The 72,089-nt window shown below is 48.0% G+C and overlaps 3 protein-coding genes across 3 annotated transcripts; 1 reads left to right on the top strand and 2 right to left on the bottom strand.

Moving 5' to 3' along the window:
• Positions 1–34,176: 34,176 nt before the first annotated feature.
• Positions 34,177–42,482, bottom strand: LOC123137224 (translation initiation factor IF-2). The gene is made up of 3 exons (XM_044556868.1): positions 41,799–42,482; positions 38,393–39,171; positions 34,177–34,430 (listed from the first exon to the last, which is right to left on the bottom strand). The coding sequence occupies exons 1-2, from the start codon at positions 42,465–42,467 to the stop codon at positions 39,079–39,081; spliced, it is 762 nt and encodes a 253-aa protein (XP_044412803.1). The 5' UTR covers positions 42,468–42,482; the 3' UTR covers positions 34,177–34,430; positions 38,393–39,078.
• On the top strand, positions 36,810–38,221 carry LOC123137223 (protein FAR1-RELATED SEQUENCE 5). Its single transcript, XM_044556867.1, has 2 exons — positions 36,810–37,907; positions 38,027–38,221. The coding sequence occupies exons 1-2, from the start codon at positions 36,822–36,824 to the stop codon at positions 38,033–38,035; spliced, it is 1,095 nt and encodes a 364-aa protein (XP_044412802.1). The 5' UTR covers positions 36,810–36,821; the 3' UTR covers positions 38,036–38,221.
• Positions 42,483–44,341: 1,859 nt separating the features above from the next.
• On the bottom strand, positions 44,342–56,045 carry LOC123137222 (CLP protease regulatory subunit CLPX1, mitochondrial). The gene is made up of 15 exons (XM_044556866.1): positions 55,205–56,045; positions 50,757–50,818; positions 50,515–50,615; positions 50,300–50,379; positions 47,440–47,490; positions 47,256–47,330; positions 47,099–47,176; positions 46,430–46,486; positions 45,838–45,908; positions 45,643–45,742; positions 45,425–45,529; positions 45,257–45,319; positions 45,069–45,191; positions 44,820–44,963; positions 44,342–44,712 (listed from the first exon to the last, which is right to left on the bottom strand). The coding sequence occupies exons 1-15, from the start codon at positions 55,934–55,936 to the stop codon at positions 44,638–44,640; spliced, it is 1,917 nt and encodes a 638-aa protein (XP_044412801.1). The 5' UTR covers positions 55,937–56,045; the 3' UTR covers positions 44,342–44,637.
• Positions 56,046–72,089: the final 16,044 nt, after the last annotated feature.

The raw sequence follows: 72,089 nt of genomic DNA, 5'->3' as shown, positions 1-72,089 counted from the left end.
CGGCGGAGGGCTGAAAGGTGGCCTGTTTTGTTGCCTCCTATTATGTCATTCGACGTCCGGCAGTGCATAATGAACTCAAGAAGGATCTCATTGAGGAGTGGTGGGCTTGGAATGGCCAACAAAGAGCATCATGATTTGTGCGTTTGATATTGTATTGTTGAACTATTTGTTGTATTGTTGAACTATTTGTTTGATGGGTTGTAATAAATTGAACTATTCATTTTAAACTTGGTTGAGTGATGTTTCTGATTTAAACGTTATATGCCATGTCTTTGTTTTGTGGATGTGTTGTGAGATAAAATGCAACAAATGTGTGATGCGCCTGCTGCTCGCGCGCGCTGCATTTTAGCGCACTGCTGAAGCTGCACGCCGCGCCAAATCTGATGATGGACGCGCTGCATGTTGAACGCCTATTGAAGATGCTCTAAGAATAAAGCAATGCCAGCTGAAGTGAACCGTAAAGCGATGGAAGAGTAACGTGCCTAGCCAAGCTAACCGCCATGTTTGGAGCCTAACTGATGGTATCTAGCAGTGGCGGATCTAGGATTGTGAAGCAGGGTGGTCCAGCCTAACAATTTTTTACAACAGATATGACATGCCAATGTACTAATTAATTTACCAATAGCACAGTATAAATTGATCAATTTTTTTTCTCAAATAAGTCTTAGTTTTGCATGTAAAAGCCTACATACCTTCAAAAGCTCAAACAAGACTATCTGCATGTGTTCATTCTTCCACATTTGATACATGTACATAATCCCGTGATCGTGATTCACATTTTGTTCTTCAATGTGTCAATGGCATGTACTGACTTAAAAAATGAGAACCATTTATGAATGGTTTGACCCAAACTGAAACAATTCGGTAGTAATTAGTAACATTCCCGCAAATTGCAGCTCAAGATGCCACATGATCGGGAACGTAGCAGAAATTCAAAATTTTCCTATGTGTCACCAAGATCTATCTATGGAGAAACCAGCAAGGAGGGGAAGGAGAGTGCATCTACATACCCTTGTAGATTGCTAAGCGAAAGCGTTCAAGAGAACGGGGTTCAAGGAGTCGTACTCGTCGTGATCCAAATCACCGGAGATCCTAGTGCCGAACGGACGGCACCTCCGCGTTCAACACACGTATAGCCCGGTGACGTCTCCCATGCCTTGATCCAGCAAGGAGAGAGGGAGAGGTTGAGGAAGACTCCATCCAGCAGCAGCACAATGGTGTGGTGGTGGTGGAGGAGCGTGGCAATCCTGCAGAGCTTCGCCAAGCACCGCGAGAGAGGAGTACTTGGGAGAGGGGGAGGGCTGCGCCAGAACTTGGGGTGCGGCTGCCCTCCCACCCCTCCACTATTTATAGGTGGGGGGAAGAGGGGGCCAGCCCCCCTAGATCCCATCTAGGGTTGGGGGCGGCGGCCAAGGGGGGAGGAGTGCCTCCCAAGTCAAGTGGAGGCCCTCCCCCTTAGGGTTTCCCCCTTCCCATGTGCATCGGCCTTGGGGGGGCTGGTGCCCCTGGCCCATTAAGGCTAGGGCGCCCCCTACAGGCCATGCTACTGTATTGGACGTGGTGGAATAATTTCCGGACCTCCAGACCCCTCTGGAATCCTCCGGAACCTTCTGGAAGCTTCCCGGTACAATACCGGAAAAACTCGAACTTTTCCCGGAACCCGAACAACAACTTTCCATATATAAATCTTTACCTCCGGACCATTCCGGAACTCCTCATGACGTCCAGGATCTCATCCGGGACTCCGAACAACATTCGGTAACCACATACAAACTTCCTTTATAACCCTAGCGTCATCGAACCTTAAGTGTGTAGACCCTACGGGTTCGAGAGACATGAAGACATGACCGAGACGTTCTCCAGTCAATAACGAACAGCGGGATCTGGATACCCATGTTGGCTCCCACATGTTCCACGATGATCTCATCGGATGAACCACGATGTCAAGGACTCAATCAATCCCGTATACAATTCCCTTTGTCTAGCGGTATAGTACTTGCCCGAGATTCGATCGTCGTTATACCGATACCTTGTTCAATCTCGTTACCGGCAAGTCTCTTTACTCGTTCCGTAACACATCATCCCGTGATCAACCCCTTGGTCACATTGTGCACATTATGATGATGTCCTACCGAGTGGGCCCAGAGATACCTCTCCGTTTACCGGAGTGACAAATCCCAGTCTCGATTCGTGCCAACCCAACAGACACTTTCGGAGATACCCATAGTGCACCTTTATATCCACCCAGTTACGTTGTGACGTTTGGTACACCCAAAGCATTCCTACGGTATCCGGGAGTTGCACAATCTCATGGTCTAAGGAAATGATACTTGACATTAGAAAAGCTTTAGCATACGAACTACGATCTTTGTGCTAGGCTTAGGATTGGGTCTTGTCCATCACATCATTCTTCTAATGATGTGATCCTGTTATCAACGACATCCAATGTCCATGGTCAGGAAACCATAACCATCTATTGATCAACGAGCTAGTCAACTAGAGGCTTACTAGGGACATGGTGTTGTCTATGTACCCACACATGTATCTGAGTTTCCTATCAATACAATTATAGCACGGATAATAAAAAATTATCATGAACAAGGAAATATAATATTAACTTATTTATTATTGCCTCTAGGGCATATTTCCAACAGTCTCCCACTTGCACTAGAGTCAATAATCTAGTTCACATCGCCATGTGATGAACACTCACAGGTCACATCGCCATGTGACCAACATCCAAAGAGTTTACTAGTGTCATTAAACTAGTTCACATCATCATGTGATTACGACTCAATGAGTTCTGTAGTTTGATCATGTTTTGCTTATGAGAGAGGTTTTAGTCTATGGGTCTGCAACATTCAGATCCGTATGTACTTCGCAAATCTCTAGGTCATATTGTAAATACTGCTTCCACGCTCCACTTGGAGCTATTCCAAATGGTCGCTCCACTATACGTATCCGGTTTGCTACTCAGAGTCATTCGGATAGGTGTTAAAGCTTGCATCGTCATAACCCTTTACACGTCGAACTCTTTATCACCTCCATAATCGAGAAACATATCCTTATTCCTCTAAGGATAATTTTGACCGCTATTTGGTGATCCACTCCTTGATCACCTTTGTACCCTCTTGCCAGACATGTGGCAAGGCACACATCAGGTGCGGTACACAGCATAGCATACTGTAGAGCCTACGTCTAAAGCATAGGGGACGACCTTCGTCCTTTCTCTCTTTTCTGCCGTGGTCGAGCTTTAAGTCTTAACTTCATACCTTACATCTCAGGCAAGAACTCCTTCTTTGACTGATTCATCTTGAACACCTTCAAGATCATGTCAAGGTATGTGCTCATTTGAAAGTACTATTAAGCATTTTGATCTATCTTATCGATCTTGATGCTTATTGTTCAAGTAGCCTAATCTAGGTTTTCCATTGAAAAACACTTTTCAAATAACCCTATATGCTTTCTAGAAATTCTACATCATTTCTGATCAACAATATGTTAACAACATATACTCATCAGAAATTCTATAGTGCTCCCACTCACTTCTTTGGAAATACAAGTTTCTCATAAACTTTGTATAAACCCAAAATCTTTGATTATCTCATCAAAGTGTACATTCCAACTCCGAGATGCTTACTCTAGTCCTTAGAAGGATCGCTGGAGCTAGCATACCTTTTAGCATCCTTAGGATCGACAAAACCTTTCTGATTGTATCACATACAACCTTTCCTTACGAAAACTGGTAAGGAAACTCATTTTGACATCCATCTGCCTGATTTCATAAATGCTGCTAATGCTAACATGATTCCGACGGACTTAAGCATCGCTACGGATGAGAAAATCTCATCGTAGTCAACTCCTTGAACTTGTGAAAAACTCTTCGCCACAAGTCGAGCTTCATAGACAGTGACATTACCGTCCACGTCCGTCTTCTTCTTAAAGATCCATTTATCTCAATGGCTTGCCGATCAATGGGCAAGTCCACCAAAGTCCATGCTTTGTTCTGATACATGGATCCTACCTCGGATTTCATGGCTTCTAACCATTTGTCGGAATTTGGGCCCACCATCGCTTCTCCATAGCTCGTAGGTTCATTGTTGTCTAGCAACATGACCTCTAAGACAGGAGTGCATACCACTCTAAAGTAGTACGCGTCCATGTCGACCTATGAGGTCCGGTAGCGACTTGATCTGAAGCATCATGATCACTATCATCAGCTTCCACTTCAATTGGTGTAGGTGCCACATGAACAACTTCCTGTGCCCTGCTACACACTGGTTGAAGTGATGGTTCAATAACCTCATTAAGTCTCCACCATCCTCCCACTCAATTCTTTCGAGACAAACTTTTCCTCGAGAAAGGACCCGGTTTAAGAAACAATCCCTATTGCTTTCGGATCTGAATTAGGAGGTTTACCCAACTGTTTTGGGTGTCCTATGAAGATGCATTTTATCCGCTTTGGGTTCGAGCTTATCAACCTGAAAATTTTCCACATAAGCGTCGCAGCCCCAAACTTTTAAGAAACGACAACTTAGGTTTCTCCAAACCACAGTTCAAACGGTGTCGTCTCAACGGAATTACGTGATGCCCTATTAAAGTGAGTGCGGTTGTCTCTAATGCCTAACCCATGAACGATAGTGGTAATTCGATAAGAGACATCATGGTACGCACCATATCCAATAGGGTGCAACTATGATGTTCGGACACACCATCACACTATGGTGTTCCAGGCGGTATTAATTGTGAAACAATTTCCACAATGTCTTAATTGCGTGCCAAAGCTTGTAACTCAGATAATCATCTCTATGATCATATCATAGACATTTTATCCTCTTGTCACAATGATCTTCAACTTCACTCTGAAATTACTTGAACCATTCAATAATTCAGACTTGTGTTTCATCAAGTAAATATACTCAACATCTACTCGAATCATCTGTGAAGTAAGAACATAACGATATTCAATGCATGCCTCAGCACTCATTGGACTGCACACATCAAAATGTGTTACTTCCAACAAGTTGCTATCTTGTTCCATCTTACTGAAAACGAGGCTTCTCAGTCATCTTGCCCATGTGGTATGATTTGCATATCTCAAGTGATTCAAAATCAAGTGAGTCCACACGATCCATCTACATGGAGTTTCTTCATGCGTATACACCAATAGACGTGGTTCGCATGTCTCAAACTTTTCAAAAATGAGTGAGTCCAATGATCCATCAACATGGAGCTTCTTCATGCGTTTTATACCAATATGACTTACATGGCAGTGCCACAAGTAAGTGGTACTATCATTACTATCTTATATCTTTTGGCATGAAAATGTGTATCACTACAATCGAGATTCAATAAACCATTCTTTTCAGGTGCAAGACCATTGAAGGTATTATTCAAGTAACCATTATTCTCCTTAAATGAATAACCGTATTGCGATAGACATAATCCAATCATGTCTATGCTCAACGCAAACACCAAAGTACAATTATTCAGGTTTAATACTAATCTTGATGGTAGAGGGAGCGTGTGATGTTTGATCACATCAAACTTGGAAATACTTCCAACACATATTGTCAGCTCACCTTTAGCTAGTCTCTGTTTATTCCGTAGCTCTTTTATTTCGAGTTACTAACACTTAGCAACCGAACCGGTATCTAATACCCTGGTGCTACTAGGAGTACTAGTAAAGTACACATTAACATAATGTATATCCAATATACTTCTATCGACCTTGCCAGCCTTCTCATCTACCAAGTATCTAGGGTAATTCCGCTCTAGTGACTATTCCCCTTATCACAGAAGCACTTAGTCTCGGGTTTGGGTTCAACCTTGGGTTTCTTCACTGGAGCAGCAGCTGATTTGCCGTTTCATGAAGTATCCCTTCTTGCCCTTGCCCTTCTTGAAACTAGTGGTTTCACCAACCATCAACAATTGATGCTCCTTCTTGATTTCTACTTTCGCGGTGTCAAACATCGTGAATACCTCAAGGATCATCATATCTATCCCTGATATGTTATAGTTCATCACGAAGCTCTAGCAGCTTGGTGGCAATGACTTTGAAGAAACATCACTATCTCATCTGGAAGATCAACTCCCACTCGATTCAAGTGATTGTTGCACTCAGACAATCTGAGCACAAGCTCAACAATTGAGCTTTTCTCCCTTAGTTTGCAGGCTAAGAAAATTGTCGGAGGTCTTATACCTCTTGACGTGGGCACGAGCCTGAAATCCCAATTTTAGCCCTCGAAAACATCTCATATGTTTCGCGATGTTTCAAAAACTTCTTTGGTGCCTCAACTCTAAACTGTTTAACTGAACTATCACGTAGTTATCAAAACGTGTATGTCCGATGTTCGCAACATCCACAAACAACGTTTGGGGTTCTGCACACTAAGCGGTGCATTAAGGACATAAGCTTTCTACTGTCCGCATAATCGCTACTGTCAACTTTCAACTATATTTTCTCTAGGAACATATCTAAACAGTGGAACTAAAGCGCGAGCTTACGACATAATTTGCAAAGATCTTTTGACTATGTTCAGGATAATTAAGTTCATCTTATGAACTCCCACTCAGATAGACATCCCTCTAGTCATCTAAGTGATTACATGATCCGAGTCAACTAGGCCGTGTCCGATCATCACGTGAGACGGACTAGTCATCATCGGTGAACATCTTCATGTTGATCGTATCTACTATACGACTCATACTCGACCTTTCAGTCTCTTGTGTTCCGAGGCCATGTCTGTACATGCTAGGCTCGTCAAGTCAACCTAAGTGTTTCGCGTGTGTAAATCTGGCTTACACCCGTTGTATGTGAACGTAAGAATCTATCACACACGATCATCACGTGGTGCTTCGAAACGACGAACTATCACAATGGTGCACAGTTAGGGGGAACACTTTCTTGAAATTTTAATGAGGGATCATCTTATTTACTACCGTCGTTCTAAGCAAATAAGATGCATAAACATGATAAACATCACATGCAATCAAAAAGTGACATGATATGGCCGATATCATATTGCTCCTTTTGATCTCCATCTTCGGGGCTCCATGATCATCATCATCACTGGCATGACACCATGATCTCCATCATCGTGTCTCCATGAAGTTGTCTCGCCAACTTATTACTTCTACTACTATGGCTACCGGTTAGCAATAAAGTAAAGTAATTACATGGCGTTGTTCAATGACACGCAGGTCATACAATAAATAAAGACAACTCCTATGGCTCCTGCCGGTTGTCATACTCATCGACATGCAAGTCGTGATTCCTATTACAAGAACATGATCAATCTCATACATCACATATCATTCATCACATTCTTCTTGGCCATATCACATCACATAGCATACCCTGCAAAAACAAGTTAGACGTCCTCTAATTGTAGTTTGCATGTTTTACGTGGCTGCTATGGGTTTCTAGCAAGAACGTTTCTTACCTACGCAAAAACCACAATGTGATATGTCAATTACTATTTACCCTTCATAAGGACCCTTTTCATCGAATCCGATCCGACTAAAGTGGGAGAGACTGGCACCCGCTAGCCACCTTATGCAACAAGTGCATGTCAATCGGTGGAACCTGTCTCACGTAAGAGTATGTGTAAGGTCGGTCAGGGCCACTTCATCCCACGATGCCGCCGAATCAAGATTGGACTAGTAACGGTAAGCATATTGAACAACATCAACACCCACAACTACTTTGTGTTCTACTCGTGCAAAGAATCTACGCAATAGACCTAGCTCATGATGCCACTGATGGGGAATGTAGCAGAAATTCAAAATTTTCCTACGTGATACCAAGATCTATCTATGGAGAAACCAGCAACAAGGGGAAGGAGAGTGCATCTACATACCCTTGTAGATCGCTAAGCGGAAGCATTCAAGAGAACGGGGTTGAAGGAGTCGTACTCGTCGTGATCCAAATCACCGGAGATCCTAGTGCCGAACGGACGGCACCTCCGCGTTCAACACACGTACAGCCCGGTGACGTCTCCCATGCCTTGATCCAGCAAGGATAGAGGGAGAGCTTGAGGAAGACTCCATCCAGCAGCAGCACAACGGCGTGGTGGTGGTGGAGGAGCGTGGCAATCCTGCAGAGCTTCGCCAAGCACTGCGAGAGAGGAGGAGTACTTGGGAGAGGGGGAGGGTTGCGCCAGAACTTGGGGTGCGGCTGCCCTCCCACCCCTCCACTATTTATAGGTGGGGGGAGAGGGGGTCGGCCCCCCTATATCCCATCTAGAGTTGGGGCGGCGGCCAGGGGGGAAGGAGTGCCTCCCAAGTCAAGTGGAGGCCCTCCCCCTTAGGGTTTCCCCCTTCCCATGCTCAGGGGCCTTGGGGGGCTGGTGCCCCTGGCCCATTAAGGCTAGGGCGCCCCCCTACAGCCCATGCTACTTTATTGGACGTGGTGGAATAATTTCCGAACCTCTAGACCCCTCCGGAATCCTCCGAAACCTTCTGGAAGCTTCCCAGTACAATACCGGAATGAAGGAAATATGCCCTAGAGGCAATAATAAAGTTATTATTTATTTCCTTATATCATGATAAATGTTTATTATTCATGCTAGAATTGTATTAACCGGAAACATAATACATGTGTGAATGCATAGACAAACAGAGTGTCACTAGTATGCCTCTACTTGACTAGCTTGTTGATCAAAGATGGTTATGTTTCCTAACCATAGACATGTGTTGTCATTTCATTAACGGGATCACATCATTAGGAGAATGATGTGATTGACATGACCCATTCCGTTAGCCTAGCACTTGATCGTTTAGTATATTGCTATTGATTTCTTCATGACTTATACATGTTCCTGTAACTATGAGATTATGCAACTCCCGTTTACCGAGGAACACTTTGGGTGCTACCAAACGTCACAACGTAACTGGGTGATTATAAAGGAGTACTACAGGTGTCTCCAAAGGTACATGTTGGGTTGGCGTATTTCGAGATTAGGTTTTGTCACTCCGATTGTCGGAGAGGTATCTCTGGGCCCTCTCGGTAATGCACATCACTTAAGCCTTGCAAGCATTGTAACTAATGAGTTAGTTGCGGGATGATGTATTACGGAACAAGTAAAGAGACTTGCCGGTAACGAGATTGAACTAGGTATTGGATACCGACGATCGAATCTCGGGCAAGTAACATACCGATGACAAAGGGAACAAAGTATGTTGGTATGCGGTTTGACCGATAAAGATCTTCGTAGAATATGTAGGAGCCAATATGGGCATCCAGGTTCCGCTATTGGTTATTGACCAAGAATAGTTCTAGGTCATGTCTACATAGTTCTCGAACCCGTAGGGTCCGCACGCTTAAGGTTTCGATGACAGTTTTATTATGAGTTTATGAGTTTTGATGTACCGAAGGAGTTCGGAGTCCCGGATGAGATTGGGGACATGACGAGGAGTCTCGAAATGGTCAAGACATAAAGATCGATATATTGGACGACTATATTCGGAGTTCGGAAAGGTTCCGAGTGATTCGGGTATTTTTCGGAGTACCGGAGAGTTATGGAAATTCGTATTGGGCCTCATCGGGCCATACGGGAAAGGAGAGAAAGGGCCAAAAGGGTGGCCGCACCCCCCCCCTTGGACTAGTCCGAATTGGACTAGGGAGGGGGGGCGCCCCCTTCCTTCCTTCTCCTTCTCTCTTCCCTTCCCTTCTCTCCTACTCCTACTACATGGAAGGGTTCCTAGTTCTACTAGGAAAGGGGGAATCCTACTCCCGGTGGGAGTAGGACTCCCCTAGGGCGTGCCATAGAGAGGGCCGGCCCTTCCCCTCCTCCACTCCTTTATATACGGGGGCAGGGGGCACCCCATAGACACACAAGTTGATCTATGGATCGTTTCTTAGCCGTGTGCGGTGCCCCCCTCCACCATATTTCACCTCGATCATATCGTCGCGGAGTTTAGGCGAAGCCCTGCGCCGGTAGAGCATCATCATCGTCACCACGCCGTCGTGCTGACGGAACTCATCCCCGAAGCTTTGCTGGATCGGAGCCCGGGGATCGTCATCGAGCTGAACGTGTGCTGAACTCGGAGGTGCCGTACGTTCGGTGCTTGGATCGGTCAGATCATGAAGACGTACGACTACATCAACCGCGTTGTGCTAACGCTTCCGCTTACGGACTACGAGGGTACGTGGACAACACTCTCCCCTCTCGTTGCTATGCCATCACCATGATCTTGCGTGTACGTAGGATTTTTTTTGAAATTACTACGTTCCCCAACAGTGGCATCCGAGCCTAGGTTTTATGCGTTGATGTTATATGCACGAGTAGAACACAAGTGAGTTGTGGGCGATACAAGTCATACTGCTTACCAGCATGTCATACTTTGGTTCGGCGGTATTGTGAGATGAAGCGGCCCGGACCGACATTACGTGTACGCTTACGCGAGACTGGATTCACCGTTACCAGCATGTCATACTTTGGTTCGGCGGTATTGTGAGATGAAGCGGCCCAGACCGACATTACGTGTACGCTTACGCGAGACTGGATTCACCGTTACGAGCACTCGTGCTTAAAGGTGGCTGGCGGGTGTCTGTCTCTCTCACTTTAGCTGAATCAAGTGTGGCTACGCCCGGTCCTTGCGAAGGTTAAAACAACACTAACTTGACGAACTATCGTTGTGGTTTTGATGCGTAGGTAAGAACGGTTCTTGCTAAGCCCGTAGCAGCCACGTAAAATTTGCAACAACAAAGTAGAGGACGTCTAACTTGTTTTTGCAGGGCATGTTGTGATGTGATATGGTCAAGACGTGATGCTATAATTTATTGTATGAGATGATCGTGTTTTGTAACCGAAGTTATCGGCAACTGGCAGGAGCCATATGGTTGTCGCTTTATTGTATGAAATGCAAACGCCCTGTAATTGCTTTACTTTATCACTAAGCGGTAGCGATAGTCGTAGAAGCAATAGATGGTGTAACGACAACGATGCTACGATGGAGATCAAGGTGTCGCGCCGGTGACGATGGTGATCACGACGGTGCTTCGAAGATGGAGATCACAAGCACAAGATGATGATGGTCATATCATATCACTTATATTGATTGCATGTGATGTTTATCCTTTATGCATCTTATCTTGCTTTGATTGACGGTAGCATTTTAAGATGATCTCTCACTAATTATCAAGAAGTGTTCTCCCTGAGTATGCACCGTTGCGAAAGTTCTTCGTGCTGAGACACCACGTGATGATCGGGTGTGATAGGCTCTACGTTCAAATACAACAGGTGTAAAACAGTTGCACACGCGGAATACTCAGGTTAAACTTGACGAGCCTAGCATATACAGATATGGCCTCGGAACACGAAGACCGAAAGGTCGAACGTGAATCATATAGTAGATATGATCAACATAGTGATGTTCACCATTGAAACTACTCCATCTCACGTGATGATCGGACATGGTTTAGTTGATTTGGATCACGTAATCACTTAGATGACTAGAGAGATGTCTGTCTAAGTGGGAGTTTTTAAGTAATATGATTAATTGAACTTAAATTTATCATGAACTTAGTCCTGGTAGTATTTTGCAAATTATGTTGTAGATCAATAGCTTGCGTTGTTGCTTTCATATGTTTATTCTGATATGTTCCTAGAGAAAATTGTGTTGAAAGATGTTAGTAGCAATGATGGGGATTGGATCCGCGATCTGAGGTTTATCCTCATTGCTGCATAGAAGAATTATGTCCTTAATGCACCGCTAGGTGACAGACCTATTGCAGGAGCAGATGCAGACGTTATGAACGTTTGGCTAGCTCAATATGATGACTACTTGATAGTTTTGTGCACCATGCTTTATGGCTTAGAATCAGGACTTCAAAGATGTTTTGAACATCATGGACCATATGAGATGTTCCAGGAATTGAAGTTAATATTTCCAGCAAATACCCGAGTTGAGAGATATGAAGTCTCCAACAAGTTCTATAGCTAAAAGATGGAAGAGAATCGCTCAACTAGTGAGCATGTGCTCAGATTGTCTGGGTACTACAATCGCTTGAATCAAGTGGGAGTTAATCTTCCAGATAAGATAGTGATTGACAGAGTTCTCTAGTCACCATCACTAAGTTAGTAGAACTTTGTGATGAACTATAGTATGCAAGGGATGACGAAAACGATTCCCGAGCTCTTCGTGATGTTGAAATCGACGAAGGTAGAAATCAAGAAAGAGCATCAAGTGTTGATGATTGACAAGACCACTAGTTTCAAGAAAAGGGCAAAGGGATAGAAAGGGAACTTCAAGTAGAATGACAAGCAAGTTGTCACTCCCACGAAGAAGCCCAAAGCTAAACCAAAGCCTGAAACTGAGTGCTTACACTGCAAAGGAAATGGTCACTGGAAACGGAAATACCCTGAATATTTGGTGGATAAGAAGGATGGCAGAGTGAACAAGGGTATATTTGATATACAGGTTATTGATGTGTACCTTACTAGTGTTTATAGAAGCGCCTGAGTATTTGATACTTGTTCGGTTGCTAAAAATTGGTGACTCGAAACAGGAGTTACAGAATAAACACAAACTAGTTGAGGGTGAAGTGATGATGTGTGTTGGAAGTGGTTCCAAGATTGATATGATCATCATCGCACACTCCCTATACTTTCGAGATTAGTGTTGAACCTAAATAAATGTTATTTGGTGTTTGCGTTGAGCATGAATATGATTTGATCATGTTTATTGCAATACGGTTATTCATTTAAGTAAGAGAATAAATTGTTGTTCTGTTTACATGAATAAAACCTTATATGGTTACACACCCAATGAAAATGGTTCGTTGGATCTCGATCGTAGTGATACACATATTCATAATATTGAAACCAAAAGATGCAAAGTTAATAATGATAGTGCAACTTATTTGTGGCACTGCAGTTTAGGTCATATTGGTGTAAAGCGCATGAAGAAACTCCATGATGATGGGCTTTTGGAATCACTTGATGCTTGCGAACCATGCCTCATGGGCAAGATGACTAAAACTCCGTTCTCCGGAACAATGAAGCGAGCAAGAGATTTGTTGGAAATAATACATACTGATGTATGAGATCCAATGAGTGTTGATGCTCGTGGTAAGTATCGTTATTTTCTGATCTTCACAGATGATTTGAGCAGATATGGGTATATCTACTTGATGAAACATAAGTCTAAAATAGTTGAAAGGTTCAAAGAATTTCAGAGTGAAGTGGAAAAATCATCGTAACAAGAAAATAAAGTTTCTGCGATCTGATCGCAGAGACGAATATTTGAGTTACGAGTTTGGTCTTCAATTAAAACAATGTGGAATAGTTTCACAGCTCACACCACCTGGAACACTACAACGTTATGGTGTATCCGAACGTCGTAACCGCACTTTATTGGATATGGTGCGATCTATGATGTCTCTTACTGATTTACCATTATCGTTTTGGGGTTATGCATTAGAGACAGCTGCATTCACGTTAAAAGGGCACCATCTAAATCCGTTGAGATGACACCATATGAACTGTGGTTTAGTAAGAAACCCAAGTTGTCGTTTCTTAAAAGTTTGGGGCTGCGATGCTTATGTGAAAAAGTTTTCACCTGATAAGCTCGAACCCAAATCGGAGAAGTGCGTCTTCATAGAATACCCAAAGGAAACTGTTGGGTACTCCTTCTATCACAAATCCAAAGGCAAAACATTCGTTGCTAAGAATGGATCCTTTCTAGAGAAGGAGTTTCTCTCGAAAGAAGTGAGTAGGAGGAAAGTAGAACTTGATAAGGTAATTGTACCTTCTCCCTTATCGTAAAGTAGTTCATCACAGAAATCTGTTCCTGTGACTACTACACCAATTAGTGAGGAAGCTAATGATGATGATCATGTAACTTCAGATCAAGTTACTACCGAATCTCGTAGGTAAACCAGAGTAAGATCCGCACCAGAGTGGTACGGCAATCCTGTTCTGGAAGTCATGCTACTAGATCATGATGAACCTACGAACTATGAAGAAGCGATGGTGAGCCCAGATTCCGCAAAATGGCTTGAGGCCATGAGATCTGAGATGAGATCCATGTATGAAAATAAAGTATGGACTTTGATTGACTTGCCCAATGATCGGCGAGACATTGAGATTAAATGGATCTTCAAGAGGAAGACGGACGCTGATAGTGTTACTATCTACAAAGCTAGAATTGTCGCAAAAGGTTTTCGACAAATTAAAGGTGTTGACTACGATGAGAGTTTTTCACTCGTATCTATGCTTAAGTCTGTCTGAATCATGTTAGCAATTGCCGCATTTTATGAAATCTGGCAAATGGATAAACAAAACTGCATTCCTTAATAGATTTATTAAAGAAGAGTTATATATGATGCAACCAGAAGGTTTTGTCAATCCTAAAGGTGCTAACAAATTGTGCAAGCTCCAGCGATCCATCTATGGATTGGTGCAAGCATCTCGGAGTTGGAATATACGCTTTGATGAGTTGATCAAAGCATATGGTTTTATACAGACTTTTGAAGAAGCCTGTATTTACAAGAAAGTGAGTGGGAGCTCTGTAGCATTTCTAATATTATATGTGGATGACATATTGTTAATTGGAAATGATATGGAAATTCTGGATAGCATGAAAGGATACTTGAATAAGAGTTTTTCAAAGCAAGACCTCGGTGAAGCTGCTTACACATTGAGCATCAATATCTATATAGATAGATCAAGACGCTTGATAAGATTTTTTCAATGAGTACATACCTTGATAAATTTTTGAAGTAGTTCAAAATGGAACAGTCAAAGAAAGAGTTCTTGCCTGTGTTACAAGGTGTGAAGTTGAGTAAGACTCGAAACCTGACTATGGCAGAAAATAGAAAGAGAATGAAAAGTCATTCCCTATGCCTCAGTCATAGGTTCTATAAAGTATGCTATGCTGTGAACCAGACCTATTGTATACTTTACTCTATGTTTGGCAAAGGAATACAATTTTGATCTAAGAGTAGATCACTGGACAGCGGTCATGAATATCCTTAGTGAGGACTAAGGAGATGTTTCTCGATTATGGAGGTGATAAAAGAGCCCGTCGTAAAAAGTTACAACGATGCAAGCTTTTACACTGATCCAGATGACTCTAAGTCTCAATCTGGATACATATTGAAAGTGAGAGCAATTAGCTAGAGTAGCTCCGTGCAGAGCATGAGAGACATAGAATATTTGCAAAATACATACGGCTCTAAATGTGACAGACCCGTTGACTAAACTTCTCTCATGAGCAAAACATGATCATACCTTAGTACTCTTTGGGTGTTAATCACATAGCGATGTGAACTAGATTATTGACTCTAGTAAACCCTTTGGGTGTTGATCACATGACGATGTGAACTATGGGTATTAATCACATACAGATGTGAATATTGGTGTTAAATCACATGGCGATGTGAACTAGATTATTGACTCTAGTGCAAGTGGGAGACTGAAGGAAATATGCCCTAGAGGCAATAATAAAGTTATTATTTATTTCCTTATATCATGATAAATGTTTATTATTCATGCTAGAATTGTATTAACTGAAAACATAATACATGTGTGAATACATAGACAAACAGAGTGTCACTAGTATGCCTCTACTTGACTAGCTTGTTGATCAAAGATGGTTATGTTTCCTAACCATAGACATGTGTTGTCATTTGATTAACGGGATCACATCATTAGGAGAATGATGTGATTGACATGACCCATTCCGTTAGCCTAGCACTTGATCGTTTAGTATATTGCTATTGCTTTCTTCATGACTTATACATGTTCCTGTAACTATGAGATTATGCAACTCCCGTTTACCGGAGGAACACTTTGGGTGCTACCAAACGTCACAACGTAACTGGGTGATTATAAAGGAGTACTACAGGTGTCTCCAAAGGTACATGTTGGGTTGGCGTATTTCGAGATTAGGTTTTGTCACTCCGATTGTCGGAGAGGTATCTCTGGGCCCTCTCGGTAATGCACATCACTTAAGCCTTGCAAGCATTGTAACTAATGAGTTAGTTGCGGGATGATGTACTACGGAACGAGTAAAGAGACTTGCCGGTAACGAGATTGAACTAGGTATTGGATACCGACGATCGAATCTCGGGCAAGTAACATACCGATGACAAAGGGAACAAAGTATGTTGTTATGCGGTTTGACCGATAAAGATCTTCATAGAATATGTAGGAGCCAATATGGGCATCCAGGTTCCGCTATTGGTTATTGACCAAGAATAGTTCTAGGTCATGTCTACATAGTTCTCGAACCCGTAGGGTCCGCACGCTTAAGGTTTCAATGACAGTTTTATTATGAGTTTATGAGTTTTGATGTACCGAAGGAGTTCGGAGTCCCGGATGAGATCGGGGACATGAGGAGTCTCGAAATGGTCGAGAAGTAAAGATCGATATATTGGACGACTATATTCGGAGTTCGGAAAGGTTCCGAGTGATTCGGGTATTTTTCGGAGTACCGGAGAGTTACGGAAATTCGTATTGGGCCTCATTGGGCCATACGGGAAAGGAGAGAAAGGGCCAAAAGGGTGGCCGCACCCCTCCCCTTGGACTAGTCCGAATTGGACTAGGGAGGGGGGGCGCCCCCTTCCTTCCTTCTCCTTCTCTCTTCCCTTTCCTTCTCTCCTACTCCTACTACATGGAAGGGTTCCTAGTTCTACTAGGAAAGGGGGAATCCTACTCCCGGTGGGAGTAGGACTCCCCTAGGGCGCGCCATAGAGAGGGCCGGCCCTCCCCCTCCTCCACTCCTTTATATACGGGGGCAGGGGGCACCCCATAGACACACAAGTTGATCTACGGATCGTTCCTTAGCCGTGTGCGGTGCCCCCCTCCACCATATTCCACCTCGGGCATATCGTCGCAGAGTTTAGGCGAAGCCCTGCGCCGGTAGAGCATCATCATCATCACCACGCCGTCGTGCTGACGGAACTCATCCCCGAAGCTTTGCTGGATCGAAGTACGGGGATCGCCATCGAGCTGAACGTGTGCTGAACTCGGAGGTGCCGTACGTTCGGTGCTTGGATCGGTCGGATCGTGAAGACGTACGACTACATCAACCGCGTTGTGCTAACGCTTCCGCTTACGGTCTACGAGGGTACGTGGACAACACTCTCCCCTCTCGTTGCTATGCAATCACCATGATCTTGCGTGTACGTAGGAATTTTTTTGAAATTACTACGTTCCCCAACACGGAAAAACCCGAACTTTTCCCGGAACCCGAACAACAACTTTCCATATATAAATCTTTACCTCCGGACCATTCCGGAACTCCTCGTGACGTCCGAGATCTCATCCGGGACTCCGAACAACATTCGGTAACCACATACAAACTTCCTTTATAACCCTAGCGTCATCGAACCTTAAGTGTGTAGACCCTACGGGTTCGGGAGACATGTAGACATGATCGAGACGTTCTCCAGTCAATAACGAACAGCGGGATCTGGATACCCATGTTGGCTCCCACATGTTCCACGATGATCTCATCGGATGAACCACGATGTCAAGGACTCAATCAATCCCATATACAATTCCCTTTGTCTAGCAGTATAGTACTTGCCCGAGATTCGATCGTCGGTATACCGATACCTTGTTCAATCTCGTAACCGGCAAGTCTCTTTACTCGTTCCGTAACACATTGTCCCGTGATCAACCCCTTGGTCACATTGTGCACATTATGATGATGTCCTACCGAGTGGGCCCAGAGATACCTCTCCGTTTATCGGAGTGACAAATCTCAGTCTCGATTCGTGCCAACCCAACAGACACTTTCGGAGATACCTGTAGTGCACCTTTATAGCCACCTAGTTACGTTGTGACGTTTGGTACACCCAAAGCATTCCTACGGTATCCGGGAGTTGCACAATCTCATGGTCTAAGGAAATGATACTTGACATTAGAAAAGTTTTAGCATACGAACTACGATCTTTGTGCTAGGCTTAGGATTGGGTCTTGTCCATCACATCATTCTTCTAATGATGTGATCCCATTATCAACGACATCCAATGTCCATGGTCAGGAAACCGTAACTATCTATTGATCAACGAGCTAGTCAACTAGAGGCTTACTAGGGACATGGTGTTGTCTATGTACCCACACATGTATCTGAGTTTCCTATCAATACAATTATAGCATGGATAATAAACGATTATCATGAACAAGGAAATATAATAATAACTAATTTATTATTGCCTCTAGGGCGTATTTCCAACACCACATAGATTAAAAATCTGACCCAAACTAAAACTGTTCAGTAGTAAGTAGTAACATGGCTGGACAAAATTCAGCAAGACTACAATACAATTTACAAAGGAGCAAAACAAGCCTAAACTAATAATGAGCAGTTCTATCAAGTAGCAGGACGATGAGCAATGCGTAAGAGTAGACAGAAATTGGGAAACGAGCAAAAATCTCATCAAAGGTACCTCAAATAGTGCTTGGCTACTTGTTGCAGGACTGCTGCAGTTGCACAACGCCGGCTGCTCAGCGGCGACTGCCAAGTGCAGACTGGGCGGTTGCGGGCTTCCGGCTGGGCGCGGTCACGCCGGGCAGGTGCGGCCCGGACAGAGTCACCAGCCAGGCACGGAACCAGACGGCAAGTCAGGGCGGCGAGATGGCCGGGAGCGTAGAGCAGTCGCGACGGGGAATTGGGGACGGGAGGCTATGCGACGAGTTGAGCTTGGATGGGCTTCTCTATTATTTTCTTCCGGCCCATCCACTATTCTCTTATGGGCTATGTATATATATGGGTTGAACCAAATCCCAGGGTGGACCGCGGCCCACCCTGTCCACCCTGTAGATCCGCCACTGGTAGCTAGCACGCACAGTGCAAGACAGAACCAAGTGCATGCACGTGAGAAGACAGACCTGGAAAGAAGCCGTAGAAGCGGTAAGCCTGACTGAATCTCAATTAAAATTACTTCCCATGTTGGATTGCTTTCCTTATTATCCCCCCTCTCAATTCCGTTTCATTCCTTATTTCTCTCGCTGCACCAATGCTCTCCTTATTATCCTCAGTCTCAGTTCCTTCTCAAATCGTTTTCCTTGCTTATTTCTCTCGCTGCATGTTGCAACATCGGTAGAAATCTCTACTATCTAAAAGAAACGTAGTGTTCCGTTTCCCTCTTACGTTCCCCGTTCCGTCCAACCTCTCCTACGACCCCCTCTCCCTGTAGCGATTTTCTTCCCTTCTTCGGCGATTTTCTTTTTCTCCCTCCACCGGTTTTCTCCCTTCCGGTTTTATCCTCATCTGACCACACAAACCGGCCGCAATCAATCACATAAGGTAACCAGACGCACGCAATCAATTCGCAATCAATTCACATAAGGTAACCAGATGCACGTTATCAATCAATTCACGTAGACCAATCAATCTCGTATTTGGTAACGCATAATAACAGAATTAATTGCGGCCAATCTCATATTTCCTTCTGGTCTAAAATTGCTCTTAGCAAATCTCTGCCGATTTTTTCTTCCTCTAACCAGTCCCTCTTCCTCTCCTCCCTCGATCCCAACAGCCACACTCCGGACGCAGGAGTCCACCGACCAAACCCTATCCTCCCCAATCTCGTTTCTCTCTTGTGTGGCATCATGGTAGATCAAGCGGGGGCGTGGCTAACGCGCGCGCGCGCGCGTCCCAAACCGCGCGGTCGGTTTCCGACCGGCTGGATCGGACAGCGTAACGACAATTCCAGCCGCCTCCCGATCGCAGCCTATTCCCTTTTCGTGAGTTTGGCCCAACGTTGGCCCAGAACCGTCCCTGGCCCCTATTCCTTTACACTCATTGATTCCTTTAGGCCTGTATTCCCGGCCCATTCCCTTTCTGGGCCAGTGGTTTTTCAGGGATAGTTATGGGTGGGAAATTCCACTTTCAACCAAAATGAACTAGCACTTTCAACCAAAATGAATAGCTAAATTTACACAGAAAAAGAAATTAGCCCGTCCCTCTATTCCCTTTCAATTGAAACTTTACAGGAAAATATTTTTATTACCAAAAATTCCGTACTCAATTGAATTGATCTACTGCTCCCTGTTGAACGGAATGTTCATTGAATTGATCTACTATGAACAAATTTCAAATTTAAAAAAAAAACAAAAAAAACTTATTTAAAAAATTGAATAAATTGTAAAATAGTGATTTTTATGAAAAACATCAACATTTTTCAAATTCTAGATAATTTTTTAAACCTCTATTTTTTTTGCTCAATATGGTGTTGTGGCAGTGGTGTCACGTGCTCGTCTCGGCGTCCGTCGTCGCTACCGCGACGACGTCCGCCTCGACTCGCGTTACGCTAAGACAGGGTGGCAGTGGTGTCACGTGCTCGTCTCGGCGTCCGTCGTCGCTACCGCGACGACGTCCGCCTCGACTCGCGTTACGCTAAGACAGGGTGGCTGTGGTGTCACGTGCTCGTCTCGGCGTCCGTCGTCGCTACCACGACGACATCCGCCTCGACTCGCGTTACGCTAAGACAGGGTGGCAGTGGTGTCACGTGCTCGTCTCGGCGTCCGTCGACGCTACCGCGATGACGTCCGCCTCGACTCGCGTTTCGCTAAGACAGGGTGGCAGTGGTGTCACGTGCTCGTCTCGGCGTCCGTCGTCGCTACCGCGACGACGTCCGCCTCGACTCGCGTTACGCTAAGACAGGGTGGCAGTGGTGTCACGTGCTCGTCTCGGCGTCCGTCGTCGCTACCGCGACGACGTCCGCCTCGACTCGCGTTACGCTAAGACATGGTGGCTGTGGTGTCACGTGCTCGTCTCGGCGTCTGTCGTCGCTACCGCGACGACGTCCGCCTCGACTCGCGTTTCGCTAAGACAGGGTGGCAGTGGTGTCACGTGCTCGTCTCGGCGTCCGTCGTCGCTACCGCGACGACGTCCGCCTCGACTCGCGTTACGCTAAGACAGGGTGGCAGTGGTGTCACGTGCTCGTCTCGACGTCCGTCGTCGCTACCGCGACGACGTCCGCCTCGACTCGCGTTTACGCTAAGACAGGGTGGCAGTGGTGTCACGTGCTCGTCTCGGCGTCCGTCGTCGCTACCGCGACGACGTCCGCCTCGACTCGCGTTTACGCTAAGACAGGGTGGCTGTGGTGTCACGTGCTCGTCTCGGCGTCCGTCGTCGCTACCGCGACGACGTCCGCCTCGACTCGCGTTACGCTAAGACAGGGTGGCAGTGGTGTCACGTGCTCGTCTCGGCGTCCGTCGTCGCTACCGCGACAACGTCCGCCTCGACTCGCGTTACGCTAAGACAGGGTGGCTGTGGTGTCACGTGCTCGTCTCGGCGTCCGTCGTCGCGGAAAATATTTTTATTACCAAAAATTCCGTACTCAATTGAATTGATCTACTGTTTCCCTGTTGAACGGAATGTTCATTGAATTGATCTACTATGAACAAATTTCAAATTTAAAAAAAACAAAAAAAACTTATTTAAAAAATTGAATAAATTGTAAAATAGTGATTTTTATGAAAAACATCAACATTTTTCAAATTCTAGATAATTTTTTAAACCTCTATTTTTTTTTTGCTCAATATGGTGTTGTGGCAGTGGTGTCACGTGCTCGTCTCGGCGTCCGTCGTCGCTACCGCGACGACGTCCGCCTCGACTCGCGTTATGCTAAGACAGGGTGGCAGTGGTGTCACGTGCTTGTCTCGGCGTCCGTCGTCGCTACCGCGACGACGTCCGCCTCGACTCGCGTTACGCTAAGACAGGGTGGCAGTGGTGTCACGTGCTCGTCTCGGCGTCCGTCGTCGCTACCGCGACGACGTCCGCCTCGACTCGCGTTACGCTAAGACAGGGTGGCTGTGGTGTCACGTGCTCGTCTCGGCGTCCGTCGTCGCTACCGCGACGACGTCCGCCTCGACTCGCGTTACGCTAAGACAGGGTGGCAGTGGTGTCACGTGCTCGTCTCGGCGTCCGTCGTCGCTACCGCGACGACGTCCGCCTCGACTCGCGTTACGCTAAGACAGGGTGGCAGTGGTGTCACGTGCTCGTCTCGGCGTCCGTCGTCGCTACCGCGACGACGTCCGCCTCGACTCGCGTTACGCTAAGACAGGGTGGCAGTGGTGTCACGTGCTCGTCTCGGCGTCCGTCGTCGCTACCGCGACGACGTCCGCCTCGACTCGCGTTACGCTAAGACAGGGTGGCAGTGGTGTCACGTGCTCGTCTCGGCGTCCGTCGTCGCTACCGCGACGACGTCCGCCTCGACTCGCGTTACGCTAAGACAGGGTGGCAGTGGTGTCACGTGCTCGTCTCGGCGTCCGTCGTCGCTACCGCGACGACGTCCGCCTCGACTCGCGTTACGCTAAGACAGGGTGGCAGTGGTGTCACGTGCTCGTCTCGGCGTCCGTCGTCGCTACCGCGACGACGTCCTCCTCGACTCGCGTTACGCTAAGACAGGGTGGCTGTGGTGTCACGTGCTCGTCTCGGCGTCCGTCGTTGCTACCGCGACGACGTCCGCCTCGACTCGCGTTACGTTAAGACAGGGTGGCAGTGGTGTCACGTGCTCGTCTCGGCGTCCGTCGTCGCTACCGCGACGACGTCCGCCTCGACTCGCGTTACGCTAAGACAGGGTGGCAGTGGTATCACGTGCTCGTCTCGGCGTCCGTCGTCGCTACCGCGACGACGTCCGCCTCTACTCGCGTTACGCTAAGACAGGGTGGCAGTGGTGTCACGTGCTCGTCTCGGCGTCCGTCGTCGCTACCGCGACGACGTCCGGCTCGACTCGCGTTACGCCAAGACAGGGTGGCAGTGGTGTCACGTGCTCGTCTCGGCGACCGTCGTCGCTACCGCGACGACGTCCGCCTCGACTCGCGTTACGCTAAGACAGGGTGGCAGTGGTGTCACGTGCTCGTCTTGGCGTCCGTCGTCGCTACCGCGACAACGTCCGCCTCGACTCGCGTTACGCTAAGACAGGGTGGCTGTGGTGTCACGTGCTCGTCTCGGCGTCCGTCGTCGCGGAAAATATTTTTATTACCAAAAATTCCGTACTCAATTGAATTGATCTACTGTTTCCCTGTTGAACGGAATGTTCATTGAATTGATCTACTATGAACAAATTTCAAATTTAAAAAAAACAAAAAAAAACTTATTTAAAAATTGAATAAATTGTAAAATAGTGATTTTTATGAAAAACATCAACATTTTTCAAATTCTAGATAATTTTTTAAACCTCTATTTTTTTTGCTCAATATGGTGTTGTGGCAGTGGTGTCACGTGCTCGTCTCGGCGTCCGTCGTCGCTACCGCGACGACGTCCGCCTCGACTCGCGTTATGCTAAGACAGGGTGGCAGTGGTGTCACGTGCTTGTCTCGGCGTCCGTCGTCGCTACCGCGACGACGTCCGCCTCGACTCGCGTTACGCTAAGACAGGGTGGCAGTGGTGTCACGTGCTCGTCTCGGCGTCCGTCGTCGCTACCGCGACGACGTCCGCCTCGACTCGCGTTACGCTAAGACAGGGTGGCAGTGGTGTCACGTGCTCGTCTCGGCGTCCGTCGTCGCTACCGCGACGACGTCCGCCTCGACTCGCGTTACGCTAAGACAGGGTGGAAGTGGTGTCACGTGCTCGTCTCGGCGTCCGTCGTCGCTACCGCGACGACGTCCGCCTCGACTCGCGTTACGCTAAGACAGGGTGGCAGTGGTGTCACGTGCTCGTCTCGGCGTCCGTCGTCGCTACCGCGACGACGTCCGCCTCGACTCGCGTTACGCTAAGACAGGGTGGCAGTGGTGTCACGTGCTCGTCTCGGCGTCCGTCGTCGCTACCGCGACGACGTCCGCCTCGACTCGCGTTACGCTAAGACAGGGTGGCAGTGGTGTCACGTGCTCGTCTCGGCGTCCGTCGTCGCTACCGCGACGACGTCCGCCTCGACTCGCGTTACGCTAAGACAGGGTGGCAGTGGTGTCACGTGCTCGTCTCGGCGTCCGTCGTCGCTACCGCGACGACGTCCGCCTCGACTCGCGTTACGCTAAGACAGGGTGGCAGTGGTGTCACGTGCTCGTCTCGGCGTCCGTCGTCGCTACCGCGACGACGTCCGCCTCGACTCGCGTTACGCTAAGACAGGGTGGCAGTGGTGTCACGTGCTCGTCTCGGCGTCCGTCGTCGCTACCGCGACGACGTCCGCCTCGACTCGCGTTACGCTAAGACAGGGTGGCAGTGGTGTCACGTGCTCGTCTCGGCGTCCGTCGTCGCTACCGCGACGACGTCCGCCTCGACTCGCGTTACGCTAAGACAGGGTGGCAGTGGTGTCACGTGCTCGTCTCGGCGTCCGTCGTCGCTACCGCGACGACGTCCGCCTCGACTCGCGTTACGCTAAGACAGGGTGGCAGTGGTGTCACGTGCTCGTCTCGGCGTCCGTCGTCGCTACCGCGACGACGTCCGCCTCGACTCGCGTTACGCTAAGACAGGGTGGCAGTGGTGTCACGTGCTCGTCTCGGCGTCCGTCGTCGCTACCGCGACGACGTCCGCCTCGACTCGCGTTACGCTAAGACAGGGTGGCAGTGGTGTCACGTGCTCGTCTCGGCGTCCGTCGTCGCTACCGCGACGACGTCCGCCTCGACTCGCGTTACGCTAAGACAGGGTGGCAGTGGTGTCACGTGCTCGTCTCGGCGTCCGTCGTCGCTACCGCGACGACGTCCGCCTCGACTCGCGTTACGCTAAGACAGGGTGGCAGTGGTGTCACGTGCTCGTCTCGGCGTCCGTCGTCGCTACCGCGACGACGTCCGCCTCGACTCGCGTTACGCTAAGACAGGGTGGCAGTGGTGTCACGTGCTCGTCTCGGCGTCCGTCGTCGCTACCGCGACGACGTCCGCCTCGACTCGCGTTACGCTAAGACAGGGTGGCAGTGGTGTCACGTGCTCGTCTCGGCGTCCGTCGTCGCTACCGCGACGACGTCCGCCTCGACTCGCGTTACGCTAAGACAGGGTGGCTGTGGTGTCACGTGCTCGTCTCGGCGTCCGTCGTCGCTACCGCGACGACGTCCGCCTCGACTCGCGTTACGCTAAGACAGGGTGGCAGTGGTGTCACGTGCTCGTCTCGGCGTCCGTCGTCGCTACCGCGACGACGTCCGCCTCGACTCGCGTTACGCTAAGACAGGGTGGCAGTGGTGTCACGTGCTCGTCTCGGCGTCCGTCGTCGCTACCGCGACGACGTCCGCCTCGACTCGCGTTACGCTAAGACAGGGTGGCAGTGGTGTCACGTGCTCGTCTCGGCGTCCGTCGTCGCTACCGCGACGACGTCCGCCTCGACTCGCGTTACGCTAAGACAGGGTGGCAGTGGTGTCACGTGCTCGTCTCGGCGTCCGTCGTCGCTACCGCGACGACGTCCGCCTCGACTCGCGTTACGCTAAGACAGGGTGGCAGTGGTGTCACGTGCTCGTCTCGGCGTCCGTCGTCGCTACCGCGACGACGTCCGCCTCGACTCGCGTTACGCTAAGACAGGGTGGCAGTGGTGTCACGTGCTCGTCTCGGCGTCCGTCGTCGCTACCGCGACGACGTCCGCCTCGACTCGCGTTACGCTAAGACAGGGTGGCAGTGGTGTCACGTGCTCGTCTCGGCGTCCGTCGTCGCTACCGCGACGACGTCCGCCTCGACTCGCGTTACGCTAAGACAGGGTGGCAGTGGTGTCACGTGCTCGTCTCGGCGTCCGTCGTCGCTACCGCGACGACGTCCGCCTCGACTCGCGTTACGCTAAGACAGGGTGGCAGTGGTGTCACGTGCTCGTCTCGGCGTCCGTCGTCGCTACCGCGACGACGTCCGCCTCGACTCGCGTTACGCTAAGACAGGGTGGCAGTGGTGTCACGTGCTCGTCTCGGCGTCCGTCGTCGCTACCGCGACGACGTCCGCCTCGACTCGCGTTACGCTAAGACAGGGTGGCAGTGGTGTCACGTGCTCGTCTCGGCGTCCGTCGTCGCTACCCGCGACGACGTCCGCCTCGACTCGCGTTACGCTAAGACAGGGTGGCAGTGGTGTCACGTGCTCGTCTCGGCGTCCGTCGTCGCTACCGCGACGACGTCCGCCTCGACTCGCGTTACGCTAAGACAGGGTGGCAGTGGTGTCACGTGCTCGTCTCGGCGTCCGTCGTCGCTACCGCGACGACGTCCGCCTCGACTCGCGTTACGCTAAGACAGGGTGGCTGTGGTGTCACGTGCTCGTCTCGGCGTCCGTCGTCGCTACCGCGACGACGTCCGCCTCGACTCGCGTTACGCTAAGACAGGGTGGCAGTGGTGTCACGTGCTCGTCTCGGCGTCCGTCGTCGCTACCGCGACGACGTCCGCCTCGACTCGCGTTACGCTAAGACAGGGTGGCAGTGGTGTCACGTGCTCGTCTCGGCGTCCGTCGTCGCTACCGCGACGACGTCCGCCTCGACTCGCGTTACGCTAAGACAGGGTGGCTGTGGTGTCACGTGCTCGTCTCGGCGTCCGTCGTCGCTACCGCGACGACGTCCGCCTCGACTCGCGTTACGCTAAGACAGGGTGGCAGTGGTGTCACGTGCTCGTCTCGGCGTCCGTCGTCGCTACCGCGACGACGTCCGCCTCGACTCGCGTTACGCTAAGACAGGGTGGCAGTGGTGTCACGTGCTCGTCTCGGCGTCCGTCGTCGCTACCGCGACGACGTCCGCCTCGACTCGCGTTACGCTAAGACAGGGTGGCAGTGGTGTCACGTGCTCGTCTCGGCGTCCGTCGTCGCTACCGCGACGACGTCCGCCTCGACTCGCGTTACGCTAAGACAGGGTGGCAGTGGTGTCACGTGCTCGTCTCGGCGTCCGTCGTCGCTACCGCGACGACGTCCGCCTCGACTCGCGTTACGCTAAGACAGGGTGGCAGTGGTGTCACGTGCTCGTCTCGGCGTCCGTCGTCGCTACCGCGACAACGTCCGCCTCGACTCGCGTTACGCTAAGACAGGGTGGCGGTGATGTCACGTGCTCGTCTCGGCGTCCGTCGTCGCGGAAAATATTTTTATTACCAAAATTCCGTACTCAATTGAATTGATCTACTGTTTCCCTGTTGAACGGAATGTTCATTGAATTGATCTACTATGAACAAATTTCAAATTTAAAAAAAACAAAAAACTTATTTAAAAAATTGAATAATTGTAAAATAGTGATTTTTATGAAAAACATCAACATTTTTCAAATTCTAGATAATTTTTTAAACCTCTATTTTTTGCTCAATATGGTGTTGTGGCAGTGGTGTCACGTGCTCGTCTTGGCGTCCGTCGTCGCTACCGCGACGACGTCCGCCTCGACTCGCGTTATGCTAAGACAGGGTGGCAGTGGTGTCACGTGCTCATCTCGGCGTCCGTCGTCGCTACCGCGACGACGTCCGCCTCGACTCGCGTTACGCTAAGACAGGGTGGCAGTGGTGTCACGTGCTCGTCTCGGCGTCCGTCGTCGCTACCGCGACGACGTCCGCCTCGACTCGCGTTACGCTAAGACAGGGTGGCAGTGGTGTCACGTGCTCGTCTCGGCGTCCGTCGTCGCTACCGCGACGACGTCCGCCTCGACTCGCGTTTACGCTAAGACAGGGTGGCAGTGGTGTCACGTGCTCGTCTCGGCGTCCGTCGTCGCTACCGCGACGACGTCCGCCTCGACTCGCGTTACGCTAAGACAGGGTGGCAGTGGTGTCACGTGCTCGTCTCGGCGTCCGTCGTCGCTACCGCGACGACGTCCGCCTCGACTCGCGTTACGCTAAGACAGGGTGGCAGTGGTGTCACGTGCTCGTCTCGGCGTCCGTCGTCGCTACCGCGACGACGTCCGCCTCGACTCGCGTTACGCTAAGACAGGGTGGCAGTGGTGTCACGTGCTCGTCTCGGCGTCCGTCGTCGCTACCGCGACGACGTCCGCCTCGACTCGCGTTACGCTAAGACAGGGTGGCAGTGGTGTCACGTGCTCGTCTCGGCGTCCGTCGTCGCTACCGCGACGACGTCCGCCTCGACTCGCGTTACGCTAAGACAGGGTGGCAGTGGTGTCACGTGCTCGTCTCGGCGTCCGTCGTCGCTACCGCGACGACGTCCGCCTCGACTCGCGTTACGCTAAGACAGGGTGGCAGTGGTGTCACGTGCTCGTCTCGGCGTCCGTCGTCGCTACCGCGACGACGTCCGCCTCGACTCGCGTTACGCTAAGACAGGGTGGCAGTGGTGTCACGTGCTCGTCTCGGCGTCCGTCGTCGCTACCGCGACGACGTCCGCCTCGACTCGCGTTACGCTAAGACAGGGTGGCAGTGGTGTCACGTGCTCGTCTCGGCGTCCGTCGTCGCTACCGCGACGACGTCCGCCTCGACTCGCGTTACGCTAAGACAGGGTGGCAGTGGTGTCACGTGCTCGTCTCGGCGTCCGTCGTCGCTACCGCGACGACGTCCGCCTCGACTCGCGTTACGCTAAGACAGGGTGGCAGTGGTGTCACGTGCTCGTCTCGGCGTCCGTCGTCGCTACCGCGACGACGTCCGCCTCGACTCGCGTTACGCTAAGACAGGGTGGCAGTGGTGTCACGTGCTCGTCTCGGCGTCCGTCGTCGCTACCGCGACGACGTCCGCCTCGACTCGCGTTACGCTAAGACAGGGTGGCAGTGGTGTCACGTGCTCGTCTCGGCGTCCGTCGTCGCTACCGCGACGACGTCCGCCTCGACTCGCGTTACGCTAAGACAGGGTGGCAGTGGTGTCACGTGCTCGTCTCGGCGTCCGTCGTCGCTACCGCGACGACGTCCGCCTCGACTCGCGTTACGCTAAGACAGGGTGGCAGTGGTGTCACGTGCTCGTCTCGGCGTCCGTCGTCGCTACCGCGACGACGTCCGCCTCGACTCGCGTTACGCTAAGACAGGGTGGCAGTGGTGTCACGTGCTCGTCTCGGCGTCCGTCGTCGCTACCGCGACGACGTCCGCCTCGACTCGCGTTACGCTAAGACAGGGTGGCAGTGGTGTCACGTGCTCGTCTCGGCGTCCGTCGTCGCTACCGCGACGACGTCCGCCTCGACTCGCGTTACGCTAAGACAGGGTGGCAGTGGTGTCACGTGCTCGTCTCGGCGTCCGTCGTCGCTACCGCGACGACGTCCGCCTCGACTCGCGTTACGCTAAGACAGGGTGGCAGTGGTGTCACGTGCTCGTCTCGGCGTCCGTCGTCGCTACCGCGACGACGTCCGCCTCGACTCGCGTTACGCTAAGACAGGGTGGCAGTGGTGTCACGTGCTCGTCTCGGCGTCCGTCGTCGCTACCGCGACGACGTCCGCCTCGACTCGCGTTACGCTAAGACAGGGTGGCAGTGGTGTCACGTGCTCGTCTCGGCGTCCGTCGTCGCTACCGCGACGACGTCCGCCTCGACTCGCGTTACGCTAAGACAGGGTGGCAGTGGTGTCACGTGCTCGTCTCGGCGTCCGTCGTCGCTACCGCGACGACGTCCGCCTCGACTCGCGTTACGCTAAGACAGGGTGGCAGTGGTGTCACGTGCTCGTCTCGGCGTCCGTCGTCGCTACCGCGACGACGTCCGCCTCGACTCGCGTTACGCTAAGACAGGGTGGCAGTGGTGTCACGTGCTCGTCTCGGCGTCCGTCGTCGCTACCGCGACGACGTCCGCCTCGACTCGCGTTACGCTAAGACAGGGTGGCAGTGGTGTCACGTGCTCGTCTCGGCGTCCGTCGTCGCTACCGCGACGACGTCCGCCTCGACTCGCGTTACGCTAAGACAGGGTGGCAGTGGTGTCACGTGCTCGTCTCGGCGTCCGTCGTCGCTACCGCGACGACGTCCGCCTCGACTCGCGTTACGCTAAGACAGGGTGGCAGTGGTGTCACGTGCTCGTCTCGGCGTCCGTCGTCGCTACCGCGACGACGTCCGCCTCGACTCGCGTTACGCTAAGACAGGGTGGCAGTGGTGTCACGTGCTCGTCTCGGCGTCCGTCGTCGCTACCGCGACGACGTCCGCCTCGACTCGCGTTACGCTAAGACAGGGTGGCAGTGGTGTCACGTGCTCGTCTCGGCGTCCGTCGTCGCTACCGCGACGACGTCCGCCTCGACTCGCGTTACGCTAAGACAGGGTGGCAGTGGTGTCACGTGCTCGTCTCGGCGTCCGTCGTCGCTACCGCGACGACGTCCGCCTCGACTCGCGTTACGCTAAGACAGGGTGGCAGTGGTGTCACGTGCTCGTCTCGGCGTCCGTCGTCGCTACCGCGACGACGTCCGCCTCGACTCGCGTTACGCTAAGACAGGGTGGCAGTGGTGTCACGTGCTCGTCTCGGCGTCCGTCGTCGCTACCGCGACGACGTCCGCCTCGACTCGCGTTACGCTAAGACAGGGTGGCAGTGGTGTCACGTGCTCGTCTCGGCGTCCGTCGTCGCTACCGCGACGACGTCCGCCTCGACTCGCGTTACGCTAAGACAGGGTGGCAGTGGTGTCACGTGCTCGTCTCGGCGTCCGTCGTCGCTACCGCGACGACGTCCGCCTCGACTCGCGTTACGCTAAGACAGGGTGGCAGTGGTGTCACGTGCTCGTCTCGGCGTCCGTCGTCGCTACCGCGACGACGTCCGCCTCGACTCGCGTTACGCTAAGACAGGGTGGCAGTGGTGTCACGTGCTCGTCTCGGCGTCCGTCGTCGCTACCGCGACGACGTCCGCCTCGACTCGCGTTACGCTAAGACAGGGTGGCAGTGGTGTCACGTGCTCGTCTCGGCGTCCGTCGTCGCTACCGCGACGACGTCCGCCTCGACTCGCGTTACGCTAAGACAGGGTGGCAGTGGTGTCACGTGCTCGTCTCGGCGTCCGTCGTCGCTACCGCGACGACGTCCGCCTCGACTCGCGTTACGCTAAGACAGGGTGGCAGTGGTGTCACGTGCTCGTCTCGGCGTCCGTCGTCGCTACCGCGACGACGTCCGCCTCGACTCGCGTTACGCTAAGACAGGGTGGCAGTGGTGTCACGTGCTCGTCTCGGCGTCCGTCGTCGCTACCGCGACGACGTCCGCCTCGACTCGCGTTACGCTAAGACAGGGTGGCAGTGGTGTCACGTGCTCGTCTCGGCGTCCGTCGTCGCTACCGCGACGACGTCCGCCTCGACTCGCGTTACGCTAAGACAGGGTGGCAGTGGTGTCACGTGCTCGTCTCGGCGTCCGTCGTCGCTACCGCGACGACGTCCGCCTCGACTCGCGTTACGCTAAGACAGGGTGGCAGTGGTGTCACGTGCTCGTCTCGGCGTCCGTCGTCGCTACCGCGACGACGTCCGCCTCGACTCGCGTTTACGCTAAGACAGGGTGGCAGTGGTGTCACGTGCTCGTCTCGGCGTCCGTCGTCGCTACCGCGACGACGTCCGCCTCGACTCGCGTTACGCTAAGACAGGGTGGCAGTGGTGTCACGTGCTCGTCTCGGCGTCCGTCGTCGCTACCGCGACGACGTCCGCCTCGACTCGCGTTACGCTAAGACAGGGTGGCAGTGGTGTCACGTGCTCGTCTCGGCGTCCGTCGTCGCTACCGCGACGACGTCCGCCTCGACTCGCGTTACGCTAAGACAGGGTGGCAGTGGTGTCACGTGCTCGTCTCGGCGTCCGTCGTCGCTACCGCGACGACGTCCGCCTCGACTCGCGTTACGCTAAGACAGGGTGGCAGTGGTGTCACGTGCTCGTCTCGGCGTCCGTCGTCGCTACCGCGACGACGTCCGCCTCGACTCGCGTTACGCTAAGACAGGGTGGCAGTGGTGTCACGTGCTCGTCTCGGCGTCCGTCGTCGCTACCGCGACGACGTCCGCCTCGACTCGCGTTACGCTAAGACAGGGTGGCAGTGGTGTCACGTGCTCGTCTCGGCGTCCGTCGTCGCTACCGCGACGACGTCCGCCTCGACTCGCGTTACGCTAAGACAGGGTGGCAGTGGTGTCACGTGCTCGTCTCGGCGTCCGTCGTCGCTACCGCGACGACGTCCGCCTCGACTCGCGTTACGCTAAGACAGGGTGGCAGTGGTGTCACGTGCTCGTCTCGGCGTCCGTCGTCGCTACCGCGACGACGTCCGCCTCGACTCGCGTTACGCTAAGACAGGGTGGCAGTGGTGTCACGTGCTCGTCTCGGCGTCCGTCGTCGCTACCGCGACGACGTCCGCCTCGACTCGCGTTACGCTAAGACAGGGTGGCAGTGGTGTCACGTGCTCGTCTCGGCGTCCGTCGTCGCTACCGCGACGACGTCCGCCTCGACTCGCGTTACGCTAAGACAGGGTGGCAGTGGTGTCACGTGCTCGTCTCGGCGTCCGTCGTCGCTACCGCGACGACGTCCGCCTCGACTCGCGTTACGCTAAGACAGGGTGGCAGTGGTGTCACGTGCTCGTCTCGGCGTCCGTCGTCGCTACCGCGACGACGTCCGCCTCGACTCGCGTTACGCTAAGACAGGGTGGCAGTGGTGTCACGTGCTCGTCTCGGCGTCCGTCGTCGCTACCGCGACGACGTCCGCCTCGACTCGCGTTACGCTAAGACAGGGTGGCAGTGGTGTCACGTGCTCGTCTCGGCGTCCGTCGTCGCTACCGCGACGACGTCCGCCTCGACTCGCGTTACGCTAAGACAGGGTGGCAGTGGTGTCACGTGCTCGTCTCGGCGTCCGTCGTCGCTACCGCGACGACGTCCGCCTCGACTCGCGTTACGCTAAGACAGGGTGGCAGTGGTGTCACGTGCTCGTCTCGGCGTCCGTCGTCGCTACCGCGACGACGTCCGCCTCGACTCGCGTTACGCTAAGACAGGGTGGCAGTGGTGTCACGTGCTCGTCTCGGCGTCCGTCGTCGCTACCGCGACGACGTCCGCCTCGACTCGCGTTACGCTAAGACAGGGTGGCAGTGGTGTCACGTGCTCGTCTCGGCGTCCGTCGTCGCTACCGCGACGACGTCCGCCTCGACTCGCGTTACGCTAAGACAGGGTGGCAGTGGTGTCACGTGCTCGTCTCGGCGTCCGTCGTCGCTACCGCGACGACGTCCGCCTCGACTCGCGTTACGCTAAGACAGGGTGGCAGTGGTGTCACGTGCTCGTCTCGGCGTCCGTCGTCGCTACCGCGACGACGTCCGCCTCGACTCGCGTTACGCTAAGACAGGGTGGCAGTGGTGTCACGTGCTCGTCTCGGCGTCCGTCGTCGCTACCGCGACGACGTCCGCCTCGACTCGCGTTACGCTAAGACAGGGTGGCAGTGGTGTCACGTGCTCGTCTCGGCGTCCGTCGTCGCTACCGCGACGACGTCCGCCTCGACTCGCGTTACGCTAAGACAGGGTGGCAGTGGTGTCACGTGCTCGTCTCGGCGTCCGTCGTCGCTACCGCGACGACGTCCGCCTCGACTCGCGTTACGCTAAGACAGGGTGGCAGTGGTGTCACGTGCTCGTCTCGGCGTCCGTCGTCGCTACCGCGACGACGTCCGCCTCGACTCGCGTTACGCTAAGACAGGGTGGCAGTGGTGTCACGTGCTCGTCTCGGCGTCCGTCGTCGCTACCGCGACGACGTCCGCCTCGACTCGCGTTACGCTAAGACAGGGTGGCAGTGGTGTCACGTGCTCGTCTCGGCGTCCGTCGTCGCTACCGCGACGACGTCCGCCTCGACTCGCGTTACGCTAAGACAGGGTGGCAGTGGTGTCACGTGCTCGTCTCGGCGTCCGTCGTCGCTACCGCGACGACGTCCGCCTCGACTCGCGTTACGCTAAGACAGGGTGGCAGTGGTGTCACGTGCTCGTCTCGGCGTCCGTCGTCGCTACCGCGACGACGTCCGCCTCGACTCGCGTTTCGCTAAGACAGGGTGGCAGTGGTGTCACGTGCTCGTCTCGGCGTCCGTCGTCGCTACCGCGACGACGTCCGCCTCGACTCGCGTTACGCTAAGACAGGGTGGCAGTGGTGTCACGTGCTCGTCTCGGCGTCCGTCGTCGCTACCGCGACGACGTCCTCCTCGACTCGCGTTACGCTAAGACAGGGTGGCTGTGGTGTCACGTGCTCGACTCGATAAATTGTAAAGGGATCAAAAAAGAGGAATTGAGCAGGAGGGCTTCGCAAAAAAAGGCACAGGAAAAAAAACAAGACAAAAAAATGGTTAGTTCTCCTCCACCATTTTCTTTGATTTTCTCTTCCATTGTGAAAATCCCTTTACATTTTATCTGCTTCTCTGATTAGTAGTTAAAAAACAAACATACCTGATTTGGGGATCAACCCCGATAGAAAGAACAGAGTGGGTGAAAAGGAGCAAAAATATATGTTGTCCATGATGGTTTTCTGTCCCAGAAACTTGATGTATATATCAAATGTAAAGTCCAGGACGTGTTGAAAAAAACCGTGATCATTCAATAATAGCTTAGGAACGCTGTTACATGACAAAGAATGCATTGTACTTTTTGAGCCATTTTGAAACTGCTGCTGTGTTTACAGAACCATGATTCTCGTGGAAGAAAATTAAAAAGAAAATGAACACAGGATGTTGTTCTGGCACTTTCTTTCTTTAGTTTCGACAGCAAAAAAGAATGCACCAGGATCTTGAGGATTCTTTCTATCTGTAGGAAATATATATAATATGTAAGCGGAAAAAATATTAAAAGAAGAAATGAACTGGATATGTGACTTCGAACAATGCACATTTATGATTTTGCAGGAAAAACACAAGTGACTATTCTAATTTGCATTTCTTTTTTCTTCCTTTTCAGATGACCAGTGCTGGTGTGGTCTATCCGCTAGTAAGAGAAATGATGAATGCTGGTTCATCAAGCATGCCAGTGCACGTTTTACTGGAAAAATTTACACAGGTATCACCCCCAACCCCCTCTATCTTTAATAATTCTTTGTAGCAAAAAGCAAGAGGTTCAATAAGTAGGGAAATGCTAACGCTGCCACTCCCCTCCTCCCCGTTCCCTCTCGCGGAACAAAAAAAGTCATTTGTGCAGAGGCGTCGCGCTAGAGAGGAGCAAGAGAATATTCAAGAGCTTGCGGCAGTTGAGGCTAGCATAAATTCGGCGAGTCATTCAGCTAATATTGCTTTTGGCATGGCGGAGACAGGGGCTTTCGCGGGAACAGATCCTCATGAGCATAAAGAACCTGCACTGTTTGATTTAAACGAGGTACAAAAGAAACATGACTTTGAGTACCTATGGTTTGATGAACAAACACAAGCTGCATGCATGCTGTTTACTATCAAAAAAGAGATAAAAATGAGGAGCTTATAAACACAAAATGCTTTTCTATGTGCCGCCCCCAGGCTATTGATGCAGATGAGGATGGTCCCAATGCAGCAGGCACTTCGGTTGATGATGTTCTCGACATGGATACAACAGAGTCACATGAGCAAAGGCAGCCACCACTCTTCGACTTGAATGAGGTATGAAGAAAAGGAAACTATGACTCTTATGGGATGTTTTGAAAAATGCACAAGTTTGTGAGGTGTACCTATCTAAAAATAACCAAAAAGAGAAAAATACTTATAGAAAAAAGGAATTGCATCTGTATGTTTTTTCCAGGTTATGGATATACATGAAGATGAGCTTGCTGAGGGTGGAGACGTTGCTTCCGCAGTCCACCAGTCGCAGCAAGGCCCGAATCCGGTGGATGGAGCAGCTGTAGCCACGGACCAGGGAGATTCGGTGCTGGATGGTGTGGAACAGACTGATGGTGTGGCTGCAGACCCAGAGCTTCAAAGTGCACTTGAACCTGAGCCCCCGACAGCCGAGGAACATGATATGGACCGAATGTTTGGTAATGGTGATTATCCATCTGTTCGGGAAATCATGGAAGCTCCTGCGCCGGAGCCAGGTCTTGAGTTCGATTCAAGGGACCAAGCATTCTTCTTTTTCGCCTCATATGCCCGGCGTGTGGGTTTTGCGGTAAAAAGGGACACCACATATGAGTCGAGGGTTTCAAAGCAGATAAACAAGCAGTCATTCAGCTGTAACCGGAGTCGGGCAAATGCGTGCAACGACTCTGCGCTGAGGAAGAGGATGACTTCCAGAATCAACAGGACAATGTGTCCAGTTAAGATAATAGTGAAAGAAGAATCTGGACGATGGGTTATAAAATCCACAAACCTTGAGCACAATCATGAGCTGTCTCCCAGTGAGTGGCTGGTTAGGTTTATGAAGTGCCACAAAAGGATGTCTGAATCTGACAAGGCATTGATTGACATTCTTCAAGAAAGCAGAGTGCCCCCCAGGAAAGTGATGACCATATTCAGGAGGATGATGGGGAGCTTCAGAGGAGTACCTTTTGATGCTAAGTATCTGAGCAACCGCAATGCAAAGAAAAGACTTAAACACAAGAACAAAGACATTGAGGAGCTGCTGAAAATTTTCAAGAGCGTTGAGGATAAGATGCCAGGTTTCAGTTACCAGCTCCAGGTCGACGCACACAACACCGTTAGAAGTGTGTTTTGGACAGATCAGATAGGTAGAGCAAACTACAGCCAGTTTGGGCAGTTTGTCTCTTTTGATACCACCTATTCCACAAACCAGTACAATATGCCATTTGCCCCTGTGGTTGGCGTGGACAACTATGGAAAGACTGTCCTGTTTGGTGCGGCATTGTTAAAGGATGAGAAGGAAGACACATTCAGGTGGCTGTTTCGAGCATTTCTGAGGTCGATGGGGGGTCTGCACCCGGAAACCATAATAACAGACCAGGATGTCGCAATGCGGAATGCTATACGTGCTGTCATGTTGCACTCAACCCACCGCTTCTGCAACTGGCACATCCAGAGGAAAATGAAACAGAAACTAGTCCCTTTCTTTGCTGCCCGAGGAACTTTGCATGCAGAGCTCCGGAGCCTAATCAGGAACTCGTTCACGCCTGAAGAGTTTGAGAGCGGATGGCACGCTCTGTTGGAGAAGCATGATGCTCAGGATGAAACCCACCTAAAGCGGTTGTTTGAAATCAGAGATGAGTGGGTCCCTGCATACTACATGGACAAATTTTTCCCATTCACGTCATCAACTGGGAGGAGCGAGAGCACCAACTCTCTGTTCAAAGGCTACGTCCTCCGAAAGGACTCGATTGCAACGTTTTTCAACCAGTACCAGATTGTTCAGGAAAAGAAGCATAGCGACCTTGATCGACTGAGAGAGAAATCAGAACTGAGAGAACAACGTTACTGGAGTTACGACCCTATGGAAAGAGAGGCTGCAAAGATATACACACCACCAATATACGCCAAATTTGTGGAAGAGATGAAAAAAACCACAGCTTACAGAGTTGAGGTCGTTGCTGCTGCTGGTGAAACAAGAGCATTTCTTGTGACAAGGCGTGGCGAATACCAGGACGCAGAGTTTTCAAAGAGGATATACACTGTGTCAATATCACCTGATGATGTCTACCGCTGCTCATGTTCCAAGTTCAATCGGGACGGTTTGCATTGCTGCCACGTCCTAGCGGTAGCAAGACACATTGGGTTGAGTAGCCTCCCTGAAAGCTTTATAAATCCTAGGTGGACAGTAGCTGCAGGGCATGTGTTAGCTATGATGACGGATGGAAATGTTGGTCAAAATGGACAGAGAACACACTTGACAGTCAGGCATTCTATAGTCATGAGCCAGGTGTCGGACGCATTGTCAAACGAATGCACGGACGACAGGTCGTACGACCTGTTCGTGGAAGGAATTGGTGAGGCAATAAACAAAGTCAGGTTAGACAAGCGGCTCCGCCAAGAACAACAACTCTCAGGTGGGAAGCGACGGTGTATTGATGATCCTCAGCAACTGAATGTTGATGCCAGGCAGGAGGGGGATGGCGACCTGCATATCCCTACGCAGGTGCATCAAAACATTGTGTCTACCATTGGTGCGTCTAGCATGGGTGGCGTTGAGGTGCATCAAACATTTGGGTTGAGAGACCCCCCGCTGTCACGCACAAAAGGTTTCAACCTTGGTGATAGGCCAAAGTCCATGTATGAAAAGGCTTCTGATAAGCTTAAGAAACAAAAAGCAGTAAGGAAGTGTTCCAAGTGCAGGCTGCCAGGCCATAAAAAGCCACAATGCCCCCAAAATAATCCGGTAATGCTTAAATATTCTGGACTAGCAGTGTTAATCTTATAGGATTTGTTATGGCTATCATATTTTCTTATATATAAAGCAGAAGGGACTAATTCCCTTTATCTGTCCTCCAAAAACAGGTGACATAACGCAACGTCGTGGGCAGAGAGCTACAACGCACATAGGATGCTACGGGAAAGAAATGGAGGCAATTATCTTCTTGGGGCACTTTTTTTTTGCATGGTGGCGCAGAGAAAAACGATGAGCATTTTTACTTGTGTATATGTTACCGAACCTGATACTAGCAGGAAGAAAAAGTGGACGAAAAAAGGAAGTATCTTGTAAGGCCTGTGTTGTCATTTTAGTTTGAAAGACTACCTATAAAAAGATATTTATGCTGTAAGTTATTGACATTTACGCTGTAAGTTATTAACCTACAAAAAAATCAGGGAATGAAAAGAAATAGAAGGGATGTTCTTCAAATGATGTTACCATTGCTTAGATACCTTTGATGCAACTGTAATGTCGTTTGACGACTCCATAATCCCGTCCGTTGTGTGATCGCCGCTCTGAGGAACAAGGATTGACGTGACAGAAGATCATGTCGAACCAAGCCTCCTCTTCCATTTCCCTCTCAACTTAGCTCATATGGATGACATAACAGATCCAGATGAAGCTTGCAATAGCAGAGCGGTAATACAAAAATAACTCCTATTGCGCCGCTACATTGAGTAGAACTCAGTAAAAGCAGCTTTCATCCTACGACCCGGCACAGGTTTGGGCAGACCGTCGAGCAACGGACAGGTGAAGGACTCATGGTTGAAGGTCCACTTGGAGCCCGACCACATAAAGATCCCACCGTTCTTTGAGTCTGTGTCCATATTCAAACGCATACTGGAAAAAAGGCCTTGGCAAAAAACTTTTCGTCATCTTAATTGAATCCGGCAGAAAGGGTCATCCTGGGGATCGGCCTCCACTTTCTGCCATGGCGTATGGAACCAATGAACTAATTCTTTGGTCGCCCAGTTGCCTCTTCCAATGCTTTGTGTACTGTCAGGCGGAGAAGAAGAATTTGGGAGTATTTCACTTCCAATACCTTGGGAGCTTCCCTTGCTGTACAAGGACATTAATGTACTTAAATCCATGCCATCTCCTCTTTGAGAACTCAGGCCATAGTAGCTCTGCAAGCTGCTCATTGCAAACTCGGCCTATTCCCTGTGTAGACTTGTCGCAATCTAGTAAATTCACAATGTCCCTCTTTTGCTGAATGTTCGGAGGCCACGCTCTGAAAAAAAACAGAGAATAGGTTAGAACAGACTATTATATTTACATACCATGTACAGTTGTACACCAACTTAAATAGTCAAAACATGGGTGAAGCGTCGTGATGCAAAAAGCAAGGAAGGAAACACTAGACCCTAAACAGCGACAATATTATGAACTGCTAAAAATGAGTTGTCTTTATCTGACAAATAGTTTGGACTTTGAAAATCAGCGTGAACAAGAAAACAGGTTGCAGTTAAATATGTAACTGACAAAAAATCAACAACAATGAAACTTATGGACTCTGTGCTACAGCATGGAAGAGAAAAAAACCAAAAACACAAGGAACACAGTAACATTAGGAATTCTTCTAGCTTAATGCTCATGTACATACAGATTGTGCTCTATCTCTGTTGTTTTGAATAATGTTCAGAGCTCAGTTTCTTTGCACAGATGTTCAGAATTCATACAATAATTTGCTACAGAAAAACAACACGTTTTTCAGAGAATTAGCTCATTCTCTTAACAATGAAAGCTGCTGATTTCCTTGCAAATGTTCAGTGTTTATAGAAATAACTTGCTACAGGAAAACAAAACAATGTTCAGAGAATTAGTACATTCTTGAACAAATGGCTACAGAGAAACAAACAATGTTCACAGACTTAGTATATTCTTGAACAAATGCCAGCTGCTTATTTCTTTGAATAGTGTTCAGAATTTCATCCAAAAAGATCCCCCCTATAGAATAAAAATGAACTGCTAGTCTCAGTTCATTACTGAAAAAATGTCATTGTTTCAGAGATGCATTTAGGGATTTCCTTTTCCAATCTCCACAGCCGGTTCGGATACTTTGTAAGGATTTCCGCAGAGATGCGCCCCCGAGCACTACTACGTTGTGCTCCGGCGTCAACGAAAGACGAGACTGAGGCGGATGAGTTACGACATGAGACACACCAATTGAGTCATGCCATAGATTCGCTGAACGGGGTTGGCTTCCGGGGGGCAAGGACCAAAATTGTGAAGTATCAAATGGTAGACATGAAGATGCACCAACAAATGCAGGGCCTGGCTGCATCATATGAACTGTCGCTTATACTCTGACTTGGATGGTTGTGGGAAAAATGGCAAAAGGTAAATTAATGGCAAAAGAATTCAATTTACCCGTGTCCTACTCCTTTGAACCAATCGAACCAATCCTCTCCGGTGGCCAAATCTAAGAACAAAAACCCCTGTCAGTACTCGCACTTTGACCAGCAAGAAAAACAGAGTGACAAAATTCCAAGGAGGATGGCCCCCGATACTCATGCTGATGCTGCCACATTTCACATTTGGTTAATGCATTAACAAATTAGTCGTGGGGCCTGGATTTGGGCCCTAAATCTTAGGTTTTCTAATTGCTAACATAAACAAGTAGGAGTATAGTAAACAAAAGCAAGATAGGACCCAACCCACATTGAGTGAGTAAACACTAAACATTTTTCCGGCTACCAGATGATGCCAAAAATAATTTTATGGCTTACAAGATTCAAATGAAATCACACATATAAATTGATATCTAGTGTGTGAAGATGATTATCGGCAAGACAATGCAGTAGCTACATAACATGGTTAACTGATAAAAAATATTTGTCGAGTTCAAACCAACGCTCATTTAATCCCTGATTTTATCCTGGTAATTTTGACTGGCTTAGAAAAAGGCCTAATAGACAGAGGATGGCTTAGAAAAATCCTATTTTTGTGAAACAGTAAGCAATCCTCTTTTCTGAGCACAGAGCCACTCAGGTGGCCTGCTTTTCTTCAGTTTTGAGATCCATATTGCTCCTATTTTCTTGTACAGCATCCTCACAGGATTAGTCCTTTCAAAGAAATTAAATCATCTTCTTCCTTCTTCCTGTTACCAGGACTGTTGGTCCTTCTGTTGCCAGGAGAATTTGACTTCTTCCTGTTACCAGGACTTTTGGTCCTTCTGTTGCCAGGAGAATTCCACTTCTTCTTTTGCTTCCCTTTTTCAGATGGCACATGAGCTTCATCAGGACTCAGAGCAGAATCATGCAACTCCTTGCTGTTACCACGACACCTGTGCCTTCTATTGCCAGGAGAATTTGACTTGTTTTGCTTCGTTTTTTCAGATGGCACATGAGCTTCAATAGGACTCGAAGCAGAACCATCTTCCCCCTTCTTTCTGTTACCTCTGCGCCTGTGCCTCCTGCTGCCAGGAGAATTCAAGGATGGCCGGGATGCTCCATGTTGCTTCAGCTCTTGATCGCCTTCTTCAGATGGCAACTGCACTGCAACAGGACAAGAATTCTCTTCTTCCTTGTTCTTCCTTTGTTTGTTGGCAGAATCATCACAGAACGATACACTTCCGACATTCTTAGGCTGCTGTGTCAGCAGGGCTTCAACATATGGACTATCAGCATCATCATCCTTACCCTCAAAGAAATTAAATCATCTTCTTCCTCCTCGTGCCGAAAACGAGCAAAAGTGTGCCTGAACCTATCCATACTAGTTTCATGATAGCAGAGGTGCCAAAAAATCGACATCCATGTGCTGCTCCCTGTCAAATCTGGGTGTTCGTGAGCACAGAGAAGGTGGCCGCCATCAGCTATGAACTCATCGGAAGGAAGAGGGATTGGGGGGGGGGGGTACCGGGACATCCTCGGAGCCGACGCGGACGCGGCTGGGAAGCTTGGTGATGCCGGTGGGGATGCACAGCGGGAGGTCGAGCCCAAGCATGAGGACGTACGGCCGCCGGACAAACACTGCCTCGCCGTATTGGCCGCTTCCGCCCCTGGAAATCGCGGCGGCTGTGCGGCCGCTCCGCCTTGGCCCCTGCCGCCCGTGCGGACGCGGCGCCTCGCCGTATGCTGACCTCGCCGCCGCTCGTGCGGCCGCGGCGCCTCGCCCTATTCGCCGTTGACCTTGCGGGGGCTCGTGCGGCTGCGGCGCCTCGCCGTATTCACCGCTGACCTTGCCGGCACTCGTGCGGCCGCGTCGTCTCGCCGTATTGGTCGCTGCCGCTAGGGAGGAGCCGCCGGCGAGGAGGGGAAGCGGCAGGGCAGAGTAGGGAGGCGAGGCGCCGGGGATAGTGGGCTGCCGCGAGGAAGGAGCCGCCGGCGAGGAGGGGAAGCGGCAGGGCAGAGTAGGGAGGCGAGGCGCAGGGGATAGGATAAGATGCGGTGGTCGAGTGGGTTTTCCCAAAATAGAAACTAGCAGGAAAGGGAAAGGGAACAGAACGTGCTCCACGCGCGGTCGGAATCGATCGCCGCCGCGATCGATCGCCAAGGAGTGGTTTCGATCAAGCGGTGGCCAAGGCATGAGGGAAATATCGACAGCGGGTCTAGGTGACGTCAGACTGGAGCGATGTCTTCGTTTCCAGGTTGACAATCTCATATTTTATGTCTCTGCCTCTCCTTCTTTGGTCATTAAGCTTTGATGATTTTTGAGATGCTCTCGCTACCTTCAATGGTTACCTCATCACCAGCGTGTTCTCCTTGGGTCGTGGACCATTAACGCCCAGCGTCAGTGTGTTCGGCGTTTGAGTCGTAATGGACCATTAACACCCAACATGTTCGGCGTTGGAGTCATCGTGGAGAGCCCATCCCGTAGATCAGATCATAATAACTTTTGAATTTTAGTTGTTCGTAGTATTTAGGTTGAGTGGGCTAGCTGCAGTGCGACCTGCCGTCAATGATAAAGTTACAACTTACAAATGACCCATCATGGCCGCCCGTAGTTTTGTCCAAGCTTTGTTACTACATGGTTTACTTTTTGTCAGACTTCAAAACTACAATCAGAGAAAAGAACCATAGTTTCTCTCCAGCAGGTAAACTTACAAACTAGCGGCGTATTGAGAACTGGGCATCTGGTGGTTCGGTGATTGAACGTCATGTCTTTTTTATTAAGCTTTGGAAGTTGCAAGGCTAAGCTTTTACCAAAGTTATTTGTATGTCTATGTTCAGATTTCAAGGATATGCTTCACCATTCAGTTGTGAGTTCTGACCACGCATGGGCAACCGGCCGTGGCCGAATCGATCTTAGTTTAGAGTGTTTGCATGTGATGATCAACAAGTACAAAACTTATTTGGATTAAGAATATAGGTAAATTAATGATATATTCCAGACATTTGTATAAGAAATTCTGCACCTCCTGTGGCCGACTACAGATCAGTGTGGACACTAGGATTGATACTTTCCTCAAGGAATATCCCACACTTTTTTTAGACTATGTGCACCATGTTTCAAAGGGATCATTGATGTAGAATCACCCGAAATATTCTGATTTGGTTGCAGAAGATGTTATCATCAGAGAAAACATGATTAACGCTGAATCACCGGAATATGGATGTCCCGTTGCAACGCACGGGCAATTACCTAGTCCTATATAGAAGGATTGAATATAAAGAGGCGAGGTGGGATTGTCCAGTTGGTAGCACAATAATTACATGACAGAGAGGTTGCGAGTTTGATTTTCTAAACCCACAAATATATTTTCACCCGGCCTTTTACCCCTTTTGTGGGCCGCCTTCATTAGGCTGCATAGGCCGGGTTCGTCGGCCTCAGCTCGCCCATGTGTTTTGCGGTAGTTTTATGGGTAGAAGCGTTTATTTATAAAACGTCGGATGACGGTTAGCGGGCAGAAGCAATAGCAGATTTATTATTAGATAAAGATACACCAGTACTCCCTCTTGTTCCCTCATATAAAGTGTATTTGTTTTTCTAAAAGTCAAACGAGTGCATTTTAGCCAAGTTTTTAGAAAAATATATCAATATCCACAATATGAAATTTATATCATTTGATAGATCTTGAAAGCTAGTTTCATATTTTATCTATTAGGTATTGCAGATGTTTCTGTTTTGTTCTATAATCTTGGTCAAACTCTCAAATAGTTGACTTGCACAGAAATCAATACACCTTATATTTCGAAACGAAGGGAGTATTTGACAGGAAACGATAAACCAAACACGCCCTTAGGAATTCTTTTATTCACAGAAAATTTGGACGTACAGGCATACAACAATGTTTCACAATGGGACAGAGGTAGTATTTTTCTAGACCACGAGAGTGCATTGAGCCCAGGAGCAGAAACTCCCAAGTCCCTAAAGCATTCGGATCTCTTTCTTCTTTCTACCAAGCAAGGCTGGTACACCACACAGCACAATTCGGTCAAGGAGCTGATAACATAATTTCGTATCTCCATGCTAAATTCAACCCCTTCATTTCAGTGTTTGAAGTTTTACAACATCTGGCAAGCATTACATTTCTTCACATAAAAAGTCTCTCACCTTCACACACACGTCGACACCCAACTTGCTCCACTATACACTTCCCAATCCTGCTACAGATTATGCAAGGCGTGAGGCAGGACGGCCAGACAGTTGGGGTTTGAATTAGCAATGGGTACTGCACATGTGTTTTTTTTTCTTTACATTAATACAGCTAGGATCAGATTTTACAGTGTACGGTAGAGCTAGAGGAACCATGAAATCACATGCTCATGGCTCTTGACGAAGAAAGGTCAGGATCGCCGTCCACTTCGCTTCCTGCTCCGTCTCCCATTGCCTGCAGCATTTTTAGTCCACGAAATATTACTCGCCGCAAATGATTGATATTAGCAATATCACAAGGCAGTCAATGAAGGCAAGCTGATTGAGGTTAGCAATTCCCACCTTTATCTGGGATAGATAACGATCAAATGCACCATCGCCGTAAAGGATCTTAGCTCCACAGCCAGGTCGGTCCACCAATCCTACTGCACCTTCATCTACAACCACTGCGTCAATTCGCTTCTCTCCAGATTTTGTATCTGGAATCTGCAAGGCAGTCACAAATTCATGAATATATGGTATGAATGCCAGCTCCATTGAGTTTGTGTGTAAGTTCAAGGAAAAGGAAAACAAAGTTGCTATCGGACGAACCTCATACATGGAATCCATGAGAATATTCTCAAGGATAGTCCTTAAGCCCCGTGCACCTGTATTTTTGCACATTGCCTTCTGGGCAATTATTTGTAGTGCAGCATCCGTGAAGTGAAGCTTAACCTGAAAGCCAACAGTGTAAGAAGCGCCAGATAACACTTGCATGTTTCCAATGAAAATATACTCACATTATTCATGCTGAACAACTTCTTGAATTGTTTACCTAGAGCATTCTTTGGCTCGGTGAGAACCTAGCAGTACATTATTGTATTAGCCATCAATTATAAGTTCAATAACAATCATATAGAAATATGTTTTCCACCTAATAGGAATTATTTTTTCTCCTACAGATCTACCTGAACAAGTTGGTCCTCATTTAGTGCTGCCAAGCTGACAAGGATAGGAAAACGTCCAATGAACTCCGGAATGAGTCCATATGCTATAAGATCACCGCTCTCAACCTGAAAACAAAACCAAATAAAAAACACTTTAGCTTTTACAGAGCAAATGCATTCACATTCGCCCTGAAACAAAGGCTTCCAAAAATAGCTGGCTCCTGAACTCTGGTACTCACTGATTCTAACAAGGACGATGTCACTTGAGCACTTGAAATACCACTAGTCCTCATGCTTGCACGGACAGGTGCCCCAAATCCAATAGAAGAATCCTGCCGCCTATTTACACAAAAGGGGGGTGGGATGCCCCTTAGATGAAGACTGACAGGAAACACCAGAGATAGCAACTTTGAAACAGGTAAAAACAATGGTACCTCTCTGATATAGTTTTCTCCAAGTCAATGAAAGCACCCCCGCATATAAACAGAATATCCTTCGTATCTATCTGTATGGCATGCAGAATAGAGAATTAAAGCTCACCCATGATTACATTACCTTGAACAAGGAAGGCCTTGAAAAGTGGATCATGGTTTAGATGGTAGAAGGCAATTAGAAAAATGAAGTTAATATGACATTTGTGGTGCAAAAAGTGGTGGCGCTTGGAGCAAGCTGTGGGGTTCCAACCACACAGATTTCGAATAAACCTAGTATTACAAATAGCATTAATCTCTAGGAGTTACTAACACCACATGTCCTAGCTCCTGCCTCCTGGCACCGCCACTGGGTGTAAAGAAACAATACGATACATGTATAAAGCAGCACGGTATGCATTCATAACAAATAAGTTCTCTTTTCTACGGAGGACTAATATGATGATAAGGTCACATAATTCCATATTTTTCTCTATTTTTGCTACCATTCAGGACACAGGTACTGGCGATGTGATACTGTAATTCCTCAGGCAAAATGTATACCATGCACACTTTCTTGGGGAAGAATGTCATATACAAATTGTGCTGACAGTACCTGTATATTATCGCCACGAGGATGCTTCCTTGCTCCTTTCTCAGGGACATTGACTATCTAAACATGACCGCATTAGAAAATTATATCAAAAGGCATCCATATGTAGAGACAATTATCAAGAAATGATCTTGTCTTTTACCAAGAATCATAGTACCCCAGAAAGATCGCATGATATCAATGAAGCAAATGAGTTCCTTTTTAGTGCATAGTAGGATTAATGTAAAACAAAATTATATGATGCCTCAGACCAATACATTTGCAAATCCAATAATGACATCACTATAAAAGCTCCAAAATGCAAGCTCACAATACACAGCACAAAAGAAAGAAAATGCATGAATAGAACTAGGTATAGCATTCAGCCACCACTACAAATTTCAGTACAATAGCATATACTCCCTCCGTTCCTAAATATAAGTCTTTTTAGAGATTTCAGTAAGGACTGCGGATGTATATAGACATATTTTAGAGTGTAGATTCACTCATTTTGCTCCATATGTAGTCCGCATTGGAATCTCTAAAAAGACTTGTATTTAGGAACGGAGGGAGTATTAATCTACGAATGATATACATTTTAATCCTAGTGGCAGCCAATATCTGCTTGCAAACGTTCGAACTTTCAACTTATAAACATGCTGCTTCATTGGAAGGTCAATGAAGATGACTCACCGTGCCTTCCAGCATTTTCAACAAAGCCTGCTGAACACCTTCGCCTGATACATCTCTACTGATGTTAAGGCTCTCAGCCTGCATGTTGAATGCACCCAACTGATTAATGATTCCCATACCAAGGAAAAATGTTCAACAGAAGTTAATTTGGATAGACCTTCTTAGTGATCTTATCAACTTCATCAATGTACACCATCCCTTGTTGTGCTGCTTGCACATTAAAATCTGCCACCTAGTTAATGTTCAAATATAAGACCCAGAGTTCACTTTCAAGGACTCTTAGTGAGAAGTCAACTAGTAGCTCCTATTTGTTTAAATATATGTGCAATAAAAAACCATACCGTAAGTAACTTGTACAATATAGATTCTACATCTTCTCCTACATACCCTGCCTGCAGGAAGTTGAAAAATAAAGCCTTAGTGTCTGAACAAAGTAGAGAGAGAGAGAGATTCACATAGAAATATGCCTAAAGGAATCAGGTGACGACAGTTAATCATTTTTTATTAGTTGAATCGCTCACAAAGAAATGAAGTAGGCATCTTGATCAACAAGAGAGTAGTAGACGTCAAGTAGCAGGGGGGGGGGGGGGGGGGGGGGCAGATTATCCTCGTCAAGTTGGTAGTTGGGGACTTAGTTCTCAACGTTATCAGCAAGTAGGCCACAATGAGAGCACTAAGAGGGAGTTCTGGGAAGCCTGGAGGATATGGGTAGGAGTGTACTACCTCCGTCCGAAAAAGCTTGTCCCAAGGTTGTCCCTCAAGTAGATGTATCTAGTACTAACTTGGTGCTAGATACATCCATTTGAGGACAAACTTTTCCGGACGGAGGGAGTACCTATTAGTGAGAAGCTCTTCATAGGAGGAGCCCTAAATGGCCACATAGGTACATCTAACACAGGTTTTGAAGGGGTGCATGGGGGCTTTGGCTATGGCATCAGGAATCAAGGAGAAGATGTCTTAAGCTTCGCTCTAGCCTACGACATGATTGTAGCTAACACCCTCTTAAAAAAGAGATGATCCCATCTAGTGACTTTTAGTGGTGGTGAACACTCTAGCCAGATTGATTTCGTCCTCTCGAGAAGAGAAGACATGCATGCTTTACTAGATTTTAAGGTGATACCTGAAGAGAGTGGTGTCCCTCACATAAGCTTTAGGTGGCTGACTTCCGCTTTAGGATTCGTGTGTAGCGGGATAAGCGCCGCAAGTCGCTAGAACGAAGTGGTGGAAGCTCAAGGGGGAGGCGGCTCAGGCTTTTGAGAAGGTTATTAAGGAGGGCCCTTGGGAGGAAGGAGGTGATGCAAACAATATGTGGATGTAGATGGTGACTTGCATTCGTAAGGTGGCTTCAGAGGAGTTTGGGGTGACCAGAGGAAGTAGAAGCGAAGCTAAAGGTACCTGGCGGTGGAAGGCTATTAAGGAGAAGAAAGACTATTTCAGATGCCTACACCTGGGTAGGAATGCAGACAATATAGAGAGGTACAAGGCGGCAAAGAAGGCTGCAAAGCGAGCAGTGAGTGAAGCAAGGGATCGGGCGTATGAGTAACCTGAAGCAGCACAAGGTTGTGAGGAGCCACTCCACCTTGCTGCTACAAAGTGAACAGCACTAGTGTTGAACGAACTACTTCAACGTGTTGTGCTACATATCGCTCTAGAGGAGAATATAGGACAATATGGCAGCAGGAGTTCAATCCAAAACTCCTAGAGCACAAGATCTAGTCCAAGATCTTAGATAAGAACACCAAGTTCTGTTATAGGTAGTGGGGTACATAGTCTGGTTACAAACTAGAGGTGAGGACCTCTGTTTGTAGGGCTTTGGGAAGCCCTGACATCTCACTTCTACTTATAGCTAGAACACTCTAGAAAACATTACAAGATTCACCATTTTCCTCATAGCTAGAAGACTAGAAAACAGTAGCTAGGGTTAAGAAACGAAAAAAAAACTAGACTAGAGTAGAAGTATCTAGAAGTAGGCAAACAGATTTGACATATGAATTTTTTTTCCCTCCTCTGTTGTTCCTCATCAGGACCTCTACCAGCACTTAGACACAAAGGAAGGCGAAAAGGACATCTATAAGATGGCCAAGATCCGAGAGAGGAAGACGAGGGATGTCAACCAAGTGAAATGCATCAAGGACGGAGCAGATCGGCTCATAGTGAAGGACGAGGAGATCAAGCATAGATGGCGGGAGTACTTCGACAAGCTGTTCAATTGAGAGAATGAGAGCTCTACCATTGAGCTGGACGACTCCTTTGATGATACCACCAGACGTTTTGTGCGACGAATTCAGAAGTGAATCCAAGAGTCTGAGGTCAGGGAGGCTTTAAAAAGGATGAGAGGAGGCAAGGCGATGGGCCCTGATTGTATCCCCATTGAGATGTGGAGAGGCCTTGGAGACATAGCGATAGTATGGCTAACTAAGCTTTTCAACCTCATTTTTCAGGCAAACAAGATGCTAGAAGAATGAAGGTGGAGTACATTAGTACTAATCTTCAAGAACAAGGAGGATGTTCAAAGTTATACTAATTACCGTGAAAATAAGCTGATGAGCCATAATGAAGTTTTGGAGAGAGTCATTGAGCACCGCTTAAGAGGAATACCAAGCGTACCAAAAATCAGTTTGGTTTCATGCCGGGAAGTCGACCATGGAAACCATTTCCTTGGTACAACAACTTAGGGAGAGATACAGGGAGCAAAAGAAGGACCTGTGTATAGTGTCCATTGACTTGAAGAAGGCCTACGATAAGATACTGCGAAATGCCATGTTGTGGGCCTTGTAGAAACACAAAATCCCAACAAAGTACATACCCTCATCAAGGACATGTACGATAATGTTGTGACAAGTGTTCAAACAAGTGATGGCAACACCGATGACTTTTCGATTAAGATAGGACTGCACCAATGGTCAACTTTGAGACCTTATTTTTTTGCCTTGGTGATGGATGAGGTCAACAAAGATATACAAGGAATGAAGGAGATATCCCATGGTGTATGCTCTTTGAGGATGATGTGGTGCTAGTCGATGATGGTCAGACAGGGGTTAATAGAAAGTTAGAGCTATGGAGACAAACTTTGGAATCAATAGGTTTTACGCTTAGTAGAACTAAAACCGAGTATATGAGGTGCAGTTTCAGTACTATACATTATAATGCACTTATAATATCCTCCAGAATGTAAACATTAGTGAATAGCGAACCACTTGCCTGGGTCAATGTTGTTGCATCAGCAATTACAAATGGCACATTTACAAACCGAGCTAATGTCTTTGCAAGCAAAGTTTTACCTGTGAAAAATATGAAGCATCCAAACAAAATAGTACTGATGAGCGCTCTCTCTTTATTATAGTTCGTCCAACATAGAAGAAACCAGAATTCAGTTTATTCCAATCACAACAACTGAGGATAGTTGCAGATGCTACCTGAACCAGTAGGGCCCATTAACAGTATATTGCTTTTCTCTAGTTCAACATTGTCTTCACCATCAGCTTCTCCATCAGAACAACCCAAATCTGCTCCAGACCTAATGGTTTTAGCTTATACATCACATAATTAGTCGCTGAATGATATGCATGAGTTCTAATTTCTGTGGGTGCAGTAATAAATATCCTTACTCATTTCATAAACAAAACAAAAAGAATTGAGGTGGTACAATGGAACTGACCCTTTCTGTAGAGACTGATGGTATATACGTTTATAGTGGTTGTACACTGCAACAGATAGCACCTACAAATTTAAATGGTAATATCATATCAGAAAATCAAAGCTATGGAAGCGTTAGTGTTGAATGTTGAGTACACAATACTAAGCAGGAGTACTTGAGCTTATCATGCCGATTATACTAAATCAATATCTAGATGCCACCTTTGCCGCTCAAGGCTAATATATCTTACAATTGAGAAAAAACACCCTTGACAGTACGAATAGTTGATCGCCAAATCTCATCAACACTAGCTGTACTATATTGTGTATGGAACATTGGAACTTGCACTAGATTTGGTTAGATGGTACAGATCAAGGAAAGGTGCACCCAGGTCAAGGTTGATTGAAGGTGAAATCACCAGCGATCTTGATCAGTTTTCCGTACAGCTTCTGTAGAAAACTGTTGGAGGTGGCAGACCTGTGGTTGAGCAAATCCACCTGGGTCTATATCCATAGCAGCGCCAGAGACCGATTCTCCATGAGCACTACCAAGCTCTTGGCAGCCACAGGACGCAGAAAGATGAAGTGGTCGTCAATGCCGAGTTCATGCCTCCATGAGCAGTCCTTGTCACTGGTGTCAGACAAGGAGAGAAACTAACGCCAAGGCCTCCCTAAAAGGATAAACACTTCCTCTCACCAAAGCATCCTTGCCGGTTTGGACCGCATTACTTTCGCCTCCAAGCTCTGCATCTCAATGGCTTGCTCAAGTTGTGCTCAAATGAAGCCACATCTCACAACTCCAGGCGTACATTGACCAAGTTGCCAAGGATCTAGACACCGCAGGCCTCTTTTTTTTCGATAAAACGCAAAGACTTTGCGTTTCATTGCATTGAAAAGAGAGGGGTCATCAGTACAAGCCTCCGAGAGGGAGGGTTACAGATTCAAAACAAAAAAGGATCAGTGGACGTCCCAGGTGGTCGGTAAGACTACGCCTAGGCCTGTGGCTCCTGCTCTGACCCAAAGGGTCGCTTCCTCTCTAATTCTAGCCGTGAGTTCGGTAATGAAGGGCTGAGCACCGTCGAAGACGCAGGCGTTCCTCTGCTTCCAGATCATCCAGGCCTACCGCACTAATGACCTGCTCCGCGATGGGCACATTCCACACACCCGATTGAATCGCTCACTGGCTGGAATCCACATAAGAGCACTCTCATTAAGTTAATAGTTTGCCCTCAGCGTTAAGTAACCACTGGTGCTTTGTGAATTTGCATAAAAATTGTAGAAAAGCATACAAAGACTTCGCATTAGATAAATCGTGGACTGTGGCTACGCAATATGTTTAGTTCCTTGTCATTGTTTCATGGTGTTCTTTTACATGACGGGGAGAGTGACAACTTATTCCCCTTTTTGTTTGTGAAACCCTGTTTATATCCTTTGAGCGCACTCCCATAACTAGCGATCACCTGGATCTCACCTGTGCTAGTGTGAAGTGTTATCAGATATCTTCAGGAGAAAACTGAACTAAAACAACACTCAAAACCCACTGATCAAACTCCATTTCCAATCGAATCATCTCAACTACATTAAGATTTACTTTTTTTTTCTCGAATACAGAGGAGAGTTGTGTATCATTGCATTAAGAATAAATGTACATACAAGCCCCACTAAACAGCTAAAACGGACGGGTCAGAAGCAAGAAAAAGACGACCTACACTCAAACCATGACCACGACCAGGACTCTCCCATGATCAGTCTAAGGACCAAAGTTGTGCTTCATCTTTAATGGCCAGTAGCACCCTTTGGACATTGGGAACTCCCGCTGAAGACACGGTCATTTCGATGCTTCTAAATCATCCAAGCACAAAGAGTGATTAAGGATTTCCAACCACCCTGCATAGAACCTGGCACCGTAGAGATGGTTCTGGACCACCAATCAAATAAATGAGCAGAAGGTGATTGGGGCGCCAAGTCGGGGAGGCCAAGATGTCAAATAAATGAACACCCTTTTCTGCATGGATGGTTGGAGGGGCAGTCCATTGTTGATCTTGCTCTGCACCTTTTTGCCCTTATCCTTGTATCCCAAGGTTCTCCACCGCTATTATCTCCCAAGGTTCTCCACCGCTATTATCTCCCAAGGATACACTATACAAGGATGAGATAATAGCGGTGGAGAAGAGAGCCTTGATACAAGGATGAACTAGTATAGTGTATCTGGTCCCAAGGTTTATCCGGTTGGGTTTTATGCATCCATAGCCGTCACATCCGTGCCCAACCACAAGTTTTAAATCAAGAATACCCAGACCTTTCGAGCTCCTTGGAACGGCAAACCATCAGCCATGCAATCAAACAATGACCACCTCTTGCCTCCTTCCTTCCTCTCCACAAGAAGCCCCTTCTGATTTATCAATTGCCCTCAAAGCCCAATTTGGAAGATCCATGGCCATAGCCAAATACACAAACAAAGATGTGAAAATGACCTTACCCGCTCAGCTAGCCCGTGTCATGACTTCAACCTTCCATCCCGGAGTTGATCAGCAATTCTATCAATGATAGGTTGAATTTGGATTGCTGTAAGTTTTTGATGGACAAAAGCAGGCCAAAATATTTGCAAGGAAACTCTTTCACCTCAGAAGGCAAATGGTCCTGGACGACAGCCAAGTCGTCGACCGAACATTGGATTGGTATAGCACTACCCATCTGAATATTCGTCTTAAGACCAGATGCACCCCCAAGCACACGTAAAATATCCTTGATCAGCTCCGAATCTGAAGCCACCATTACAATAAGAAGCACCACGTCGTCAGCATAAAGAGAAACACGATGACGAAGTGGTCGGCTAGATAGGGGCTGCAGCAGCCATCATCCCTGGCCTTTTGAACCAAGCTATTGAGAGCGTCCATGACAAGGATGAACAACATTGGGGACAGAGGGTCCCCTTGACGAAGGCCTCTCATATGATGAATCTCATTAAGATTTACATCTCATGCAATGTGTTTGCCAAAAAAACTCTGATTAACTATACTAATAGCATTCCCGCAAAAAATATTCTAATAGGTGGGTAATCATAAGTCCTCAATCAGCAAATCTGAGCCAATCGAAATAGGATTCTACTGTGTAAAGATTGGATTTGGCTACCATATATAGTACAACTGGACACAATGCTTGTACCTGTATCGATCTCCTTGTATGCCTATCGGCACTAAGCTGTATAAAAAACAACAGCTGCCCAAGATTGATCTGTGCTGAATCAGGTCAATATTTCTCTTCCTGTCTTCTATACATTGTTGTAAAACGTGGCGAACGAATTCTGGTGTACATGTCGGGCTTCAGGCTGAGCTTGACAACGCTGAGCTAGAGACTGGGGGCAGATTCATTGGCTCGTATTTAGAAGTAAAACGTGCAGTTGGGTGCATCCATCTGCCAAGCAAGAGGGAACGGGCACATTTTATGTACAGCGCTAATTGACCGTAAACAATGCAATCAATGATGGCAACAGCAGCAGAATTTCTCAGGCATGCATGTTTGCCACATGGCTCTCCTTGAGGGTGCTGAGGTATATAGTTTATGACAGAAAGGAGACTGCGTGTGTGTTGCCTAGGAAGACCGCACATAGGCTCTTGGTGACCGCATTATCCTTGCTCTGATACCATGAAAGAAGAAGTATTCAGCTGAACTTGATGATTTGTATTTTTCCTCATGGGGTAGTCTATAGAGATTAGAATAGAGCGAGGAGGAACAACATGCTCAACAACAATCTGTTGAGATCCTATTACAAAGAGCTAGAATAATGTATCTGCGTGTGAATGCAGCTGATGACCATGGGAAGCTGACGACTATGGCTGGGTTAGTTCATTATCGTTACTTGGAACTACCATGGAACAGATGGTGTGTGAGAGGTGAGATTACCAGATTACCCTTCATTACTTTCAGTATAAGGTACCAATTCCACACCATTGATCTGCATATCCATAAACTTCTCTAAAAGTGGTATATCGAAACAAAGGTTACTAAATTTTCTTTCATTATCACGCAATGGGTAAAATAGGTTAAATCCGTAAATTCAGATGTATCTTGGTGTAAAGGAAGAACACCCTCCTTGCATGCCATCATTTGATGGAGCTCAAAATTTCAAACTGCTTTTGCCATTACAAACCTCCCCTCTGTAGGCTTCTTACAACTCCCACGGGTCAAAATAAGAAAAAAGTAGGAAAGAACATAATTGTGTTCCCACGCGAAAGCAATGCCCCAAGTTTTAGCACAGCACAACTGGCACAAAAACTGTTGTGCTGAGTGCACTGAGAGGAGCACACGGACTAGGCATTAAAGACCTAGCATTTGGATTCAGCATTAAGAACCCAATATTTCCCACAAGCTGACCAAAAGCAGCAGCAAAATGCCATCTCTGATATAAACAGTAAATAAAACAAGTGAACGGGAGCATGATTACAGCAAAGAGTTGTATAGAATCCTCACCTTCTTGGCTCGGTCTTGCCCAATCACATACTTATCGAGCCCCTTGGAAATCTCCTTAGGTGTCGGAAAATCCTTCCCAAGGTTCGACCCGCCCCATCCGTCTTTTCCCCCTCCCTCCTCGCCCCCACCGCCAGCAGTTCCTCCCCCGCCACCGCCTCCGGCTACGCGGACGACGTTAAGGCTAGGGTGGAACGGTGGCCCGGGCGGCACATGCACGGCCACGCCACTACCATCCCCATCGTCGCGCGAAGACGAGCTCGCACGGATGGCTTCCCATGAGGAGGGGTCCCTGACCCTGACACCGTCCGGGGGCAGGTCAGCCCGGACGCGGCCGATCTCGACGAAGGTGCCCTGAAGTGGCGCGAGGTGGTTGGGGTGGAAGAAGTAGGCGGTGCGGCAGTTGGGACAGAGGTTGAGCGTCTGATAGCCGCCGACAGCGGCGGGGGCTGAAGGGGGGTGGGCGCGGTGGGAGAAGAGGATGTCCATGTGCTTGGAGCAGCGCGGGCAGTGGGCCTCCGCGCGGATACGCCGCGGCTCCGGCTCGTCGTTAGAGGAGGACGAGGAGGAGCCGCCCCCGGAGGACGAGGGGCCCTCCCACTTGCGCCGATCCTGGAGGAGCCGGTGCGGTGGCGGGACCGCCGCGATGGCAGGGGAGCATTCGGCTGCGGTCAGGGTGGAGGCGGCGCGCGTGGCTGCGGCGGCGAGGCGCCTCCACCGGAGGAGGCCAGACATGGCGGAGGCGAGGAGCGCGCGCGGAGCTGCGGATTGGGGGGAGTCGAGAGAGAGAGAGAGAGAGAGAGAGAGTGGGTTGTGTTTCCTGTGGTGTCTCGGCGGGTGTGGTTAGCGAATTCCTGCGCTGTTTTCCTCGCGTGTTTGTGAGTTTTTTACGTGGTGGGGGCCTGCAGATACGTGGATTCCGGGATGGCGAGGCCAGAATCTTGCTATCAGATAAGGTGAGCTGTTGCACGGTTGGGTTTTTTTTACTAGACTAGTAATTGCCCATACGTTGCAAAGAGAGCAAACATATTTTAAAGTGGTCGAACACCAGTTATATCTTTGATTATTTTATAAGCGTTAATATATTTGTTCGCATATTTATACTTATTCCCCCATCCGCCTCTCTAATGACTCTATGCAATCCTCTAGCTTTGTTACAAATTCTAGGTTTATCTCCCTGTGTTGCCACGGGAGCAGAACAATTTTCCATAAAATAAGAGCTGCGTGAAGAAATATGATGGTCCTAGACAATATAATCTACCTGGTCTTACTAACATGTTTATTGTGTGCACACATCTTAATTGATAGCGGCGCGGCATGGAAAACATCAGATTTTATTTCACATGCATGTGTGTCTGTGTGTGGGGGGGGGGGGGGGTCAGGTGGTACATTGCGTATGGATTTCCAATGCAGAAATTCTCTATATGATCTTGCTTCCTTTCGTTTTTACATACAATGAAACATAGAAATATGGAAAGACATCAAAAAGGGAATGAAACGAATCTTCTGTTCTGTCTGACGGTACACATAAGGGAAAATAGCAGTCCCTAACAAATGAATGGCTCAACTGCTACCCACCTTATATTGTCTGATGAGGTTGTACTATTGTCACATTCTTGTAAACATATAATTTATACTCCTAATCGATCTTCAGATACATTATCGTAATATAATGGCATAAAGTTGCAAATTCAACAAACTCACTTGAATGTAAACTATGTTTGCATACAACGATGCGTGTGAAAAACAATGCTATTTGTGAATAGAGCACGCTCGACTGTGCAACATGGAAGGACGCCTCCAGCCATCTCCTTTCTTGGCATGCTCTACCGCGGCCGCACGAAGTCATCGACCTATCCACATGTTTGGTTAAATGGATTTGGTTCTTCTCCCATCTTATAAAAGGAACAATGAGGTTACCTCTCACCAGTACGAACCAGTCTGAACTCGATCGCTCATTGCCATCACCCAATAATCTTCTCTACCTGTCCGCCGATGCTAGCTGCTGCTCCGCTCCTCCCTGGTGGCCTGGTCGCCACCACAAAGCTCCATCTGGTCGCTGCTCCACTCCTTTAATTAGAACAATATAGAATGCTAGCTACAATCAACCACTGAAACGAACAAAGCACAAACATCAGTTCCCGCCGAGTATCACCATGCATATAAAATATTGTAAGTTTAGCAGTTGATAACATAACACAATTTGCATAGTAATGGCCAAATAAACACTTTTGGTGCTGCTGTGGCATTTTTCAATCTGAACAACAAAACAGGCTTACCTGCCAAGCTAGAGACCAAGTCTGACCTGAAACTTTCTTGCGACGCGACGCTGTGGCCTACGGCCGCCCGCCCAGTGCGACACCTCGCTTGGGACGGAGCAGCTCGTTGCCCATCAATTCGTCGATCTAGATCCATGCCGCACCCGCCAGCCACACCAGAACGGGGACGCGTCGCCATCGCTTGTCTGGATCGCAGCCCTAGCCTTCTCTGGATCGGCCCCGGGCCACCAACGCCAGCATGATCGCGGCTCCCGTCCCGGCCTTCCCAGCATAACTACAACATGATCTCAGCCGACGCTCCTCATCTTGATCCAGATCGAGTAGGGGACGTCGACGGGGGTCCTTTGGACTCAGGTGGTTCAGGACAGATGCGAAAACAACAAGAGGAATTGCAGAGAGGAACGGTCATGGCAGTGTTGGAAATATGCCCTAAAGGCAATAATAAACAAGTTATTATTATATTTCCTTGAATGATAATCGTTTATTATCCATGCTATAATTGTATTGATAGGAAACTCAGATACATGTGTGGATACATAGACAACACCATGTCCCTAATAAGCCTCTAATTGACTAGCTCGTTGATCAATAGATGGTTACGGTTTCCTGACCATGGACATTGGATGTCGTTGATAACGGGATCACATCATTAGGAGAATGATGTGTTGGACAAGACCCAATCCTAAGCCTAGCACAAAGATCGTAGTTCGTATGCTAAAGCTTTTCTAATGTCAAGTATCATTTCCTTAGACCATGAGATTGTGCAACTCTCGGATACCGTAGGAATGCTTTGGTTGTACCAAACGTCACAACGTAACTGGGTGGCTATAAAGGTGCACTACAGGTATCTCTGAAAGTGTCTGTTGGGTTGGCACGAATCGAGACTGGGATTTGTCACTCCGTGTAAACGGAGAGGTATCTCTGGGCCCACTCGGTAGGACATCATCATAATGTGCACAATGTGACCAAGGGGTTGATCACGGGATGATGTGTTACGGAACGAGTAAAGAGACTTGCCGGTAACGAGATTGAATAAGGTATCGGGATACCGACGATCGAATCTCGGGCAAGTACAATACCGCTAGACAAAGGGAATTGTATACGGGATCGATTGAGTCCTTGACATCGTGGTTCATCCGATGAGATCATCGTGGAACATGTGGGAGCCAACATGGGTATCCAGATCCCGCTGTTGGTTATTGACCGGAGAACGTCTCGGTCATGTCTACATGGTTCCCGAACCCGTAGGGTCTACACACTTAAGGTTCAATGACGCTAGGGTTATAAAGGAAGTTTGTATGTGGTTACTGAATGTTGTTCGGAGTCCCGGATGAGATCCCAGACGTCACGAGGAGTTCCGAAATGGTCCAGAGGTAAAGATTCATATATGGGAAGTCCTGTTTTGGTCATCGGAAAAGTTTCAGGTTTTATCGGTAACGTACCGGGACCACCGAGAGGGTCCCGGGGGTCCACCAAGTGGGTCCACCATCCCCGGAGGGCAGCATGGGCCAAGTGTGGGAGGGGACCAGCCCCTGGTGGGCTGGTACGCCCCCCCCCCCACAAGGGCCCAAGGTGCCTAGGGTTTGGGGAGGGGGCGCCCCACCTTGCTTGGGGGGCAAGTTTCCCCTCTCCCCCCTTGGCCGCCCCCCTAGATGGGATCTAGGGCTGGCCGCCGCCCCTAGGGGGTGGAAACCTAGGTGGGGGCGTAACCCCCTCTCCCCCTATATATAGTGGAGGCATAGGAGCAGCCCAAGACATGAGTTTCTTCTCCTGTTGGCGCAGCCCTACCTCTCTTTCTCCTCATATCTCGCGGTGCTTGGCGAAGCCCTGCTGGACTACCACGCTCCTCCATCACCATCACGCCGTTGTGCTGCTGCTGGATGGAGTCTTCCTCAACCTCTCCCTCTCACCTTGCTGGATCAAGGCATGGGAGACGTCACCGGGCTGTACGTGTGTTGAACGCGGAGGTGCCGTCCGTTCGGCACTAGGATCTCTGGTGATTTGGATCACGACGAGTACAACTCCTTCAATCCCGTTCTCTTGAACACTTCCGCTTAGCGATCTACAAGGGTATGTAGATGCACTCTCCTTCCCCTCGTTGCTGGTTTTTCCATAGATAGATCTTGGTGACACGTAGGGAAATTTTGAATTTCTGCTACGTTCCCCAACAGTGGCATCATGAGCTAGGTCTATTGCGTAGATTATTTGCACGAGTAGAACACAAAGTAGTTGTGGGCGTTGATTTTGTTCAATATGCTTACCGTTACTAGTCCAATCTTGTTTCGACAGTATTGTGGGATGAAGCGGCCCGGACCGACCTTACACGTACACTTAAGTGAGACAGGTTCCACCGACTGACATGCACTTGGTGCATAAGGTGGCTAGTGGGTGCCAGTCTCTCCCACTTTAGTCGGAACGGATTCGATGAAAAGGGTCCTTATGAAGGGTAAATAGCAATTGGCATATCACGTTGTGGTTTTGCGTAGGTAAGAAACGTTCTTGCTAGAAACCCATAGCAGCCACGTAAAACATGCAAACAACAATTAGAGGACGTCTAACTTGTTTTTGCAGGGTATGCTATGTGATGTGATATGGCCAAGAAGAATGTGATGAATGATATGTGATGTATGAGATTGATCATGTTGTTGTAATAGGATTCACGACTTGCATGACAATGAGTATGACAACCGGCAGGAGCCATAGAAGTTGTCTTTATTTATTGTATGACCTGCGTGTCATTGAACAACGCCATGTAATTACTTTACTTTATTGCTAACCGGTAGCCATAGTAGTAGAAGTAATAAGTTGGTGAGACAATTTCATGGAGACACGATGATGGAGATCATGATGATGGAGATCATGGTGTCATGCCGGTGACGATGATGATCATGGAGCCCCGAAGATGGAGATCAAAAGGAGCAATATGATATTGGCCATATCATGTCACTATTTGATTGCATATGATGTTTATGCATCTTATTTGCTTAGAACGACAGTAGTAAATAAGATGATCCCTCATTAAAATTTCAAGAAAGTGTTCCCCCTAATTGTGCACCGTTGCGAAAGTTCGTCGTTTCGAAGCACGACGTGATGATCGGGTGTGATAGATTCTTACGTTCACATACAACGGGTGTAAGCCAGATTTACACACGCGAAACACTTAGGTTAACTTGACGAGCCTAGCATGTACAGACATGGCCTCGGAACACAAGAGACCGAAAGGTCGAGCATGAGTCGTATAGTAGATACGATCAACATGAAGATGTTCACCGATGATGACTAGTCCGTCTCACGTGATGATCGGACACGGCCTAGTTGACTCGGATCATGTAATCACTTAGATGACTAGAGGGATGTCTATCTGAGTGGGAGTTCATAAGATGAACTTAATTATCCTGAACATAGTCAAAAGACCTTTACAAATTATGTCGTAATCTCGCGTTTTAGTTCCACTGTTTAGATATGTTCCTAGAGAAAAATATAGTTGAAAGTTGATAGTAGCGATTATGCGGACAGTAGAAAGCTTATGTCCTTAATGCACCACTCAGTGTGCTGAACCCCAAACGTCATTTGTGGATGTTGCGAACATCGGACATACACGTTTTGATAACTACGTGATAGTTCAGTTAAACGGTTTAGAGTTGAGGCACCAAAGACGTTTTCGAAACATCGCGGAACATATGAGATGTTTCAAGGGCTGAAATTGGGATTTCAGGCTCGTGCCCACGTCAAGAGGTATGAGACCTCCACAATTTTCTTAGCCTGCAAACTAAGGGAGAAAATCTCAATCGTTGAGCTTGTGCTCAGATTGTCTGAGTACAACAATCACTTGAATCGAGTGGGAGTTGATCTTCTAGATGAGATAGTGATGTTTCTCCAAAGTCATTGCCACCAAGCTGCTAGAGCTTCATGATGAACTATAACATATCAGGGATAGATATGATGATCCTTGAGGTATTCACGATGTTTGACACCGCGAAAGTAGAAATCAAGAAGGAGCATCAATTGTTGATGGTTGGTGAAACCACTAGTTTCAAGAAGGGCAAGGGCAAGAAGGGACACTTCATGAAATGGCAAATCAGTTGCTGCTCCAGTGAAGAAACCCAAGGTTGAACCCAAACCCGAGACTAAGTGCTTCTGTAATAAGGGGAACAACCACTGGAGCAGAATTACCCTAGATACTTGGTAGATAAGAAGGCTGGCAAGGTCGATAGAAGTATATTGGATATACATTATGTTAATGTGTACTTTACTAGTACTCCTAGTAGCACCAGGGTATTAGGTACCGGTTCGGTTGCTAAGTGTTAGTAACTCGAAATAAAAGCTACGGAATAAATGGAGACTAGCTAAAGGTGAGCTGACGATACGTGTTGGAAGTGTTTCCAAGGTTGATGTGATCAAGCATCGCACGCTCCCTCTACCATCGAGATTGGTGTTAAACCTAAATAATTGTTATTTGGTGTTTGCGTTGAGCATAGACATGATTGGATTATGTTTGTCGCAATACGGTTATTCATTTAAGGAGAATAATGGTTACTCTGTTTATTTGAATAATACCTTCATTGGTCTAGCACCTAAAAGGAATGGTTTATTGAATCTCGATCGTAGTGATACACATTTTCATGCCAAAAAGGATATAAGATAGTAATGATAGTACCACTTACTTGTGGCACTGCCATGTAAGTCATATTGGTGTAAAACGCATGATGAAGCTCCATGTTGATGGATCTTTGGACTCACTCGTTTTTGAAAAGTTTGAGACACGCAAACCATGTCTATTGGTGTATACGCATGAAGAAACTCCATGCAGATGGATCGTTTGGACTCACTTGATTTTGAATCACTTGAAATATGCAAATCATACCACATAGGCAAGATGACTAAAAAGCCTCGTTTTCAGTAAGATGGAACAAGATAGCAACTTGTTGGAAGTAACACATTTTGATGTGTGCAGTCCAATAAGTGCTGAGGCATGCAGTGAATATCGTTATGTTCTGACTTCACAGATGATTCGAGTACATGTTGAATATATTTGCTTGATGAAACACAAGTCCAAATTATTGAATGGTTCAAGTAATTTCAGAGTGAAGTTGAAGATCATTGTGACAAGAGGATAAAATGTCTATGATATGATCATAGAGATGAGTATCTAAGTTACGAGCTTTGGCACGCAATTAAGACATTGTGGAAATGTTTCACAATTAATACCGCCTGGAACACCATAGTGTGATGGTGTGTCCGAACATCATAGTTGCACCCTATTAGATATGGTGCGTACCATGATGTCTCTTATTGAATTACCACTATCGATCATGGGTTAGGCATTATAGACAACCACACTCACTTTAATAGGGCACCACGTAATTCCGTCGAGATGACACCGTGAGAAATATGGTTTAGAGAAACCTAAGCTGTCATTTCTTGAAAGTTTGGGCTGCGACGCTTATGTGGAAAAGTTTCATCGTGATAAGCTCGAACCCAAAACGGATAAATGCATCTTCATAGGATACCCAAAATGGTTGGGTATACCTCCTAATTTAGATCCGGAAGCAAAAGTGATTTTTTTAAATCGGGTCCTTTCTCGAGGAAAAGTTTGTCTCGAAAAGTTGAGTGGGAGGATGGTGGAGACTTGATGAGGTTATTGAACCATCACTTCAACCAGTGTGTAGCAGGGCACAGGAAGTTGTTCCTGTGGCACCTACACCAATTGAAGTGGAAGCTTATGATAGTGATCATGAATCTTCGGATCAAGTCACTATCGTACCTCGTAGGGTGACAAGGATGCGTACTACTTCAGAACGGTACAGTAATCCTGTCTTGAAAGTCATGTTGCTAGACAACAATGAACCTACGAGCTGTGGAGAAGCGATGGTGGGCCCAAATTCCGACAAATGGTTAGAAGCCATGAAACGAGATAGGATCCATGTATCAGAACAAAGCATGGACTTTGGTGGACTTGCCCAATGATCGGCAAGCCATTGAGATAAATGAATCTTTAAGAAGAAGACGGGCGTGGATGGTAATGTCTGTTGGGGAACGCAGCAGAAATTCAAAATTTTCCTACGTGTCACCAAGATCTATCTATGGAGGAACCAACAACGAGGGGAAGGAGAGTGCATCTACATACCCTTGTAGATTGCTAAGCAGAAGCGTTCAAGAGAACGGGGTTGAAGGAGTCGTACTCGTCGTGATCCAAATCACCGGAGATCCTAGTGCCGAACGGATGGCACCTCCGCGTTCAACACACGTACAACCCGGTGACGTCTCCCATACCTTGATCCAGTAAGGAGAGAGGGAGAGGTTGAGGAAGACTCCATCCAGCAGCAGCACAACGGCGTGGTGGTGGTGGAGGAGCGTGGAAATCCTGCAGGGCTTCGCCAAGCACCTGCAGGAGAGGAGGAGGTGTCACAGGAGGGAGGGACGCGCCAGGGACTTAGGTGTGGCTGCCCTCCCTCCCCTCCACTATATATAGGGGCAAGGGAGAGGGGGGGCGCAGCCTTGGCCCTTCCTCCAAGGAAGGGTGCGGCCAGGGAGGAGTCCATCCTCCCTAAGGCACCTAAGAGGTGCCTTCCCCCTTTAGGACTCTCCCTTTCCCTTATCTCTTGGCGCATGGGCCTCTTGGGAGGGCGCACCAGCCCACCTGGGGCTGGTCCCCTCCCACACTTGGCCCATGCAGCCCTCCGAGGATGGTGGCCCCACTTGGTGGACCCCCGGGACCCTCCCGATGGTCCCGGTACATTACCGATAAAACCCGAAACTTTTCAGGAGATCAAAATAGGACTTCCCATATATAATTCTTTACCTCCGGACCATTCCGGAACTCCTCATGACGTCCGGGATCTCATCCGGGACTCCGAACAACATTCGGTAACCACATACAAAATTCCTTTATAACCCTAGCGTCATCGAACCTTAAGTGTGTAGACTCTACGGGTTCGGGAATCATGCAAACATGACCGAGACGTTCTCCGGTCAATAACCAACAGCGGGATCTGGATACCCATGTTGGCTCCCACATGTTCCACGATGATCTCATTGGATGAACCACGATGTCAAGGACTCAATCGATCCCGTATACAATTCCCTTTGTCTAGCGGTATTGTACTTGCCCGAGATTTGATCGTCGGTATCCCGATACCTTGTTCAATCTCGTTACCGGCAAGTCTCTTTACTCGTTCTGTAACACATCATCCCATGTTCAACCCCTTGGTCACATTGTGCACATTATGATGATGTCCTACCGAGTGGGCCCAGAGATACCTCTCCGTTAACCGGAGTGACAAATCCCAGTCTCGATTCGTGCCAACCCAACAGACACTTTCGGAGATACCTGTAGTGCACCTTTATAGCCACCCAGTTACGTTGTGACGTTTGGTACACCCAAAGCATTCCTACGGTATCTGGGAGTTGCACAATCTCATGGTCTAAGGAAATGATACTTGACATTAGAAAAGCTTTAGCATACGAACTACGATCTTTGTGCTAGGCTTAGGATTGGGTCTTGTCCATCACATCATTTTCCTAATGATGTGATCCCATTATCAACGACATCTAATGTCCATGGTCAGGAAACCGTAACCATCTATTGATCAATGAGCTAGTCAACTAGAGGCTTACTAGGGACATGGTGTTGTCTATGTACCCACACATGTATCTGAGTTTCCTATCAATACAATTGTAGCATGGATAATAAACAATTATCATGAACAAGGAAATATAATAATAACTAATTTATTATTTCCTCTAGGGCATATTTCCAAAGTCTCCCACTTGCACTAGAGACAATAATCTAGTTCACATCGCCATGTGATTAACACTCACAGGTCACATCACCATGTGACCAACATCCAAAGAGTTTATTAGTTCACATCATCATGTGATTAAGACTCAATGAGTTCTGGGGTTTGATCATGTTTTTCTTGTGAGAGAGGTTTTTAGTCAACGGGTCTCCAACATTCAGATCCGTATGTACTTCACAAATCTCTAGGTCATATTGTAAATGTTGCTTCCACACTCCACTTGGAGCTATTCCAAATGGTTGCTCCACTATACGTATCCGGTTTGCTACTCAGAGTCATTCGGATAGGTGTTAAAGCTTGCATCGACGTAACCCTTTACGCCGAACTCTTTATCACCTCCATAATCGAGAAACATGTCCTTATTACTCCAAGGACAATTTTGACCGCTATATGGTGATCCACTCCTTGATCACCTTTGTACTCTCTTGCCAGACATGTGGCAAGCCACACATCAGGTGCGGTACTCAGCATAGCATACTGTAGAGCCTACATTTAAAGCATAGGGACGACCTTCGTCCTTTCTCTCTTTTCTGCCGTGGTCGAGCTTTAAGTCTTAACTTCATACCTTATAACTCAGCCAAGAACTCCTTCTTTGACTGATCCATCTTGAACACCTTCAAGATCATGTCAAGGTATGTGCTCATTTGAAAGTACCATTTAGCCTTTTTGATCTATCCTCATAGATCTTGATGCTCAATGTTCAAGCAGCTTATTCCAGGTTTTCTATTGAAAAACACCTTTCAAATAACCCTATATGCTTTCCAGAAATTCTACATCATTTCTGATCAACAATATGTCAACAACATATACTCATCAGAAATTCTATAGTGCTCCCACTCACTTCTTTAGAAATACAAGTTTCTCATAAACTTTGTATAAACCCAAAATCTTTGATCATCTTATCAAAGCGCACATTCCAACTCTGAGATGCTTACTCCAGTCCTTAGAAGGATCGATGGAGCCAGCATACCTTTTAGCATCCTTAGGATCGACAAAGCTTTTCTGATTGTATCACATACAACCTTTCCTTACGAAAACTGGTAAGGAAACTCGTCTTGACATCCATCTGCCAGATTTCATAAATGCAGCTAATGCTAACATGATTCCGATGGATGAGAAAATCTCATCGTAGTCAACTCCTTGAACTTGTGAAAAACTCTTCGCCACAAGTCGAGCTTCATAGACGGTGACATCACCGTCCACGTCCGTCTTCTTCTTAAAGATCCATTTATCTCAATGGCTTGCCGATCATCGAGCAAGTCCACGAAAGTCCATGCTTTGTTCTGATACATGGATCCTATCTCGGATTTCATGGCTTCTAACCATTTGTCGGAATTTGGGCCCACCATCGCTTCTCCATAGCTCGTAGGTTCATTGTTGTCTAGCAACATGACCTTCAAGACAGGATTGCTGTACCACTCTGAAGCAGTACGCATCCTTGTCACCCTACGAGGTACGGTAGTGACTTGATCCAAAACTTCATGATCACTATCATAAGCTTCTACTTCAATTGGTGTAGGCGCCACAGGAACAACTTCCTGTGCCCTGCTACACACTTGTTGAAGTGACGGTTCAATAACCTCATCAAGTCTCCACCATCCCCCCACTCAATTTTTGAGACAAACCTTTCCTCAAGAAAGGACGCGATTCAAGAAACAACCCCTATTGCTTTCGGATCTGAATTAGGAGGTATACCCAACTGTTTTGGGTGTCCTATGAAGATGCATTTTATCCGCTTTGGGTTCGAGCTTATCAACTTGAAACATTTTCACAAAAGCGTCACAGCCCCAAACCTTTAAGAAACGACAACTTAGGTTTCTCCAAACCACAGTTCAAACGGTGTCGTCTCAACGGAATTACGTGGTGCCCTATTTAAAGTGAGTGCGGTTGTCTCTAATGCCTAACCCATGAACGATAGTGGTAATTCGATAAGAGACATCATGGACTATGATGTTCGGACACACCATCACACTATGGTGTTCCAGGCGGTATTGGTTGTGAAACAAACTCCACAATGTCTTAATTGTGTGCCAAACTCGTAACTCAGATACTCATCTCTATGATCATATCATAGACATTTTATCCTCTTGTCACAATGATCTTCAACTTCACTCTGAAATTACTTGAACCATTCAATAATTCAGACTTGTGTTTCATCAAGTAAATATACTCAACATCTACTCGAATCATCTGTGAAGTAAGAACATAACGATATTCACTGCATGCCTTAGCACTCACTGGACTGCACACATCAAAATGTGTTACTTCCAACAAGTTTCTTTCTTGTTCCATTTTACTGAAAACGAGGCTTTCAGTCATCTTGCCCATGTGGTATGATTTGCATGTCTCAAGTGATTCAAAATCAAGAGAGTCCAAACGATCCATCTGCATGGAGTTTCTTCATGCGTATACACCAATAGACATGGTTCGCATGTCTCAAACTTTTCAAAAATGAGTGAGTCCAAAGATCCATCAACATGGAGCTTCTTCATGCGTTTTATACCAATATGACTTACATGGCAGTGCCACAAGTAAGTGGTACTATCATTACTATCTTATATCTTTTGGCATGAAAATGTGTATCGCTACGATCGAGATTCAATAAACCATTCCTTTAGGTGCAAGACCATTGAAGGTATTATTCAAATAAATAGAGTAACCATTATTCTCCTTAAATGAATAACAGTATTGCGATAGACATAATCCAATCATGTCTATGCTCAACGCAAACACCAAATGACAATTATTCAGGTTTAATACTAATCTTGATGGTAGAGGGAGTGTGCGATGTTTGATCACATCAAACTTGGAAACACTTCCAACACATATCGTCAGCTCACCTTTAGCTAGTCTCCGTTTATTCCATAGCTCTTTTATTTCGAGTTACTAACACTTAGCAACCAAACCGGTATCCTAATACCCTGGTGCTACTAGGAGTACTAGTAAAGTACACATTAACATAATGTATATCCAATATACTTCTATCGACCTTGCCAGCCTTCTCATCTACCAAGTATCTAGGGTAATGCTGCTCCAGTGGCTGTTCCCCTTATTACAGAAGCACTTAGTCTCGGGTTTGGGTTCAACCTTGGGTTTCTTCACTAGAGCAGCAGCTGATTTGCCGTTTCATGAAGTATCCCTTCTTGCCCTTGCCCTTCTTGAAACTAGTGGTTTCACCAACCATCAACAATTGATGCTCCTTCTTGATTTCTACTTTCACGGTGTCAAACATCGTGAATACCTCAAGGATCATCATATCTATCCCTGATATGTTATAGTTCATCATGAAGCTCTAGTAGCTTGGTGCAATGACTTTGGAGAAACATCACTATCTCATCTGGAAGATCAACTCCCACTCGATTCAAGTGATTGTTGCACTCAAACAATCTGAGCACAAGCTCAACGATTGAGCTTTTCTCCCTTAGTTTGCCGGCTAAGAAAATCGTCGGAGGTCTTATACCTCTTGACGTGGGCACGAGCCTGAAATTCCAATTTCAGCCCTCGAAACATCTCATATGTTCCGCGACGTTTCGAAAACGTCTTTGGTGCCTCTACTCTAAACCATTTAACTGAACTATCACGTAGTTATCAAAATGTGTATGTCCGATGTTCGCAACATCCACAGACGACGTTTGGGGCTGCACACTGAGCGGTGCATTAAGGACATAAGCTTTCTACTGATCGCATAATCGCTACTATCAACTTTCAACTATATTTTCTCTAGGACTAAATCTAAAACAGTAGAACTAAAGCACGAGCTATGACATAATTTGCAAAGGGTCTTTTGACTATGTTCAGGATAATTAAGTTCATCTTATGAACTCCCACTCAGATAGATATCTCTCTAGTCATCTAAGTGATTACATGATCCGAGTCAACTAGGCCGTGTCCGATCATCACGTGAGACGGACTAGTCATCATCGGTGAACATCTTCATGTTGATCGTATCTACCATACGACTCATGCTCGACCATTCGATCTCTTGTGTTCCGAGGCCATGTCTGTACATGCTAGGCTCGTCAAGTTAACCTAAGTGTTTCGCGTGTGTAAATCTGTCTTACACCCGTTGTATGTGAACGTAAGAATCTATCACACCCGATCATCACGTGGTGCTTCAAAACGACGAACTTTCGCAACGGTGCACAGTTAGGGGGAACACTTTCTTGAAATTTTAATGAGGGATCATCTTATTTACTACCGTCGTTCTAAGCAAATAAGATGCATAAACATGATAAACATCACATGCAATCAAATAGTGACATGATATGGCCAATATCATATTGCTCCTTTTGATCTCCATCTTAGGGGCTCCGTAATCATCATCGTCACCGGCATGACACCATGATCTCCATCATCGTGTCTCCATGAAGTTGTCTCGCCAACTTATTACTTCTACTACTATGGCTACCGGTTAGCAATAAAGTAAAGTAATTACATGGCGTTGTTCAATGACTCGCAGGTCATACAATAAATAAAGACAACTCCTATGGCTCTTGCCGGTTGTCATACTCATCGACATGCAAGTCGTGATTCCTATTACAAGAACATGATCAATCTCATACATCACATATCATTCATCACATTCTTCTTGGCCATATCACATCACATAGCATACCCTGCAAAAACAAGTTAGACGTCCTCTAATTGTTGTTTGCATGTTTTACGTGGCTGCTATGGGTTTCTAGGAAGAACGTTTCTTACCTACGCAAAAAACACAATATGATATGTCAATTGCTATTTACCCTTCATAAGGACCCTTTTCATCGAATCCGTTCTGACTAAAGTGGGAAAGACTGGCACCCACTAGCCACCTTATGCACCAAGTGCATGTCAGTCGGTGGAACCTGTCTCACGTAAGTGTACGTGTAAGGTCGGTCTGGGCCGCTTCATCCCACAATACTGTCGAAACAAGATTGGACTAGTAACGGTAAGCATACTGAACAAAATCAACGCCCACAACAACTTTGTGTTCTACTCATGCAAAGAATCTACGCAATAGACCTAGCTCATGATGCCTCTGTTGGGGAACGTAGCAGAAATTCAAAATTTTCCTACATGTCACCAAGATCTATCTATGGAGGAACCAGCAACAAGGGGAAGGAGAGTGCATCTACATACCCTTGTAGATTGCTAAGCGGAAGCGTTCAAGAGAACGGGGTTGAAGGAGTCGTACTCGTCGTGATCCAAATCACCGGAGATCCTAGTGCCGAACGGACGGCACCTCCGCGTTCAACACACGTACAGCCCGGTGACGTCTCCCATGCCTTGATCCAGCAAGGAGAGAGGGAGAGGTTGAGGAAGACTCCATCCAGCGGCAGCACAACGGCGTGGTGGTGGTGGAGGAGCGTGGCAATCCTGTAGGGCTTCGCCAAACACCTGCGGGAGAGGAGGAGGTGTCACGGGAGGGAGGGAGGCGCCAGGGACTCAGGTGCGGCTGCCCTCCCTCCCCTCCACTATATATAGGGGCAAGGGAGAGGGGGGCGCAGCCTTGGCCCTTCCTCCAAGGAAGGGTGCGGCCAGGGAGGAGTCCATCCTCCCTAAGGCACCTAGGAGGTGCCTTCCCCCTTTAGGACTCTCCCTTTCCCTTATCTCTTGGCGCATGGGCCTCTTGGGGGGGGCGCACCAGCCCACCTGGGGCTGGTCCCCTCCCACACTTGGCCCATGCAGCCCTCCGAGGATGGTGGCCCCACTTGGTGGACCCCCGGGACCCTCCCGGTGGTCCCGGTACATTACCGATAAAACTCGAAACTTTTCTGGTGATCAAAACAGGACTTCCCATATATAATTCTTTACCTCCGGACCATTCCGGAACTCCTCCTGACGTCCGGGATCTCATCCAGGACTCCGAACAACATTCGGTAACCACATACAAACTTCCTTTATAACCCTAGCGTCATCGAACCTTAAGTGTGTAGACCCTACGGGTTCGGGAATCATGCAGACATGACCGAGACGTTCTCCGGTCAATAACCAACAGCGGGATCTGGATACCCATGTTGGCTCCCACATGTTCCACGATGATCTCATTGGATGAACCACGATGTCAAGGATTCAATCAATCCCGTATACAATTCCCTTTGTCTAGCGGTATTGTACTTGCCCAAGATTCGATCCTCGGTATCCCGATACCTTGTTCAATCTCGTTACCGGCAAGTCTCTTTACTCGTTCCGTAACACATCATCCCGTGATCAACCCCTTGGTCACATTGTGCACATTATGATGATGTCCTACCGAGTGGGCCCAGAGATACCTCTCCGTTAACAGGAGTGACAAATCCCAGTCTCGATTCATGCCAACCCAACAGACACTTTCGGAGATACCTGTAGTGCACCTTTATAGCCACCCAGTTACGTTGTGACGTTTGGTACACCCAAAGCATTCCTACGGTATCCGGGAGTTGCACAATCTCATGGTCTAAGGAAATGATAGTTGACATTAGAAAAGCTTTAGCATACGAACTACGATCTTTGTGCTAGGCTTAGGATTGGGTCTTGTCCATCACATCATTTTCCTAATGATGTGATCCCGTTATCAACGACATCCAATGTCCATGGTCAGGAAACCGTAACCATCTATTGATCAACGAGCTAGTCAACTAGAGGCTTACTAGGGACATGGTGTTGTCTATGTACCCACACATGTATCTGAGTTTCCTATCAATACAATTGTAGCATGGATAATAAACGATTATCATGAACAAGGAAATATAATAATAACTAATTTATTATTGCCTTTAGGGCATATTTCCAACAATGTCACCATCTATGAAGCTCGACTTGTGGCGAAGAGTTTTTCACAAGTTCAAGGAG

Source organism: Triticum aestivum, chromosome 6B (genome assembly GCF_018294505.1).
Source record: "Triticum aestivum cultivar Chinese Spring chromosome 6B, IWGSC CS RefSeq v2.1, whole genome shotgun sequence".
Lineage (NCBI taxonomy): Eukaryota > Viridiplantae > Streptophyta > Magnoliopsida > Poales > Poaceae > Triticum > Triticum aestivum.
This window is presented reverse-complemented; position numbering and strand designations above follow the sequence as displayed.

Bases quoted from the DNA above. Each gene is read 5' to 3' on its own strand.
- LOC123137222 (XM_044556866.1), bottom strand. From the start codon at position 55,936: ATGTCTGGCCTCCTCCGGTGGAGGCGCCTCGCCGCCGCAGCCACGCGC. The intron at 45,743-45,837 runs GTACCATTGTTT...TTGTGTAAATAG, and splicing joins GAGAAAACTATATCAGAGAG to GCGGCAGGATTCTTCTATTG. The intron at 44,964-45,068 runs GTTCGTCCGATA...ACTGCCTTGCAG, and splicing joins TCATGGATTCCATGTATGAG to ATTCCAGATACAAAATCTGG.
- LOC123137224 (XM_044556868.1), bottom strand. From the start codon at position 42,467: ATGCCTTGGCCACCGCTTGATCGAAACCACTCCTTGGCGATCGATCGC. The intron at 39,172-41,798 runs GTACCCCCCCCC...GTTTTTTTTCAG, and splicing joins TCGGCTCCGAGGATGTCCCG to AGCGTGGCCTCCGAACATTC.
- LOC123137223 (XM_044556867.1), top strand. From the start codon at position 36,822: ATGGACAAATTTTTCCCATTCACGTCATCAACTGGGAGGAGCGAGAGC.